The sequence below is a fragment of the Bidens hawaiensis genome, unplaced genomic scaffold, assembly GCF_021521415.1.
Source record: "Bidens hawaiensis isolate Kalapana, Puna unplaced genomic scaffold, B.hawaiensis_p1.1 tig00007858_1, whole genome shotgun sequence".
Lineage (NCBI taxonomy): Eukaryota > Viridiplantae > Streptophyta > Magnoliopsida > Asterales > Asteraceae > Bidens > Bidens hawaiensis.
Window position 1 is genome coordinate 1,036,048 of NW_027491545.1, and position 72,089 is coordinate 1,108,136.

The 72,089-nt window shown below is 36.2% G+C and overlaps 2 protein-coding genes across 2 annotated transcripts in view; one reads left to right on the top strand and one right to left on the bottom strand.

Annotated features, from left to right (window-relative positions):
* Nucleotides 1–17,607: 17,607 nt before the first annotated feature.
* Nucleotides 17,608–20,757, bottom strand: LOC143636304 (BTB/POZ domain-containing protein At3g49900-like). Its single transcript, XM_077103936.1, has 4 exons — nucleotides 20,581–20,757; nucleotides 20,412–20,481; nucleotides 19,051–19,569; nucleotides 17,608–18,258 (listed from the first exon to the last, which is right to left on the bottom strand). Exons 1-4 carry the CDS (start codon nucleotides 20,748–20,750, stop codon nucleotides 17,608–17,610), a joined length of 1,410 nt encoding a protein of 469 aa, XP_076960051.1. The 5' UTR covers nucleotides 20,751–20,757.
* Nucleotides 20,758–71,059: 50,302 nt separating this feature from the next.
* LOC143636312 (calcium-transporting ATPase 2, plasma membrane-type-like) overlaps nucleotides 71,060–72,089 on the top strand; it is a 4,254-nt gene continuing 3,224 nt past the window's right edge. Inside the window, exons 1-3 of the mRNA XM_077103944.1 lie at nucleotides 71,060–71,264; nucleotides 71,800–71,851; nucleotides 71,943–72,089. The exon at nucleotides 71,943–72,089 is cut by the window's right edge and continues 1,772 nt beyond it. Coding sequence (XP_076960059.1) covers nucleotides 71,088–71,264; nucleotides 71,800–71,851; nucleotides 71,943–72,089 — 376 coding nt within the window. The 5' untranslated portion in view covers nucleotides 71,060–71,087. The remainder of the gene's footprint in view (nucleotides 71,265–71,799; nucleotides 71,852–71,942) is intronic.

Here is a 72,089-nt window from a genome sequence, read left to right on the forward strand (position 1 = left end):
TGCGAGCCTAAGGAAATGCAATGCGCATAAATCTCAATCAACCGGGAGACCCGGTTGCCTTCCTGGAGTGTTCGGTAAGGGTGTGAAACTTATTAAGCCAAAGCATATCATACCAAACGTACCCGAATCTACTACCTCATTGTATCAAACATGGTCATGTCACGATCGCACTCTTAAATCAACGATGAGATTGTTGTTTAATTTTTTTTTGTTAAGAAGGAATATTTTCTTAAATTATCAATTTCATTAATACTCTAAGTTAAGGTTATTAAAATTTTATTTTGTATTCTCATGAATTTTCACAAAACTCGAAATTTCACATAGTTATACAATCTTTTTTTTCCAAAACATAATAATTTTTTCACGTGTCGTCATTGTAGTATGTCTTCTTCCAGCCTTATCAACCGTAACCGTCGCACCGGAAACTCAGGCCATAGCATGTAATCCCGCATCACTAAGGGAATAGCGGAAGCCCTCCAACAATCATCTCTCAACTCAAAACTGTGAATGCTCCTACATCATCCACAACTATGAACTTAATTTCTTGCTCCATCAAACAATTCAAGAGTGCCAACCCGTCTGAATACTTCGGTATCGACGGTGCTACTATTCTCCTCCAATGGTTTGAAGAAATGGAGAGCGTGTTCCTCCACTGTGAATGTACCGGGATAAGAAAACCACATACGCCTCAAGCGTACTCAGGAAGAATGCCCTCAATTGGTGGAAAGGTGAGAAGCGCACTCTTGGAGCCGAGGTTGCCATGGCCTTGCCATAGGATGACCTCAAGAAACTCATGCTCAAGAAGTTTGCCCGCAACATGAGCTTCAAAAGTTGGAAGAGGAGTTTGGGAATTTGAAACAAGAAAGTGGTAATGACACCATCTACAACGATCGTTTCCATGAACTGAGCTTTCTCATCCCCTACATGGTTACTCCCCTTAAATGTTCAATCGACAAATACATCTCGGGTCTGCCTATGCAAATCCAAGATTCCGTCCTTAGTCATGACCCTCAAACCCTCCATGATGCCATCACCTTGGCCGGTACCCTCACCGAGAACCACGTCAAGGCCGAGAGCTTGACGCGGAAGAGTTCCAAGAGGCCCACATCCGAACCCACCAAAGAACCCAAACCTGAATCTTTCAAACCCGAGTCTTCTTAGCCTGAATCCTTCAAGCACAACAACAACAACTCTCCCCACTACCGCAACAATAAAAGAAACTCCAATTCACAAAACTTTGTCTTGGCCCAATCGCAAGCCCAACCCACCAAGAAGCCCTACACGGGACCCCACCCGTTATGTGATACATGTAAATTTCACCATTCTCCTAACCTCAAGTGTCGAAAATGCACCCATTGCGATTGATTTGGTCACCTCTTTACCACATGTTGTGAACGCAACCAACTCATGATGCAACCATTTACCTCACCTCTTACGCAACCCCAAACTTTACCCTATGCTCAACCGTTTACTTAATCACCCTCAACTATTAGAGCTTGCTACAATTGTGGATACCCTAACCAATATCGCAAATCATGCCCAAGACTCGCATACATGAACCAAATTCAATCATACCCAACCCAAACCACTCAATACCAAGCTTACCAAGCCCAAGTAAATCAACTTCAACCAATCCAAGCTCAACCCATCCAAGCAATTCAAAACCAACCTATTCAACCAATTTAAGTAAACCAAATCCCAATCAACCAACCAACCACAAGAAACCAAGCTACTCAAGGACAAGTGTGTTACATCAACAGTTCCCAATTTTAAGCCTAACCCTTTATGAAGACATGCTACGCAAAAGACGTTTATTTTATTTAGTTATTTTCATTTAGATATAATGAATTGACTTCATTAAATCTCAAGTTTTGTTATGAATGAGAATTATGATTATTTATAATGGTATTCAATCTCTCAATTATCCCTATTATGTCATTCAGTGCACTATTTATTATTACACTGCAAGGCCCCGTTCCCGGTGCCCCACGTTGGACGTTGGATTTACTCATAAACACAGTTCTAAATATCAGAGTTGAATTAAACATTTGCGGAATATTAAACTTACATAAAACATTACGTATAATGATTCATAACTTGTCTTAAAACATTCTTGTCTTTCAAAATTAAACATTAAATATAAAACATCATGCGTTTTCAGATGCCAGACTCTTATTCTTCTGCCATGCGTCCTCGCTCAAGCCAGCTGTCTCATCCTACTCACCTGCATGCATACTAAAAGTCAGCTACGCTGAGTGAGTTTTAGTTAATCACACCTCAAACAATACATACACTTACCTTCAATTATGCATCCGAAGATATATAATAATTACTTTACTAATCTACTTACATTACAATATTTCATACATACGTTCATACTTTATTACTTTCATACTATATAATTACATTCCATTCTATCTAAGATATTATTAGGGTATGATCCCTTTCTTGTCTATATCAGATATTATTAAGGTTTGATCCCTCTTTCCTTCTCTATCTCAGGTATTATTAGGGTCTAATCCCTTTCTTCTGTATCTCAGATATTATTAGGGTCTGATCCCTTACTTCTTCATCTTTGTACGTACTGTCTTTACATACCCGTATCATACATATACTGTCTTTAATCATTTATACATACTCATATGTTGTACATATATCTATCATACACATTCAGCTATCTTATACATACCTCCCTTGTCAGCACGTGCAATATTCGAAGATCGTTCATGTACCGAAAAGCTTTCATTCATATTTAAGATATACATAAATAACATAAAAATCATATATGGCATACACTTACCATTTAAGGTAAGTGTATTAACTATCACATCGAGTATACACACAGCACCGAAAATATAACAAGGAAATGGGGCTAGAAACTCACCTGGATCCTGTTTCGCTCTTCGTTAATCGTTATCCCTTTCTTTAATTGTGCACGGCTAACTGTTAAATATATATATATATATATATGTTAATTAACTGTATAATTAATTAAGTTGGTATTTTAGTTTACCAACGCATTGTCTAAGTTGGGCTCGTTTGATTTGTCTATGATGATGGGCTAGTGGGTTTTAGATAGGATATGGGCTTAGCAACTTGTGGACTTAGTTAGGTCAGGCCTAGCTGTCCATTAAGGCATCTGGGCCCAACTGCGTTCAGGCCCAAACCAAAAAGAAGCTGGGTGGATGATAACTCAAGGCAGAGAACCCTTGGAACCGAGAACTCAGGTTTGACTGAGAAATCAAGTCACCGAGAACTCGAGTTACCGAGAACTCGACCGAGAACTCAGGTCATAGAAAACATCATAACCGAGAACTCTAAACAGAGAACCCAAATCCGATGCTTTCAGCTTGTTTTTCCTATCCTTTATTCCTTTCTTGGCTCAGGTAACTGTTTAACGAACCATATCACAACTTTTAACCACCTTTCTCCACTATTCTTAACCGTTTTACACCCATTATTATCACGGTATCAAGATCTAACTCGTTTTAGACATAAAGCTTAAACCATTATCGATTTCAAACCCGTCTTAGCTTAGATATTTAGCTACGAGCTTATTGAGTCCATTTATAATATCAAGTTCACATTTTTATTGCGTAGGAATGACCGATTCTTCCTTCGTATCAATCCTTAGGGTAAACGGACTATAAAAATGTAATCCTAAGCTAAAGCGTACCTTTACGAATCACTTTGAGCTACAGTTTGCTTTAATACGCGACCTCAGACTTGTTTCTTGCTTGTATAATCAAAGATCAAATATTACTAAGCTTGGTTTATGGGTTCGGATCTCGGCCGCAAGGTTAGAGGGTGTTTTGGCTTAAGTGTGTGTTTTATGGTGTAGGCTATGATATAGAATGGATGGAAATGGAAAGGATTAGGGTTTAAGGGGGTATTTATACTCCCTTAAGCCATGGACCTAAAGTCCATTTTTTCTTTTTGGTCCATAATTAATTCCATCTAATTAGCCTACTTATCATTCCATCTTTATTATTTTATAATTTTTTACTAGCTCAAATAAACTTTTCCATCATAAAAATTAAATATTAAATATAGTTATTTGAAATTTTGGGATGTTACATACAAAATTTATTATCATGATTTAAGTGGGTTATGACCGGTTATTTACCGGGACTATGTGCATGCTGATGTGCATAGTTATCTAATAGTACAGTATTTGTATCGTAAACTACCTATGACTGATTTCGTACAAACATTTTTGGAAATTAAGACTATGAACATGTGTTGTACATAGTTATCTAATAGGAGTCACACGTACAAATTTTATTTCGATATTTTAATACATGGCTACCCAAACCCTACAAACTCACCTCATTCTCACGGTACTCTTGTCTCATCCGATTTTGTAATCTTGATTTCGAGCCTCATATGTTATTATATTTCTCTAATCATGTGATTCGTTTGTTATGTGAACCTGTCTATGTGAATACTTGTGACGATTAACTTAGTAATTTCTTTTTATTTTGCAAAGTTGTTACTAGCTATTTAAGCTAATCAAATTTCACTCATTTTTTTTCTCTTGCTTAGATAGTTCCATTTATTTATTGACTTAAAAAGTTTTTTTTCTTAACCCGCACAACGGGACGAACTATGTGCATCATGCGATGACCTAAATAATTATGAGCGCACACATAATTATCGTATTCAAACCGATAACCCTAGGTGGTCGTTCTCGCTCAATTCGTTATCATCTCTAGTAATTATAACATGTTTTTGTGTTGTTTAAATCAACAAACAATACCCCTAAATCAATTGTAAACAACAATGATCAATTAAACAGAATTCAGATTCAATGGTTTTTTTTTTATCAAAAATTGGGGAAGAACAAGAAAGACCAGATGTGTTTATTAATTTGCAGTTCACCATCTAAACAACATTCGTGCTGGCTCAGATGGCCAGCATTGTTTAAGCTAAACATGAGAACCAGCCTAGGCGCGGGTTCGAGCCCTCCCATGCCCGGTTTTTGTTATTGTGTTTTATTTATGTTTTTATTATTTCTCTTAATCATTTTTATTGATAATATAACGCAATCTTGATAAACCGAACCTCTGGCTTCATGTTTTCTTGTCTTTTTGAGCTTATGATTCGTAATTAATACATATATATATATATATATATATATATATTCTATTGTATTTGTTTAAATCTAAATAATAATAGTAATAGTAATAACATTACTATATTATTATTATTATTATTATTATTATTATTATTATTAATAGTACTAGTTTAAACCATAAAATACCCCGACATTCTTTTAAAATACTCCACTGTGAAAGTCCTGGGACAAGAAAACCACTTACGCCTCTAGCGTACTCAAGAAGAATTCCCTCAATTGGTGGAACGGTGAGATGTGCACATTTGTGTAAGGCCCCATTACCGGTGCCCTACTTTAGACGTTGGATTTACTCATAAACACAATTTTAAATATCAGAGTAAATAAAAACTTTACGCGGAATATAAATCTTTCATAAAACATCACATATCAAATCATAAACATGTCTTAAAACATTCCTCTTGTCTTTCAAAATCAAAACATAACTTATAAAACATAACAGGTCTTCAAATTCCAGACTCTTATTCTTCTGCCATGTGTCCCCACTCAAGCCAGCTGTCTCATTCTACTTAACTGCATGTATACTAAAAGTCAGCTACGCTGAGTGAGTTCTAGTTAATCATACATCATACATTACATACACTTACCTTCAATCATGCATCCAAAGATACATAATAATTACTTTACTAATTTACTTTCATACATACATTCATTACTTTCATACTTTATGTTTACTGTCCATTCTATCTCAGATATTATTAGGGTCTGATCTCTTTCTTTTCTATCTCAGATATTATTAGGGTCTGATCCCTCTTTCCTTTGTCTATCTCAGATATTATTAGGGTCTGATCCCTTTCTTATCTATCTCAGATATTAGTAGGGTCTGATCCCTCTTTACTTCTCTATCTCATATATTATTAGGGTCTGATCCCTTTCTTCTCTATCTCAGATATTATTAGAGTCTGATCCCTTACTTCTTCATCTTCGTACATTCTGTCTTTGCATACTCGTAACATACATATACTTTCTTTAATCATTCATATATACTCATATGGTGTACATATATATATCATACACATTCATCTTTCGTATACATACCTCCCTTGTCAATACGTGCAATATCCGAAGATCGTTCACGTACCGACAAGCTTTCATTCACAATCATAGCATAATATCTATCACATAAATTATACATGGCATACACTTACCATTTAAGGTAAGTGTATTAACTATCACATCGAGTATGCACACAGCCCCGAAAACATAACAACGAAATGGGGCTAGAAACTCACCTGAATGCGGCTACGTTCACCGTCAATCGTAATCCCTTTCTTGAGCTGTGCACGGCTAACTGTATAATATTTACATGTATCAATTAACTATTACTACTCATATCGTAATTCTATATTCATATAACCCACAATGAACGGGGGTCCAGGGGCAGCGCCCCTAACAGCGGGGTTCTAGGGGCGGCAACCCCTAGCGGGGTCCAAGGGGCAGAGCCTACTCATTCGTTACAGTGAATTAAGCCTGATTCGTTAGCCCGATTCGTGGTCTAGTACTGGATTACTTTTACTTAGCATTTTAAGCGAACTTAACATTAAGCGAACTTAATCATTAAGCGAACTTAATCATTATGCGAACTTTACATTAAGCGAACTTAACATTAAGCGAACTTAGCATTAAACGAATTTATCACCAGGAGAACTTGTATGAGGCGAACATGTTGGTAAACGAACTTAACCAGCAGCGAACTTGATCAACAGCGAAGTTGATCAGTAGGCGAACTTGCTTGCAGGCGAAGTTGAACAGTAGCAGTTTCGGGTTTGGTTTGAACCCCATAACATCTCAGTTTTAACGTGAAATCCTTTTCTAGGATGTTAATAATTCCCATAAGCGTTCCCGTGGCCATTCTTGGATAAAACACGACCCGGAAATTTATAAAGTTTGGACCTTTAACCTTAAACGTTCAAAACTAGACCTAGGATTCATTCTAAACGAGCCGTACCTATTTGCAGGTCCATTAAGTTCGTTTTAGCATCAAGTTCGCAACTTTACGTTTCATTTATACCCGATCTATTCTCGTTCTAAGTTTCAAGACTAAACGTTTATAAAAACGTAAACTTTTAGGTAAAGGACATACCTTTACGTGTTCGTTTGGTCTTGGTTTGCTTGTTTATGAACTCTAAATCTTGTATACAACTCGTATAATAACGATCTAATCACCAACTAGCGTTCGTTTGGCCTCGGATCTCACCCTTTCTCTTTCGTCCGTATATGTGTGGTGGTGTGTGTGTTTTTGAGTGTGTAGAGGTTAAGATGGAAAGAATGAGGATTTAGGGTTTTAGGGTGGTTTAAGAGGATATTTATATCCCCCAAGGCCCTTGGACCTAAAGCCCATTACCCTTTAATCCATCTTATTTAATCCCAATCCATGATCTTCTCTTTATTTAGTATTAATTAATTATTAACACACGATAACTAAACGCGACTTTCTTTATTTAATATTAGAATAGTTTAGAATGTTACAGCTTGGAGCCGAGGTTGCCATGGCCTTTCCATGGGATGACCTCAAGAAACTCATGCTCAAGAAGTTTTACCCGAAACATGAGCTTCAGAAGTTGGAAGAGGAGTTTTGGAATTTGAAACAAGAAAGTGGTAATGACACCATCTACAACGATCGTTTCCATGAACTGAGTCTTCTCATCCCCCACATGGTCACTCCCATTGAACGTTCAATTGACAAATACATCTCGGGTTTGCTTATGCAAATCCAAGATTCTGTCCTAAGTCGTGACCCACAACCCTTCGATGATGCCATCACTTTAGCCGGTACCCTCACCGAGAACCTGTAACATCCCAAAATTTCTAAAAATAATAGTCAATTTATTATTTACTTACAGTGGGAAAATTTACTTGGATTAGTAGATAAATAATTAAATTGATATGGGTATTGGACTTGGATTAGAAAGGAAGGAAGATAAACCATGGGCTCAAGCCCATGACCCATAGTATATAAACCATAATCACCCATTAATCCATTCATTTTCATATATTCTTTACACCACCCAAAACACACACTTAAGCTCTCTCTCTAGTTTCTCTTTTCTCTAACCGAATCAAGAAGGAAAACCGTTCCGACCAGAGGTAATGATAGTATGATGTTGTATGGATCCAAACCCGCTATATTTAGTTGCGAATGACGAGCTGTCACCCTTAAACCGTGAAAGTCATGGGATCCTGTTGGAATAGGGTATAAACCGAACAAAAGATGAGCTTAGGGGTCACCCTAGCTCAGATCTGGATCGAACGGGACGGAAAACGGTGGTAAACGAGTGAGATCTCAAAAAGTTTTTCCGGCGAAATCGCGGTTTTCCGGCAATGACGGCGCCGGAAAACGGCGTACGAGGTTAAGCATGTCAGAGAATGTTTCTAACATTCTCTGACCTAACCCTAATTTGTTAACGAAAGTTTAACGAACTAGCCTAATTTGTATGCACATTCGTAAAAGAAAGAATGACGAACTAGCCTTAGTTTGTATCCAAATTCGTTAAGGAAAAGATAACGAATTAACCCCAATTCGTTAAGGTTCGGTTCGTTATAATGACCAGTTCATTATAAAAGGGTCATTCGTTATAAGGTTCAGTTCGTCTTAAAGGCCAATTCGTTATAAAGGCCAATTCGTTATGAAGGACAAATCGTTATGAAGTAACGAATTAGCCAATTCGTTATGAAAAACAGAAGTAACGAATGAACCCTAATTCGCTAAGAACTGGGTAAAGAACTAGAAGTTTAATAAAATGACAGAATGATCCTTGGACTTGGAAAAGAATGGTTTAATTACAAAGAAGCCCTCGAACTCTCTAAGTTAGCAAATTAAATAATGATTTAAAATTCTAATGGAAAATGTGTTAAGACAGTTAATGAAAATAAAATTTTTCCAAGCTGACCTGGCAGCTCGATCCCAGCCAGGGGCTCTGCCCTTTGGACCCTGCTAGGGGTTGCCTCCCCTAGAACCCTGCTGCCAGGGGCGCTGCCCCCGGACCCCCATTCATTGAGGGTTTTAATTAACTGGAAACACGATAAGAGTAGTGATAGTTAATTGATACTTGTAATTGTTATACAGTTAGTCGCTCATAGTTAAAGAAAGGGATAATCATTAGCGGCGAATGTAACCACGTTCAGGTGAGTTTCTAGTCCCACTTCCTTGTTATGTTTTCGGGGATGTGTGCATACTCGATGTGAAGTGTGAGTATACTTACCTTAAGTGGTAAGTGTATGCTATAATGATTGATATGATATATATATATATATATATATATATATATATATATATATAGATGTTGTGAATGGAAGTCTGTCTATGCGTGAACGATCTTCGGATATTGCACGTGTAGACATGGAAGGTAACGTTAGTCGGTGCGTGAACGATCTTAGGATATTGCGCGTACCGCCAATGGATATGATATCCAAGTGGTTATTAGTGTGTATAAATGTTATGATGTAACTTGGTTATTATGTAAATGATGTAATGATAGAAAGTGTCTTGTAGACAAGTAGAGGTAGAGTGTAATAGAAGTGGCAAGGGTCTAGTAAGGGTGTTAGTGGCACGAAGATAGTACATGGTTTGGTAAGCCTATACGTGCCTTCGTTATTAAAGTGGCATAACGTGAGTGCGTGGTAGGGTAAGCCTATATGTGCCTTCGTTATTAAAGTGGCATAACATGAGTGAATGGGAGGGCGAGCCTCTATGTGCTTCCGTAAACAAGTGGCTAAGACGTAAGGGGCAGTTAAGTGGTTAAGCGGTAAGGTGAACAGATTAGACAGTGGACTGTGTGTCTTCGGATACGTGTATAATGCATGTAATGGTTGTATGGTAAGTTGCTTGATTAACTAGAACTCACTCAGCGTAGCTAACTTTTAGTATCCACGTAGGTTAGCAGATTAAAGAGCTAGCATGAGGATGGCACATGGCATGGATCGAACTGCTGGCATTTGAAGATGGAAGAAATGATGTTTTAAATATGTTGTTTTATGTTATGATTTTAAAGAAAAGATTAAATGTTTGTAACGAATGATTGAAGTTAACATTCCGCGAAAAGTTTTAATTAACTTTGATTGTAGAAAGGTGTTTATGAGTAAATCCGACGCTAAATTAGTACTTCCGGATTCGGGGCCTTACAGAACCACGTTAAGGCTGGGACCTTGACACGGAAGAGTTCAGAGAAGCCCACATCCGAACCCACCAAAGAATCCAAGCCTGAATCTTTCAAACCCGAGTCTTCTAAGCCCGAATCCTTCAAGCACAACAACAACAACTCTCCTCACTACCGCAACAATAAAAGAAACTCCAATTCCCAAAACTATGTCTTGGCTCAATCGCAAGCCCAACCCACCAAGGAGCCCTACACGGGACCCCACCCATTATATGATACGTGTAAATTTCACCATTCGCCTAACCTCAGGTGTCGACAATGCACCCATTGCGATCAATTTGGTCATCTCTTTACCACATGTCGTGAACGCAACCAACTCATGATGCAACCATTTACCTCACCTCTTACCCAACCCCAAACTTTACCCTATGCTCAACCGTTTACTCAATCATCCTCAACTATTAGAGCTTGCTACAATTGTGGAGACCCTAACCATTATTGCAATGCATGCCCAAGATTCGCACACATGAACCAAATTCAATCATACCCAACCCAAACCACTCAATATCAAGCTTACCAAGCCCAAGTAAATCAACTTCAACCAATCCAAGCTCAACCCATCCAAGCAATTCAACCCAACCTATTCAACCAATTTAAGTAAACCAAATCCCAATCAACCAACCAACCACAAGTAACCAAGCTAGCTATTATTACCTTTGACGATTAACTTAGTAATTTCGTTTTATTTTGCAAAGTTGTTACTAGCTATTTACGCTAATCAAATTTCACTCATTTTTTTCTCTTGCTCAGATAGTTCCATTTATTTATCGACTTAAAAAGGTTTTTTTTAATTACCTTGTTTTAAATTTCAAACCCGCACAACGGGACAAACTATGTGCATCATGCGGCGACCTATATAATTTTGAGTGCACACATAATTATCAAAGTCCTCGCATGGACCTCATAGTGAATACAGTTGTGTGTCAAAACTCAAAACATGGGGTGATTTTGGGTAACGATGCAAACGTCGATGTGATAAGTGCACGGTGGATACGTTGTCGGTACATAAGTGCCCTTATCACAATATCCTTTTGTAGCGTTATTTGGGATACTTGAAAATCTGTGTTATTTTTATTTAAAAAATGATATAAAAAATAATAATAATACTAATAAATAAATACATCTCTTGACACTTAATTTCTTTGTTTATGTTATGATTTTTTTTTAATTTCGGGACGAAATTTCCAAAAAGTTGTAAATATTGTAACATTCGTTATTTTTCAAACCTGAAATTTGACCCATTTGAATTTTTTTTATTATTATTAACCGGGTGTTTGTTATTTATTAAAACCAAAAATTTATTATTTTTATTGGTCATTGATCATTTATTTAATTACACCACTCGTATTTGTTTTGATTATTTAATAAAATATTAGAACTATCTAACTTGTGTAATTTAACCCTCATAGTTTAACATGTCTAATTTTTAAACAATAGCCATAAGTCAGGGACCAGTTATGCCAAGTTACCAAATCCTCTTTCTTCTTCCCTGCTACACATTGTCAGCCCCCCCCCCCCCCCTTCGCGATTTTCTCCAGCTTGAAGATGCGTCAATTAAGACCAAGAAATAGCGAAATGGTCCACTTGCAGGATGAATAGCCCCTCAAATATCCCCTTGTATTCTTACCAAAAACGAAGGGGTTTCTTGTATCAATTTAGTTTGTGAGGGTCGAGTAATAAATTTGCCCAGAGAGCGTGTTGCACATGATAAATCTTGTTGTAGCAAAACTTTTAAGTTTTGAAGAGGGTGCCCGCTTGCACTTTTGATTATTCGTCTCATCATAATGCTACCTGGGTGGCTGTAACAACATAAAAATTTCGAGTTCAAAGTATCAACTTTCCAAAGTCTAGGGACTAAATTTGCCAAAATTCCAAAGTTGAGGGTTTAAATTGAAAATTCTAATTTCCTGACCCATCGCGCTACGCGATGAGTCAGAAGAAAGCCTCATCGCGTATCGCGATGAGGTACCTGACACATGTTGACATGTGTGCCACTGGTTATCGCCACGTGTCACCATGTGGCAACACTGCTACCACGTGGAGCGGTGCCTGCCACGTGTCAACACGTGGCAGGTCTACGCTGTGAGTCAGCAGACCTATATCGCAATACGCGATAGGTCTGCTAAGGAACCTATCGCGTATCGCGATAGGGACCAAAATTTCGCCTATAAATAGCAGCCATGGGGTGTTCATTTTACACATCCAAACCTGCTCTCTCAACTCTCTCTCTAGCTTCTCACTACAACCCAACAATCATATAAACGATTTGCCTCGATAAGCGTGCCTCGATCTCTTGTTTGTGTACACCGTTTCCTCGAAGTTTGTGCCACCCTCCACCCTCATTCATCAAGAAGGCGTTGTTATGGCAAAGAGTCTCGAAAGACGTGCCGACGAGTGTTGAAGTTGGCATATCAAAGTTGATCGAGAAAAGTAAAGCGGCGTCTGAGTGCTGCCCAACTCTCTAGAGTTTCTATACGCAACTTAAGGTTAGGCATAATGATGAATTCAATATAATTTAATATTATATTCAAGGCTTAAGCCTTAAGTCGAGGATATACTCGATACCTCGATAAAAGAAAAGAAAAGAAAACATAACAAAGAAATGAATGAAAGGATAGATATTGAATATTGTGATAACATATATATGTGTGTAAGTATATATGTAAATATTCTTTGTTATGAAATATTATTTATTGAATAAAGAGTATTCTTAAATAATAAAAGAAAATGATTACGTTTCTTGGAGAAGAAGAAACGTCGGGTTTTGAATATAAACTAAAGGTTTATAACTTACTTTTAAACTAAAGGTTTTCAAGTAAATAAGAATTGAACTAAAGGTTCAATCGAGGATTGAGATATAAGACTAAAGGTCTTAAGCCGGATCGTGTATCCGACTAACAAATATTTATACTCGTACTATAGGTGCGAGATAAAGAAAGGGAAAGACCCTTGGACGGTGAGTGAAGCCGATCCTAAAGAGACAAGGTGAATACGCCCCCAAACTTTTACTTATTTAAAATGAGTCAAACTTGTTATTTGAAATTGTTTACAAGGAACTATATGTTCCTAAAACCGTTATGAATAAGGGTATAAACCTAGCCCTCAGGCTGTGATATACGTATGTCTGGATCCTTACATAGGTGGTACTATGCGATGTATGGGCATTATCGCACCACCCTTGGTCGTAGGACGCTCTCCTGCAGGGAGTACGACCTTATGTGTATATTTATGGGTACTTAACTAAGTCGAACGCTGCGGTGTTTGCTGAGGTGACCTAGCGTAGAGGCTCATATTTATAATGTGTTATTTAACTTTGTTATTCTTAAGCCACGTTGGGCCAACGCATGCGTAGTCTCGAGGGGTAATAAAGTAAAAGAAATATTTTTGCGTTAGCGTGTTCACCAGCATTCGTTGTTGACGTATTTTATTACATTTTGCAGGTGAACAAAGCTAGATCATGGAAATGATGAAGTACTAATATCCTATGGCTCGGATTTCTTTTGTATAAGTTTAATATGGTGGTTTGTATAACATAAAAAAATAATCTTCTGTTAACAACTTAAACGGGTATTTATAATTCCCGTCTTTTGAATTTATATAAATGTTATACTTTTGATCCTTAAAGTATTATAAGTCTTCCGCAACATAACGCAACTCTGAATTATTTACAAAGACGATACCAACTTGTTGGTCGCACTCCTAGGCCCTATATGGGGGTATGACAGTGGCCTAGTTGGTCATGCCATATTTTAAATGTATTTTTATCTAATAACTTCCGGCTATCAACCATCTATGATTCTATAGGATTGATATTAGTACATATAAACTAGAGGATAAAGCTTGTAATTGTTCGACAATGGTTTCTTTACCATATTTGTTTGAGATAATTTGAAGATACTCAATATTTTTTCAGATGGTATCCATTTTTCCGAATATCTTTGAAACTTAATAAATTTCTTCTGGATTTATTAGAGTATAATGTATTATTTATGATCAGTTGGGTACCTGAAGACAATGTTATATGGGTTCTTCTGGAGCCTTCAATAAGGTTACTAACACCAGATATAGTTATAACATGTTGGAGACAACTCTAAGAAAAATTTGTATGTTTGAGAATAGTGTTAATACTACCACTATCTATCATAAATTCATCATCAATCATAGCTCTTCTGGAGCTAGCTTACATATTACTTCAGGAAATAAAATAAGAAGAAAAAGAATTAAAACTTATTATAAAATAGAAATTTTAAAACATTACATAAGTTTAAATAATACATTACAAGAGTTTTAAACTAAATAAAGCACATTATAGTTTTAAAGTATAGACATAACATAACATTTAAACATCTCGAATATTTTCAATAAAATCACATGCATCTAGATGAGTGTCTGATATAGTAGCAGGAGATGCCGAATTTGGTGCATCTTCAATAAGATTTGTTTCAACCTTTTTCCCTTTTTGTTTCATTATGCGTTGATACGCTTCAACAAGATGTTTGGGGGTGCGAAACGTGCGGGAACAATGATTTGACATCCAACATCTTGGACATCCATTGTTTTGGTGTCCACCAGTGTTTCCTTTAGGATGTCGCCCCATATTTTGCTTACTTGATTCGCCACCATCATTTTTAGAACCATGAGACTCTCGTCGCCATGTATTGCTTCGTCCACGCCCACGACCTCTGCTGGGGCTGCGACCTCTGCCTCTTCCACGTCCGCTCTGATAGTTTTCCGCATTCGCTTCAGGGAATGGGCTTGAACCGACGGGTCATGACTGATGATTTTGAAGCAGGAGCTTGTTGTTTTGCTTAGCGACCAGAAGACATGAAATCAGTTCAGAATATTTAGTAAATTTACGTTCCCGATATTGCTGCAACAGGAGCATATTTGATGCATGGAACGTAGAGAATGTTTTCTCAAACATGTCTTATTCGGTTATGTTTTCACTAAATAACTTATGTTCAGATGTAATGCGAAACAAGGCAGTATTGTACTCACAACCGTTTTAAAATCTTGGAGTCTTAGATGAAGCCATTCATAGCGAGCTTTAGGGAGCAAGACCAACTTCTGGTGGTCAAAACGCTCTTGAATGTTTTTTCTATAATTCAAGAGGGTCTTCAACAGTTATGTTGTGTTTGTTTTTGCTTCAAACGTCTGTAAAAGGCTTATGTCTGCAGGCGCACAGACATAAGCCTCTGAAGATAGTCTGCTTAAAAAAATAAAAAAATCTTTAAACTGCTTTTATGATCTTAAAAAATAATCTAATATCCATCATCTTCACACTTCTTAACATCCTACCAGCACCCAATGTCCAACACCACCACCACCCATCGTCTGCCACCACCACCGTCAACCACCCACCACCACCAACGTTCGTCACCACCACCAACCGTCCACCACAACTACCGTCCACTACCACCACCCACCATCCACCGTCCGCCACCACCCGCCACCATCACCACCAACCGTCCACCATCCACCACCACCTCCACCGTCTATCACCACCACCACCCACCGTCCATCACCACCACTAACCGTCCACCACCACCACTCACCGCATATCACGATCATCTACCACCAATCGTCCACCACCACCCACTTTCATAGTTCGTAGACCACCACCAATTATTTTAGCAATATACAGACGTTAAATGACTTTTATCTACTGTGATTGTATGATAGGTAACTAATTTTCAGTTTATGCAGACAATATCCAGATTATAAAAAAAAGAGTATTATATTTTCAAATTGCAGACCTTCAGGCCACATCTCCAGTTCCAAGCAGAAATCAAATGAAATCAGATTACAAACATTTTTTGTTTTAAAAATCAAACAGCACCTTAAATATTCCATTTTTAGATCTTCATGAAGATGATGACGAAGGAAGATCATTACCTTTGCTTTATCTTGAAAGAAAGTTTGATTATCATCATTAATAGTCTCTCTCAAATTATTTGCTATCAAATGAATTTTGGCATCTAGAGTCCATGGAAGGTACTTGTTCCCAGATATATCAAGGGCGGCGAACTCAATTTTTGACAAATTCGACATTTTATCCGGATTGAAGAACAAAAAAGAATCTTTAGCGTGAGCGATTTCGTGCTGATAACGTAGAAAGAAACTTTTGTATATTGAAGAATGAGTACAGAAACAATCAATCTATCTATGATATAATGTACGTGTATATATGTATTTGACAGTTATATATCTATATCTCATATTATATATATATATATATATATATATATATATATAGGGGTGAGATCTAAAGAGAACTCCTTTTAAAGAGAGAACTAGAGGACTAGCAAAGAATTATTTTTAACTATTTTTAAAAAAATATTTTGTGATTTCTTTTTCTTTCTTCCTTCTAATAAGATGATATTGTTCCTAAAAAAAATAAATAAATAAAAAAACTTGTCGGTGTAGTGTTGTAGTGTATATATGCACTAATGCCTATTGCATATATACAATAGTGTTTTATTGCATATAATACAACACAATTTCATTATCCAATACACACTATCGAATATATGCAAATACAACACTAATAATTGATGCAAACACATTATCGCATATATGTAATACAACACTAATGCACATATGCACTATATCGATTTTTTTTAATTTTTGTATATAATATAACACTATTGCAAATATACAATACAAACAACTATATATATGTTATTCAACACTATTTAAAACATCAAAATGCACACTATTGCACACATGCATTATAAAAAAAGTCGGTGTATTGCATATATGCATTACTCGTTAATTTTTTTTATTTTTTTTTCATTTTTATATTTTTTGTGGTGAAGAATAACAACATATAAAAAGGATGAAAGAAAAAAATTTTACAAATATTTTTTTATTTAATTAAAAATATTTCATTATTAGTTCTCGAGTTATCTCCATAAAAAGAAGTTCTCTCATGATCCTCTCCATATATATATATAATATGAGATATAGATATATAACTGTCAAATACAGTTATTAGGGATATTATTTATATATATATATATATTTTTGATTGACTGCTACTTATAATATAACCATCTAAAATAAAATTAAAAATATTGGTCAGATCAGCGTAATCCATCTTATCCCATCTTTATTCGACCACCTATCCATTTAAAACTACAAATTATGCTTTCAATATATCACCATCACCACTCTCCACCAATCTCCATGAACCACCGGTCCCCTCATTTTTTTAATCTTTAAATCACTATGATATTTAATTAGTATATTATATAAAACTGGCAACCAACCTCATACAAAAATTAAGGTCTTTAGAGGTGTTTAACAGACAAACGGCTAATCGGTCACTCTTTCCGATTTAGCCTCACCCCGACTACGACCCAAACCTGATTTGCGAAACGCACTTTTTAATCCACTCATGACCCGCTTCCCGAACCCTCTCGGACTCGCTTGATCACCCGAATGGTCAGACCCGTTTCCCACATCCAAGGTCCGCAAACTACCTGAAGAAACCGACCCTCTTTGCCCTCTTTCAACCATCCTCTCGGAACTAAACCGAAAACTCTCGGACTTAGCCCGATCCGTAACCTGACCACCCGTATCCGTTTTTGTCAGAATCTTCTTCAAGCCGTGTATCTCGTCTTCCAAGCTTTGAATCCGAGAACTCGTGAAATCCATGGTATCTCTCAGGTGTGCCACTTGGCGAAGAGCCACGTCACGTTGGAGGATTGCACCGAGGGTGACGGAGGCGTTGGCGACGGCGGGTTGTTTGATTTGTCGATGATTATGGGTTTTGAGGGTTTGAGCGGCCGAGAAAACGGAACGACGAGTGTTGAGTTGCTCGACGAACATGGCTTGAACCACGAATCTCAATGGCATTCTGTGGTTTTGAACTGTATGCATTAGCATTTGAGATGATAGATTTGAACAGTCGATGTAGTTGCAGATTTTGCTTCCTTGTTCTTCTGTTATCTTCCCACCTTCTGCCTGTACGTAAAATTGAATAAAAATGTTGTTTTATTTGATGCATGCATGAAACCGAACTAAAACACGGACTTAACAGAAAAAGATAACCAAATCAACGAAATTGTGAAAATCAAACCAACTATTATATTATATATAACCGAACCAAAATCATATAAGAATATAAAATGCTATTGAATTTATGTATTGTGTGTTAAAGTTTCATTTTCACATAGGTTAAATAGTAACATTGTATGTGCCAAACTAAAACAAACTAATCAAACAACATCAAATTAGAAGCAATGCGGCTTAGAATACTAAAAAATATTTGGCACACTAAACATATTTTAGACAGTCAAATCAATACACATATTAAGTGTTAGCTAAGACTTAGCCCTCACTTTTTATCGTTGACTAAAACTTGGCATCCGCTTCTAGACACCAGATGGAGCTTTGCCTCAATTTCTAAACGTGTATTGATTTGATTGATTGTTTTCGTAGACCCCGTTAAACTTTTACCCGTCAACTAAAGTTTAGCGGGGCCTTAAATTCAATTATTATTTTATTAAAGAAAATCGCTCATCTCATCCATTTTGACTATTTTCCCTTTATTTTCAGCATAAAACATTTAACTTAAAATCACAAGACCGTAACTATTAGAATTAAACCGAACAATTTGTGAAAACCAAAATATTACGGTTTTCAAAACCATATAATTAAATTTTGGTTTGATTTAAGCTCAAAACAAATTCAAACCAACTCATCCACACCCATGTTTCCTTTACTAGTTTACTCATTATATCACTAAACACTCACCTTGAAATAGAAGTCAATGATTCTATAAAGCAAATCATGAGTACCACTCAACCTCCGGTGCAAAGCATCAACCAACAACCTAAACTCCTCACCGGAAAGCTCCTGAACACCATGAAACCAGCTCAACACGTCTCCGGCACCGTCACAATTCAACTTCATAACCTCAACACACCTGCTCACAACACCAGTTCTCGTCTCCACCTCCGGAAAAAGCCCCATGCAAGACTTCAAAACCACCCCAGCATAATCCCGGTCCACCGCCACCGTCCGACAAAAATACAACTCAGTCTTCTGCCGTAGATTCTCAACAACGTTTGACTCATCGTTCATTTCGAGTAAATCAGCTGCTAGTAACAAAGATGCCACGTTAAACGGAGTTATGAAAAGGTGGCCACCGTAACAGTGGTTGGCGACTAGCGTGAATGTGTGTGGCGTTATCTTTAACGGCGGTGAGACTGTGACATCGGATGATTCTGTTAACTGTCGTTTGAGGTATCTGCTGCATTGTGCCAAGGGATCCTAGGTGACAATGAAACGTAACATTTAGTTGTACTTTTGATTAATGTTGACATCGACTTTCTGTGCGGTGTAATGAATGTTGGAGTTACGTGTTTGTTGATTATTAATTATGGGCATTTAATTTTCAATGAGAATGGCAAAACGTAAATGAATGTTTCATTGTAGTAGCAATTAATTTGTTATATCTTTTCAGTTTTCTATGGTAAATAATTAAAGCTTATTTATTTATTTTATTAGTTTTAATTAGTCAGAAATAATCAGTTCTTAGAAATGTTTAGCAGATATGATATGAGGAAAAAAAAATCCATTATTTGGTTACTTAATTGTCTTAGGTAAGTAAACAACATGAAATCATTTATATTCAAATTCTTGTTTTCACTAGGTTGTATTATGAAGCCTTTTAATTACATTCCTTTTTTTTTTTTTTTTTTTTTTATTCTCATTTTCTATTTGAATGTTTGAAGTTTATCAATTTTGTTTAAGAAAACTCTCCTTCATGTTTGTTAATTAAAGCTTTGGAGTTGAAAAAAATATAGTTTGGAAATCATTATATATTAAAATATAGTGCAAGTTCATGAATTCATAATAAAAAATCTAAATCATTCTTATAAAAAAACTGTTCTCACCTAAACTTCTTAATTTGTAGAACATGAGAATGAATTAGAAAAAATAACATAAATTTCTCAAATTTTAGTCATCAAATTGAATTATAATTCAAAGATTTGTTATTTTATAATATTAAGAGGATGAATTAAAAAAAAGAACATAGTTTTCTCAAATTTCAGTCATCAAATTGAAGTATAATTCAAAGATTAATTTGTTATTTATAATATTATGCATACCTTGTGCAAACGAAAACTTGAGCCTTGAACATGTATCATCACATTGGTTTCAACTTCATTATTAAGTGACCTATAACATAACATTTTGATTTCATAAAATAATTAACTGCTTATAAAAATGAAACCAAATGAAAAAAGACATGTGAAGTAGCATATATAACTTAATTACCAGAGTTTAACTCGTGACCGGAGAGAGGCGGCGGAAGGGGAGGAGGGAGGCGGCGGAGACGACACAGAAGAAGGTGTGGTGCACGAATCTTCACCGGAATCTTCTTCATAGATGGTTTCCACCACCCTCAGATTTTGCCAATCCTCCGGTTCACAAACGCCTGAATTCATGGTTAGATAGAGAGTACAAAATAGAAGGTGACCAAAGAAATTAAATTACATTTATAAATGAGATTTAATATTTATTATTATTAATGTTTTGGATATTTGATAAGCTAGATGTTTGGCCCATTCATGGCGTTGCATGTGATGTATCTTAAATGTCCTTACACCTTCCTACTGTACCATTTTTGTCTAAGTTCCTGTTTTTTGAATTTCAGCTTTTGGGCGGTATATTGGGTTTTTTTTAGACATTGATGAAACTATACTTAAATTTCACTTCTTTTTTTAGGTTAATAACTTAATACTATGAAAGTTCAAAACAATTTCCTGTTTTTATATGAGAAATTATATTAGTCCAATATCGTTACTTCAAGCTTTTTTAATTTGTTTAAAATAATATGTAAAACTGATAGAAAAAAAATGTTTAAAATAATATGTAAAATTGATTAAAGTGTGACTTACTAGCATAATAGTTGATGTGATGCTATGTTGACTACTTTTGTTTATATGTGACGCTATGTTGACAATTTTTGTTTATATATAGATGTCGCTTAAACCTTTTGTTTACGTGCAGCATTGTCTTATTAGTTTTTGGCCGCATTAAAGAAGATTCATACAATCTTTGTGGTAAAAAAATATATATACACATCCTTAAAATTAAATTCATACAATCTTTGTGGTAAAACAAAAGATACATACGTAGACAACCAAACTTTTCACACTTAGAGCATCACTTATATATTCTGATTTTGATCGGTTTATATTAGACAAATGTTAGGGTGGAGAGGGGCACCCTCCGCAAACACAAAAATGGTATCTTTACCTGCTAGCAAGCCTGGCCCATGGGCCAATCGAATAAGGCAATGACTTTTGGTTTTCAATATTTATAGGCCCCCAATTTTATATGAGTTATGTATTACATCTTTTAAAACAAATTTTTTTTATTAAGAACTTGTTGATTAACCACAAGTTAAGAGTGAAACTCATGTCATTAATGATTCATCCTTGTATTATGATACCCATAGTAGAAAAAATAAGGACAGAAGCTAACGGCGGCCGATTGTTAGAACCTTAAATTATTTATAGTTATATTTTCTTATAATGTTAAATACGATTTGAAAGTTTGAATCAGGTCAATCTAAAAGGTTAAAGAAACACACAAAAAAAAATTAACTCTGCCAACTATAAACTTAGTAGTTTATTATTGTCGGTCCCAAGACTGGAAAAAGGAGGAGAGTTTATATCATATGGATTTTTCACAAAGGCCTCAACATTTTAGTTCGTTTAAGACCTCCACGAACGTTGAGAAGGCCTTGCCCCTAGGCAACACTGTTGTCGTTAACCTATTGCCCAATTCGAGTACCCTTTTTCATTACATGCAGTTAAGATATTTAAATTGGTATCAAAGTCCATTGTGTCCGTCTCTGAAAGTCGGTCACAGTCACCTGCTAGTTTCCATTTTTGATCAGTTTTCCGACAACAATCGCCAGAAATAGCTGAAAATCATCCATAACCGTTGGAGATAGCCAGAATAGCCGAAAACCACCACATCTTACCCTCTCTATTTTCCGACAGTTGTCTTTGTCCACCGTTCTTTATTCAAGATTCAGTACATTTTGTTTATGACAATTCGCACGACTTGGTAAACGCAAAACAAGTGGTTCTCGCTTACTTAGTTTTCGCAATACATGGTATTCGCTTACCTTACGCCTTGTTCTTGAGTTTTTAACCAATGAAAGAAAAGGAAAGGAGAGAGAATGATAAGAAAGGAAAGGGAAGGGAAGGGAATGAATTTTTTTTAGTTAGATGTGTTCTTGAGTTGGAATGAAATTATAGGAAAGGAAAGAATAACAATGTTAAAAAATAGTAATCCTTAGTAATCATCTCATTTTTGGGAGGATAACTTATTGGAAAAATACATTAATTTAATCCCTCCTAACTCCTATTCATTTCCTTTCTATAACACCCATTTTTTAACCATCCTTAGTTTTCCTTTCCTTTCTCTACTTTAAAAAAACTCAAGAACGTTAGTTCTCACATACAGTGGCGGATCCAGGAATTTTTTTCGGGTGGTGCACTACCTTTATATGTTTAAATTTCACCAAGTCGGATATATAAAATTCCGGGTCGGTTCGATGGTTCGGGAAAATTTCATTACATAATAAATATACGATAAAATAATAAAAGAGACACCGTCATTAGAAATTAAAAAACACATAATATCAATACAATAGTCTTTACGAATTAAAAAACAAACTAACAAATTTAAAACTAAGAAACTAACAAAAACTAACAAACTAAAACCAATAATCTAACAAACTAAAACTAAATTTAACAAATAACTTAACAATTAAGTAGTTAACACTTAACAATCAAGAACAATTAACATTTAACAATGAATTATTACCTTCAAAGTGGGAGGATTCGAGACTTCAAGTAAGAGTAGGTAGTGGCAGGAGGACGGGGATCAAAGACGGGCTGCTGAGTGGCTGGTAGAGAACGGGGACGGCGTTGGTCAGGGGCTGAGTGCCTGAGTGGCTGACGGAGTGCGGCTGTGCAGCGCCGGTGGTGGACGGTGGTGAGCAGGTGAGGGGCTGAACTCTGAAGTGGTAAACTAAGGGGGAAGAGAGCCAGAGAGGCGCTGTGTTGATGTGCTTGTGTTTGTAAAAAAACCCTAACAGAGGTAAAAAATATTACAAAAACGGGAATCAAACTTGCGACCTCCGGGTTACAAAACCAACGTCTTACCAACTGGACAAGCACTTCATATAATTATAAGGTGGTTCCTTTCTAATTTATAGGGTGGTTCCTGTATTATTTTCTATATATAATTACACTATTATTTCGAAACCCGGGTGGTTCCGAGGAACCACCCATTTCAACCGTAGATCCGCCCCTGCTCACATACAAAAGTGTCGCATGGAGAAAAGTTATCGCATACAAAAGTTCACCAATTCAAAAGTTTTACCATAATACCATGGACTAACGTTCTCACATGGGTGAAATTTTTTGCAACTATTACTCATCTTTCACATATCGAAAGGCATGTTACAATTCCCACAAGTTTGCATTTACCTTACCATCAACAAAATGATGGGTAATGAAATACTATGATTGAGCCTTTGTCTGATCATATAAATCTCTTTGGCTATGTTGATGGCTCTATCTCGTGTCCTTGACTTAATTGTTGCCACTGCTTCAACTCCACCGCAACTCTCACTGTCAATCCAAAAAATTTAAAAATTGGATTGATATTATAGAGGAGAGCTGATTAATTTTAAAAATATACTTTTTGATAACTAGTTTAACAATCGGATTTTTAACTTGATCGGGACGGGTCGATAAATTCCCGTTCCATGTATATTTTGTTTTGGGCCTAAACGATCAAAACGGTTGTAAGGCCCCGTTACCGGTGCCTTACATTTGGACGTTGGATTTACTCATAAACATAGTTCTAATATCAGAGTTATTTAAAACATTCACGGAAACGTTAACTTCGATCATTCGTTACAAAACATTTAATCATTTCCTTAAAACCATAACATAAAACATCGTATTCAAAACATCCTTTCTTCCATCTTCAGATGCCAGCCGTTCAATCCATGCCATGTGTCATTCTCATGCCAGCTCAATAAACATATATATCTGCGTGCATACTAAAAGTCAGCTACGCTTAGTGAGTTCTAGTTAATCAGGCAACATACAATACATTCACATACTTATTTATATATGTATCCGAAGATACATATTATATACTTAACCTATTCATCGTTCTTCCATACACATACTTTCATTTTTTCGTACTTTCTTTCTTTAACATACACAATACACACGCAACTAACCTTACATTATAAAGAGCATTTCGCCCTACATACCTCGGATATTATTAAGGTCCGGTCACCCTCCATCCTCGGATATTATTAGGGTCCGGTCACTCTCCATCCTCGGATATTATCAGGGTCCGGTCACCCTCCATCCTCGGATATTATCAGGGTCCGGTAACCCTCCATCCTCGGATATTATTAGGGTCCGGTCACCCTCCATCCTCGGATATTATTAGGGTCCGGTCACCCTCCATCCTCAAATATTATTAGTGTCCGGTCTCCCTTTGTTTCGTACTACTATAACATACATGTCCTTTACGTACTTTCCTTGACAATACGTGCAATCTCCGAAGAGCGTTCACGTACCAGCAACATATCATACTTACATCATACTTAATCATTCATAAATCATATATACATCATATATATTCATACATACAACATTCATACATCATATATATCAATCATATCATTAACTACCATCTGACGGTCCATGCAATATCCGAAGATCGTTCATGCACCGTCAAGCAATCATCATACATAATTCATACAGGGCATACACTTACCACTTAAGGTAAGTGTATTAACTATCACATCCAGTATGCACACAGCCCCGAGAACATAACAAGGAAGTGGGGCTAGAAACTCACCTGGATCCTGTTACGTTTGCCGTTAATTGTTATCCCCTTCTTTAATTGAGCACGGCTAACTGTTAAATATACTTTTTTTAATTAACCGTATAATTAGCTAAGTTGGTATTTTAGTTACCCAACGTATTTTCTAAGTTGGGCTTGCTGGTTTAGTTCATGATGATGGGCTAGTCTTGTTTTAACTTATGGGCTCGACATTTGCGGACTTAGTTAAGTCAATCCCATTATCCATTAAAGCATCTGGGCCTAACTGGGTTCAGGCCCAAACCAAACAGAAAACAGAGTGGCCGAGAACTCAAGGCAGAGAACCCTTGGGACCGAGAACCCATGTTGACCGAATACCCATGTTGACCGAGAACTCCCTTTTTTGACCGAGAACTCTTTTCTTGTGACACTCGTCAATTTCAGGTTAACTCCGTTAATCCGAACTCCGTCAATTCAGACTTAAGATCACTTGAACTATAACGCACATCTCATTATATTTAAACTAGGGTTTTAAATGACGCTTGACAATCACTACACATGTAGTCTTTCGGAATTGCACCGAAACGCACATGAGTCGACTCAAACCATTGGTGAACAAACGACAAATATCAAACGATAAATACTTGATAATTATGTGTTAACCTATATGTTACTTGATATGTATGTGAAATATTAAACGCAAGAGACAAGAGATATTGTTTTACACTAGAGTTTGAACAACTAGAAGTAGAGGGACCATTGTATAACATTATTAATATTAAATATTAACAAAACCCTAACCCCCTACCCCCTCCCCATAACCGATCGGCCTTCACCCTCTCTCCCTCTCCCTTTGGACGGCTGAAAGCAAGAACACACACATACACACAAGTATTTTCCAAGCTTCATAAAAGGAATTAAGGTGCTAGATAGGTAATTAACATCTTCTCTATGCATTCTATGTGTTTAATTTTGATATTGAATGGGTTAATCAAAACCCTAATTCTTGAAAGTGATGATTGAGATGAGTTAGGGTTTGATTGTATGTTTGATGATGAATTGCTAGTGAATTGATAACTAGTTGTGTTATTATTGCTTGTTAATTACTTGTTCTTTGAAATTGAACTTTCAAGTAAAACCCTAACTAGGTGTGTAACGTAAAATTGATATGCATGGTTGGTAAATCTTGTGTCTAGAGTGTTATATGCATGGATTAGGGTTCATAGATTGTTGTTATGTTGAGTTTTGATGTAAACTGGTACTGGACAGATTGTTTATTTGATTTTTAGATGACTGTAACTGGATGTTATTGTGGTAATTGGTCGAAAATATTAACACTAAAGTGTACTAGGTTGAGTCTAGTTTCTAAAGAGTCCAAATTTGTAATTTTTGGACGTGTAAAAGTTAACTTTTATTATTTTACAAAACTGAAGTGCAAGTCTGAATTGTGAGGTCTGCTGTTAGGATGTTTTGAAATTATCATATCTCATAAACTACAAGACCAAATGGGTTAGTTCCACTTCTGGAAGTTAACATATTGAGTTAAGAATCTAACCCAATTGGTCTTGCATTAATTGAATTTACCATTTAACGGGAATAACAAATATCATTCTGTTGCGCACGATTTTGACTGCTGTGAGTTTACTGTAATGTTTTGGTCTTTGTGAGAAAACTATGTGGAATAAAAATACAATAAAAATAGTTCTGGAAACCTAACTCATGTGTGCTTTTGTGAAGATATTTGGTGAATTAATTGATATGTTATGACCTGTTGAATAGAGTAATCTTTCAAGTAGAAATCTGTCTTGATAAAACTAGCTGCTGAACTATGTAAAAATACATGAAACGTGTTTGTTAATAGATAATTGCCATGTTTTGACTAAATTGTCCTTGTGGGGAGATAATTTACTAGTAATGTACAATGATAGTATTTGACACTTAAGTAGTTGTTCACACATGTAACGTATCACCAACGTGTTTGTCGAGTCGCACTTATTTCACAAACGAAACACGAAACGCATCTCATGCATAAGTTGTACGTGTCGAGTCTAGGGACTCACTCGTAGTTTAAATACTTAGAAAATCTCGTTTTTGTTTTTAGAACACTAGTAAGGATTTTCTGTGACGCACATCTTTTCTCGGATCTTTTTGGTTATCTTCGCAAACAGTGAGTTTCACGTCCACTTTTTACTCTTTTTAAACGCTTTTATTTGGGGGAGATAACATACTCCAACGCTGTAGATTTTGTTTAGTTTTTATATATCACTTGTAAGGCTAAGTGGCAAACAAACCAACCAAAGTCCTTCATAACATCGAACCGGTTAATATTTGGATAATAGCGAGTCACTGTTGAGTAGTACTACTGGGTTTGACAAACCCCACCCAACTCTAAACTCGACTGTAGGTCGAGTGGGTGTAATCTTGGCTAACACATTACCATGGTCGTGGTTGACATGGTGGCAAGGCAATTGATAAACAGTCAGCTTCGGTGTCGAACACTTAGTAATACATGCTTGATAGGTTAGCTACCTATTGATATATAATTGACTTAACACTATCCGATAACGCAAACGCAAACGCAAAACGTAAACGCAAACCCAAACACTTTATTTATATAAACCTGTGAACTCACCAACCCTGTGTTGACACTTTTAGTATGTTATTCTCAGGTAGCCTAGGCGGGCGCACGGTTTAGGACATGCATTCGCTAAACATCATTGTTTTAAAAACTGCTTTTAATTTCTGTCTTGAAAACTTGTGTTTTTAAGTCGTCCTGTGTGGCGCAACTGTTTTGGTTTACGATTTACGCTTCCGCAGTTTTACTTAAGACTTGATGTCTTGGTTGTTTGAAAACTTTATTTTTTTTTATGTTTGATTATAACTAATGATTCCGATCCTCTAGTTCACACCCTCTGACGGTAAAACTCCGTTAGTGGATTTCGAGGGTTTGACATTTCTTGACCGAGAACTCAGTTCACTGAGAACCCTCAACAGGGCCGGCCATGGCCTATGGCAGGGTGGTCGACGGCCATAGGCCCGACTACCCGCTAGGCCCGAAATTTTTTTTCTTTTTAAAATTATGTATTTTTATGAAAAAAATGTGTATATTTAATGTTTAAACTTAATTAGATATCAACTAACTTGGTCTAGTGGCAAAGGGGTATGACTTCCAACCCAAAGGTTGTGGGTTCAAGTCTCATTTGAGGCATTTATAAGCCTATTTTTTATACAATAGTTTTTATACAACCCAAAATCATAAATCATAACTAAGGAAGCCAAATTAAAAATTAAATTGTTTAAACCCAACAAAATCCTCTTTTTTACTTAAGGCCCAAAATATTTTTCGCCTTCGGCCCAAATTTTTTTTTTCATTTCTCAGAGCCGGGCCTGACCCTCAGTCTTGGCCGAGAACCCTCAGCTTGGACCGAGAACCCTCAGGTCGGGTGTGTTCAGCTCATCTTTCTATCTTTATCATTTTTACCTAGCTCCGTTAATTGTTTATGGTTCATATCATGAACTTTTAACCACTTTTCTCCACCATTCATAACCGTTTTACACCCATCATCATTACGGCCTCAAGATCTAGCCCGTTCTAGTCATAAAGTTTAAACCTTTATAGTGTTAAAACGTTCTAGCTAGATCTAGGGCTTTCTTTATGAATGTACATAATCATAAGTTCGTTAAGTCTATTTTAATCCCCAAGTTTGCAAATTTATGGTATATCTATACTCGATTTACTATCCTACTAAGTTTCATGCAAAACCGACTTCGTTTACCCGTCCTTTTCACAAACCGAACACTACTCGTTTTACCCGAAACGAACCAACTAACCCGTTTATTATCAAGTTCATTACTTTATCAATAATCATGACCCAATATATCATCCTACCAATTTTCATGTAAATCCGTTCATGAAAAGTAAGGTTTTTTAACAAAAACGTACATTTGAGGTTTTTGTATGAAATCACTCGAGATGCTCAAAACCATATCAAACGAACTTCGATTTGAGTGATTCAAGCGGCCACGGAACCGTTTCGTCCCAATATACAAACCCATCATCTCACCTTCGCTGGAAACCGCCGCTACAGTTGCCGGAACAGCTGAACAGTCGCCGGAATCTTCACTTTTGAGCTGCTATGGTTTCACTGATAAAAGTCGGACTTACCGACCTCTGATCGAAGATCTTTTCGGTGGAAAACTTCATATATATGTCAGGAATACTCGGTTAAAATTTGAGACCGATCCGACGGCTAGATCTTTGGAAATCTTTGTGTCTTTGTGGGTGTTTTTTTCAAAAACGGGAATTGGGTTAAGTGTGTGTTTTGATGGTGTAAGCCATGATGTGGAGATGTATGGAAATGGAAAGGATTAGGGTTTTAAGGGGTATTTATACTCCCTTAAGCCCATGGACCTGAGGCCCATCTTTCTTTTTTGGTCCATAATTAATTCCATCTAATTAGCCTACTTATCATTCCATCTTTATTATTTTATTAATAACTAACTTAAGTAAACTTTTCAATCATAAATAAATAATGTATTAATTATTTATTCTTAGAAATTTCGGGATGTTACAACGGTCGATCAAACTCGTACTTTATTAAAACGGTCCATTTTACCCTATATTGTTTTCATCAAAACTCATATTAACACAAACGTGTTCTAATCCAAATTCTTCCGGACACGTCATCCGAACCAACCAAACCCACCTAACTAGACTTTCACGGAAACAAAATCATTCTAAAAATGAAGTCGTTAACCCACTTGGTTTTTCAGGCGTTTTAGTGAACACGTTAAGAATATTAACCTGTGAACTTCATAAAATAAGGGCGTGTTTGTTTTACGGAATGGAAAGGAACTAGAATTTGCATAAGATTTGAAATTTGAAAGAATTAGATTTAGAATCTGAACATTTCAATAGGAATTGAAATCTAATTACATTCTTAATGTGTTCGTTTAACCAATGAATTGTAATATATCGCCAGAAATAAATAGAAATCGGGTTTTATTTAAACAAGGATAACGACAAAAATATTTTAGTTTTTTTAGATTTTTTATTTTTTATTTATATTTTGCGTTATGATTTTTTTATTATTTTTTTTTTGAATTTTTTTTATGATTTTTCTATTAAGACCAAGAACCCCTAAAAAAATATTCAAAAATAATGATAATAAATTTATAACTTAAAATATAAATTAAAAACAAAAAAATTAAAAAAAGCTAAAATGTTTTATTCGTTGTCCTCGAAAAAGAAAAAAAAAAGACTCAAAAGAAAGGATTCCAATGAATTTCCTTGAAGTCCTCAACAATTTGGAAGGATTAAAAATTCCTTTATTTAAAGGAATTTGGAAGAATTGAATTCCAATTCCAATTTCAATTCTTTGAACCTAACACACCAAAATGAAATTAAGATTCCAATTCCAACGAAACGAACACGCCATGTAATGAGATTTTAATTCCAATTCCTATGAATTCTTTGAAATGAACACGCCATAAAAGTATAAAATAAGCAATCAGTTATGGGATCCTTCTCGCCAATTTCCTTAAGCTAGTACTTGTTTACATCTATAACTTGTTATTTATATATAATAATGTTAGGAAGCTAATTCCTTGATCATCGTTCATCAATCAAAATGTAAATTTGCTTAGAAAGGATTGATTCTCATTAGTTGAAGAAGAGATACAAGCCCTAATATTTATACACAGAGCTGAACTAAAAACTGAATTCTAACTAACTAACTAACTAACTAACTAACTAATTGAATAATGATAGTTAAATACAATGAGAAATAAAAAGATAAAGCCAACATCCCCCCTCAAGTAGGTGGTATAGAAACACCTAACTTGTGTAGAATATCTCAATGTTGTGGAACACCCAAGCTCTTTGTAAATATGTCCGCAAGTTGATCCGTAGTTCTAGTATGTGACAAAGTAATAAGTCCTTGTAGTTTTTCATGGACAAAGTGACAGTCAAGCTCTATATGTTTTGTACGTTCATGGAAGACCGGATTTTTAGCAATGTATATAGCAGCTTGGTTGTCACATTTGAGAGGTATAGGAGTAACATTAGAAACATGTAGCTCGTGTAATAAACGAGTCAACCAAGATAATTCAGCTGTGACCCGTCTCATGGATCTATACTTAGCTTCTGCTGAACTCAGTGGCGTACATAACGTTTTCCATGTATCCATTTTGAAGAAATGCCTTTCCGATGAAACCCAAGCAGTTCCTCTGGGCGAGTTGCAAGTTGATGAATAGCTACGATTCATCGAAGAACCAGTCGAAGTTTTGGATTGGGAAACCAAAACACTCAAACACAGCAAAATTCCAATCGTTAAAGTTCGTTGGAACTCGAGACGTGGACCAGAGTTCACGTGGGAATGCGATGATCAAATGATGAAGAAGTATCCTCACCTTTTTGAAGGGATAACCAAGCACCGAAAACCGCGAAAGCCGACAAACCGCCAGAAATCACCAGAAGTATGAATTAAATTTCGGGACCAAATTTCTTTCTACTAGGGGATGATATGACAAACTGAAAATTTTTTTTGCCTTTTTCAGACACCCATCGCGACTTGACTCAAATTTTCAGGACGAAAATTCTTTCAACATGGGAATGATGTGACACTCGTCAATTTCAGGTTAACTCCGTTAATCCGAACTCCGTCAATTCAGACTTAAGATCACTTAAACTATAACGCACATCTCATTACATTTAAACTAGGGTTTTAAATGACGCTTGACAATCACTACACATGTAGTCTTTCGGAATTGCACCGAAACGCACACGAGTCGACTCAAACCATTGGTGAACAAACGACAAATATCAAACGATAAATACTTGATAATTATGTGTTAACCTATATGTTACTTGATATGTATGTGAAATATTAAACACAAGAGACAAGAGATATTGTTTTACACTAGAGTTTGAACAACTAGAAGTAGAGGGACCATTGTGTAACATTATTAATATTAAATAATAACAAAACCCTAACCCCCTACCCCCTCCCCATAACCGATCAGCCTTCACCCTCTCTCCCTCTCCCTTTGGACGGTCGAAAGCAAGAACACACACACACACAAGTATTTTCCAAGCTTCATAAAAGGAATTAAGGTGCTAGATAGGTAATTAACATCTTCTCTATGCATTTTATGTGTTTAATTTTGATATTGAATGGGTTAATCAAAACCCTAATTCTTGAAAGTGATGATAGAGATGAGTTAGGGTTTGATTGTATGTTTGATGATGAATTGCTAGTGAATTGATAACTAGTTGTGTTATTATTGCTTGTTAATTACTTGTTCTTTGAAATTGAACTTTCAAGTAAAACCCTAACTAGGTGTGTAATGTAAAATTGATATGCATGGTTGGTAAATCTTGTGTCTAGAGTGTTATATGCTTGGATTATGGTTCATAGATTGTTGTTATGTTGAGTTTTGATGTAAACTGGTACTGGACAGATTGTTTATTTGATTTTTAGATGACTGTAACTGGATGTTATTTTGGTAATTGGTCGAAACTATTAATACTAAAGTGTACTAGGTTGAGTCTAGTTTCTAAAGAGTCCAAATTTGTAATTTTTGGACGTGTAAAAGTTAACTTTTATTATTTTACAAAACTGAAGTGCAAGTCTGAATTGTGAGGTCTGCTGTTTGGATGTTTTGAAATTATCATATCTCATAAACTACAAGACCAAATGGGTTAGTTCCACTTCTGGAAGTTAACATATTGAGTTAAGAATCTAACCCAATTGGTCTTGCATTAATTGAATTTACCATTTAACGGGAATAACAAATATCATTCTGTTGCGCACGATTTTGACTGCTGTGAGTTTACTGTAATGTTTTGGTCTTTGTGAGAAAACTATGTGGAATAAAAATACAATAAAAATAGTTCTGGAAACCTAACTCATGTGTGCTTTTGTGACGATATTTGGTGAATTAATTGATATGTTATGACCTGTTGAATAGAGTAATCTTTCAAGTAGAAATCTGTCTTGATAAAACTAGCTGCTGAACTATGTGAAAATACATGAAACGTGTTTGTTAATAGATAATTGCCATGTTTTGTCTAAATTGTCCTTGTGGGGAGATAATTTACTAGTAATGTACAATGATAGTATTTGACACTTAAGTAGTTGTTCACACATGTAACGTATCACCAACGTGTTTGTCGAGTCGCACTTATTTCACAAACGAAACACGAAACGCATCTCATGCATAAGTTGTATGTGTCGAGTCTAGGGACTCACTCGTAGTTTAAATACTTAGAAAATCTCGTTTTTGTTTTTAGAACACTAGTAAGGATTTTCTGTGACGCACATCTTTTCTCGGATCTTGTTGGTTATCTTCGCAAACAGTGAGTTTCACGTCCACTCTTTACTCTTTTTAAACGCTTTTATTTGGGAGAGATAACATACTCCAACGCTGTAGATTTTGTTTAGTTTTTATATATCACTTGTAAGGCTAAGTGGCAAACAAACCAACCAAAGTCCTTCATAACATCGAACCGGTTAATATTTGGATAATAGCGAGTCACTGTTGAGTAGTACTACTGGGTTTGACAAACCCCACCCAACTCTAAACTCGACTGTAGGTCGAGTGGGTGTAATCTTGGCTAACACATTACCATGGTCGTGGTTGACATGGTGGCAAGGCTATTGATAAACAGTCAGCTTCGGTGTCGAACACTTAGTAATACATGCTTGATAGGTTAGCTACCTATTGATATATAATTGACTTAACACTATCCGATAACGCAAACGCAAACGCAAAACGTAAACGCAAACCCAAACACTTTATTTATATAAACCTGTGAACTCACCAACCCTGTGTTGACACTTTTAGTATGTTATTCTCAGGTAGCCGAGGCGGGCGCGCGGTTTAGGACATGCATTCGCTAAACATCATTGTTTTAAAAACTGCTTTTAATTTCTGTCTTGACAACTTGTGTTTTAAAGTCGTCCTGTGTGGCGCAACTGTTTTGATTTATGATTTACGCTTCCGCATTTTTACTTAAGACTTGATGTCTTTGTTGTTTGAAAACTTTATTTTTTTTGGTGTTTGATTATAACTAATGATTCCGATCCTGTTAGTTCACACCCTCTGACGGTAAAATTCCGTTAGTGGATTTCGAGGGTGTGACAGATTGGTATTAGAGCCATTGGTTATAGCGAACTAGAATTGCATGCATACTAGACTATAACCGCAACGACCCATTAGTTATAATTTTTACGCACTGCATATATATATATTATATTTAGACTTTCATTATCTTTATCTCTTTACCTTATTCACTCACACGTGCGCATACATGACTTATCCTGTAAGGATGTCGACGCCATCATCATCATCCGGCCCGGTGTCTCACGGCCCTGGTAAGGACCCACAGCTACCCGACTAATCACCACCTCGAGTAGTCCCGACACTAGCGGCCCCTGCACCGAGGAGACACTACCCACTTGGAGACATGTACGACGACAACGGTAACTGGAGTTGGTACCCGAGTTTGACCAAGCGGTTTGTTTACCGAGAGAAAGTTCCCCCACTACCTCTCCTGGGCTGTCCCTTGTCCTTCAACACACTACCATCCCTAACCCTACCGATGGAACACGCTTTTGCAGCTCTCGCCTCCTGTTTAGAGCATGAAGTAGAGATTATGCGCTCGATGAGAGCGAATGTTACTGGATAGATAGGGGATGGAGCTGAGGCTAGGAAGAGAATTTCCTACCTGACTAAAGCCATGAAGGAAACTCGATGCTCATGTTCATCTAATGAGGCTAGTACTCAAGATAAAATCAGAGATGATAGACTAGCAAGACGAAGTTTGGAAAGCAAGGAGCCTTGTGGCAGTAGCTCTAGCTCGTTGCGAGACACTAGAGGCGCGAATTTCCCCTAATGCAGCCGAACCTGAGGAGGATCCTGAACAAATCAAACGTTGGACGCGGTCAGGGTAACATTAACCTAACCGCAGCAGAACTCCAAACCCTATTGAATGACCATGCGGCGGCAGCTTTAGCTGCACATGTTCAGAATCAAGCCGGAGGCCCAGCCGGAGCCTGTACTTTCAAGAACTACCTGGATTGCAAGCCCAACTCGTTTAAGGGCACTGAGGGAGCCATAGGTTTCCTGCGTTGGGCTGAGAAAGCAGAGTCAGCTTTCGAGATGTGTAACTGTCCACCCGCCTGCAGGGTTAAGTTCGCTGCTGGGACACTGGAGGATTCTGCCCTCACTTGGTGGAACTCCAATGTGCAAATTCTTGAGTTGGATTTAACACTATGAACTGGGAAGAGTTCAAGAATATGATGCTGGAAGAGTATTGTCCTAGAGAGGAAATCGCGAAGTTGGAATCTGAATTTTGGTTGTTGAAAATGGTGGGTTTCGAGATTGAAGCCTACACCACCCGTTCCCATGAGCTAGCAGTAATGTGTCCACAGATGGTAGACCCGTCGAGTAAGAGAATCGAGATGTATATCGATGGGTTGGTACCACAAATTCAGGGTATGGTGACGTCTTCCAAACCGGCTAAAATTCAGCAAGCGATCCGAATAGCCCACAAACTAACGGACCAAGCAGTGGCACAAGGTGCGTTACCACCTAGAGGTTCCACCTCTAAAACCCGTGACAACTCAAGCACTGACAATAACAACAACTCTAGTAATGGAAATAGGAAATTTGACAACACTAGGTCCTCATCATCGAACCCCCACAGCAACAACACCACCGTAAACCCGAACTCGCTCGGAACTTCAATAATCAGGGTTCCAACAATAACAACAGCGGTGGCGGACAGGGTTCGAGTTGCTATGCTGGAAAGTACCCGAAGTGCAACAAGTGCAACTATCACCATGCTGGCCCATGCGACCGTATCAAGTGTTTGCGATGTGATAAATTGGGTCATCAGGCCAAGGACTTTAGGGGAGACCTAGCGGCTAAGGGTGCTCCTAAACAGCCTACAGTGAAGAAATGGTGCTTTGAGTGTGGTCAAGAGGGTCATTTCAGGAAGGATTGTCCCAAACTGAAGCAGAATAAGGACAATGAAGGCAATAACAGTGGCGGGAGCAGTGGTAAAGGTAGAGCTTTCGTCATTGGGTCGGGCCAGGCCCGCAGCAATCCGAATATGGTTACCGGTAAGTTTTGCTGTGAACGACTGTTTTGCTTCTGTTTTGTTTGACACTGGAGCTGATAGGAGTCTATATCGAAAGCCTTTAATAAACTCTTAGACTTAACTCCAACCCCGTTAGATGCTAAGTTTCCTGTTAAATTAGCTGACGGTAAGTCTATAGAAACAACTCACGTACTAGCGAGATGTAAATTGAAACTGTCAGGTCATACTTTTGATATCGACCTCATACCTTTTACACTTGGTAGTTTCGATGTCGTTGTCGGCATGGACTGGCTATCCGAGAATAGAGCTGAGATTATATGTCACGACAAGATAGTCCATATCACTACCTCTTCCGGCGAAATCATCTCGATACAGGGCGAGAAGAGCGGCATGACTACAAGCGTCATCACCCTCATGAAGGCGCAAAAATATTTGCGAAAGGGCCATCCAGCGATTTTAGCTCCTATTGTTGAGAAACCCGCGGAGGAGAAGCGAATCGAAGACATACCGATTGTGCGAGATTTTCCGGAAGTCTTCCCGGAGGATTTTCCTGGACTCCCACCTATTCGACAAGTCGAATTCCAAATCGAATTGACCCCCGGTGCATCACCCATAGCCCGAGCCCCGTATCGGCTCGCACTGGCAGAGCTTCAGGAGTTGTCCACTCAATTACAAGATTTGTTGGATAAAGATTTTATCCGACCCAGCTCATCACCATGGGGAGCTCCTGTCTTATTTGTTCGAAAGAAGGACGGGACTTTCTGCATGTGCATCGACTACCGAGAGCTGAACAAGGTGACGATAAAGAACCGTTATCCCTTACCCCGAATTGATGATCTCTTCGACCAGCTTCAAGGATCGAGTTACTACTCGAAGATCGATCTGAGATTTGGTTACCATCAATTAAGAGTGCGCGAAGAAGACATTTCAAAGACGGCATTCAGAACTCGGTACGGTCACTACGAGTTTTCAGTTATGCCTTTTGGCTTAACCAACGCACCAGCCGTATTCATGGATCTCATGAACAGAGTATGCAAGGCGTACCTCGACAAGTTTGTGATTGTTTTTATTGATAATATCCTCGTCTACTCCAAGAACAAGACCGACCACGAAGAACACCTGAGGTTAATCCTGGAATTGCTAAAGAAGGAACAACTGTACGCTAAACTCTCGAAATGCGAATTTTGGCTTCGCGAGGTTCACTTCTTAGGACATGTGATCAATGAGAATAGAATCCATGTCGATCCCGGCAAGGTAGAGGCCATCAAAAACTGGGAAGCACCTAAGACTCCGACTGAGGTGTGACAATTCCTAGGACTGGCCGGCTACTACCGGCGTTTTATTGAGGGATTTTCCAAGATTGCTTAACCACTCACCGCATTGACACATATAGGTACTAAGTACAATTGGGGTGGCGCGCAGGAATCTGCCTTCCAACAGTTAAAAAAAAACAAACTCTGTAGCGCCCCTATCCTAGCCCTCCCCGAGGGAACTGAAAATTTTGAGGTGCATTTTGACGCATCGATACAGGGTCTCGGTTGCGTGTTGATGCAACTCGAGAAGGTTATAGCCTATGCCTCTCGACAACTACGGATCCATGAGAAGAACTACACGACCCATGACCTGGAACTCGGAGCTGCGGTGTTTGCTCTTAAGATATGGAGGCATTACTTTTATGGTACCAAGTTTACCATTTACACCGACCACAAGAGTCTCCAGCACATCTACGATCAAAAGGAGCTGAACATGCAACAGCGTCGTTGGGTCGAGCTACTTAAGGATTATGTCTGTGCCATCAAGTACCACCCGGGCAAGGCCAATGTAGTGGCCAATTCTCTCAGCAGAAAAGAAACCGATAAACCTAGACGAGTGCGAGCATTACAACTCACGATTCACGCCAACCTACCCGATCAGATTCGTGATGCTCAACTCGAAGCCTTGAAAGACGATAATCTCCCATAAGAACTCATGCAAGGCATGAACAAGCAACTTGAAACCAAATCGGACGGGGTCCGATATTTCGAAAACCGAATTTGGTTCCCTCGATACGGAGAGTTGAGAACCCTAGTGATGGACGAAGCACACAAGTCCCAATATTCCATCCACTCTGGCTCGGATAAAATATACCATGACCTAAAGGCACTTTACTGGTGGCCAAACATGAAATCCGACATTGCCACCTACGTGAGCAAATGCTTGGCTTGTGCAAGAGTCAAAGTGGAATATCAAAAACCATCTGGTCTTCTACAGCAACCGGAACTCCCAACATGGAAATGGGAACACATTTCCATGGATTTCATCACGGGATTACCCAAAACACCGACGGGATGCGATACCATCTAGGTGATTGTTGACCGGTTGACTAAGTCTGCACACTTCTTAGCAATGAAGGAATCGGACAAAATGGAAGGACTGACTCGCATCTATATGAAAGAAGTAGTGTCTAGACACGGAGTGCCTGTCTCAATCATATTTGATCGAGATTCCCGTTTCACTTCGCACTTCTGGAAGTCACTACAGAGTGCACTAGGCACCCGCCTTGATATGAGCACAGCATACCATCCTCAGACGGATGGGCAAAGTGAGCGCACCATTCAGACCTTGGAGGACATGTTGCGTGCATGCGTGTTGGATTTCGGAAAAAGTTGGGAACCTCATTTGCCTTTGGTAGAGTTTTCGTATAATAACAGCTACCACTCAAGCATTAAAGCAGCGCCGTTTGAAGCGTTGTATGGACGAAAGTGTCGATCACCTCTCTGCTGGGCAGAGGTGGGAGATAGCCAAATCACTGGTCCAGAATTAGTACTTGAAACCTCTGAAAAGATTGTTCAAATCCGAAACCGCATGGCAGCAGCACGAGATCGCCAAAAGAGTTACGCCGACAAGCGCCGAAAGCCTCTTGAATTTCAAGTGAACGACCAAGTTTTACTCAAAGTCTCACCTTGGAAAGGTGTAGTTCGCTTCAGAAGGCGAAACAAACTCAATCCACGATACGTTGGCCCATACCGGATAACAGAACGCGTTGGTCCGGTAGCATACCGATTGGATTTACCAACAGAACTCAGTGGCGTACATAACGTTTTCCATGTATCCATTTTGAAGAAATGCCTTTCCGATGAAACCCAAGCAGTTCCTCTGGGCGAGTTGCAAGTTGATGAATAGCTACGATTCATCGAAGAACCAGTCGAAGTTTTGGATTGGGAAACCAAAACACTCAAACACAGCAAAATTCCAATCGTTAAAGTTCGTTGGAACTCGAGACGTGGACCAGAGTTCACGTGGGAATGCGAGGATTAAATGATGAAGAAGTATCCTCACCTTTTTGAAGGGATAACCAAGCACCGAAAACCGCGAAAGCCGACAAACCGCCAGAAATCACCAGAAGTATGAATTAAATTTCGGGACCAAATTTCTTTCTACTAGGGGATGATATGACAAACTGAAAATTTTTTTTGCCTTTTTCAGACACCCATCGCGACTTGACTCAAATTTTCAGGACGAAAATTCTTTCAACATGGGAATGATGTGACACTCGTCAATTTCAGGTTAACTCCGTTAATCCGAACTCCGTCAATTCAGACTTAAGATCACTTAAACTATAACGCACATCTCATTACATTTAAACTAGGGTTTTAAATGACGCTTGACAATCACTACACATGTAGTCTTTCGGAATTGCACCGAAACGCACACGAGTCGACTCAAACCATTGGTGAACAAACGACAAATATCAAACGATAAATACTTGATAATTATGTGTTAACCTATATGTTACTTGATATGTATGTGAAATATTAAACGCAAGAGACAAGAGATATTGTTTTACACTAGAGTTTGAACAACTAGAAGTAGAGGGACCATTGTATAACATTATTAATATTAAATATTAACAAAACCCTAACCCCCTACCCCCTCCCCATAACCGATCGGCCTTCACCCTCTCTCCCTCTCCCTTTGGACGGCTGAAAGCAAGAACACACACATACACACAAGTATTTTCCAAGCTTCATAAAAGGAATTAAGGTGCTAGATAGGTAATTAACATCTTCTCTATGCATTCTATGTGTTTAATTTTGATATTGAATGGGTTAATCAAAACCCTAATTCTTGAAAGTGATGATTGAGATGAGTTAGGGTTTGATTGTATGTTTGATGATGAATTGCTAGTGAATTGATAACTAGTTGTGTTATTATTGCTTGTTAATTACTTGTTCTTTGAAATTGAACTTTCAAGTAAAACCCTAACTAGGTGTGTAACGTAAAATTGATATGCATGGTTGGTAAATCTTGTGTCTAGAGTGTTATATGCATGGATTATGGTTCATAGATTGTTGTTATGTTGAGTTTTGATGTAAACTGGTACTGGACAGATTGTTTATTTGATTTTTAGATGACTGTAACTGGATGTTATTGTGGTAATTGGTCGAAAATATTAACACTAAAGTGTACTAGGTTGAGTCTAGTTTCTAAAGAGTCCAAATTTGTAATTTTTGGACGTGTAAAAGTTAACTTTTATTATTTTACAAAACTGAAGTGCAAGTCTGAATTGTGAGGTCTGCTGTTAGGATGTTTTGAAATTATCATATCTCATAAACTACAAGACCAAATGGGTTAGTTCCACTTCTGGAAGTTAACATATTGAGTTAAGAATCTAACCCAATTGGTCTTGCATTAATTGAATTTACCATTTAACGGGAATAACAAATATCATTCTGTTGCGCACGATTTTGACTGCTGTGAGTTTACTGTAATGTTTTGGTCTTTGTGAGAAAACTATGTGGAATAAAAATACAATAAAAATAGTTCTGGAAACCTAACTCATGTGTGCTTTTGTGAAGATATTTGGTGAATTAATTGATATGTTATGACCTGTTGAATAGAGTAATCTTTCAAGTAGAAATCTGTCTTGATAAAACTAGCTGCTGAACTATGTAAAAATACATGAAACGTGTTTGTTAATAGATAATTGCCATGTTTTGACTAAATTGTCCTTGTGGGGAGATAATTTACTAGTAATGTACAATGATAGTATTTGACACTTAAGTAGTTGTTCACACATGTAACGTATCACCAACGTGTTTGTCGAGTCGCACTTATTTCACAAACGAAACACGAAACGCATCTCATGCATAAGTTGTACGTGTCGAGTCTAGGGACTCACTCGTAGTTTAAATACTTAGAAAATCTCGTTTTTGTTTTTAGAACACTAGTAAGGATTTTCTGTGACGCACATCTTTTCTCGGATCTTTTTGGTTATCTTCGCAAACAGTGAGTTTCACGTCCACTTTTTACTCTTTTTAAACGCTTTTATTTGGGGGAGATAACATACTCCAACGCTGTAGATTTTGTTTAGTTTTTATATATCACTTGTAAGGCTAAGTGGCAAACAAACCAACCAAAGTCCTTCATAACATCGAACCGGTTAATATTTGGATAATAGCGAGTCACTGTTGAGTAGTACTACTGGGTTTGACAAACCCCACCCAACTCTAAACTCGACTGTAGGTCGAGTGGGTGTAATCTTGGCTAACACATTACCATGGTCGTGGTTGACATGGTGGCAAGGCAATTGATAAACAGTCAGCTTCGGTGTCGAACACTTAGTAATACATGCTTGATAGGTTAGCTACCTATTGATATATAATTGACTTAACACTATCCGATAACGCAAACGCAAACGCAAAACTTAAACGCAAACCCAAACACTTTATTTATATAAACCTGTGAACTCACCAACCCTGTGTTGACACTTTTAGTATGTTATTCTCAGGTAGCCGAGGCGGGCGCACGGTTTAGGACATGCATTCGCTAAACATCATTGTTTTAAAAACTGCTTTTAATTTCTGTCTTGAAAACTTGTGTTTTTAAGTCGTCCTGTGTGGCGCAACTGTTTTGGTTTACGATTTACGCTTCCGCAGTTTTACTTAAGACTTGATGTCTTGGTTGTTTGAAAACTTTATTTTTTTTTATGTTTGATTATAACTAATGATTCCGATCCTGTTAGTTCACACCCTCTGACGGTAAAACTCCGTTAGTGGATTTCGAGGGTGTGACATTTCTTGACCGAGAACTCAGTTCACTGAGAACCCTCAACAGGGCCGGCCATGGCCTATGGCAGGGTGGTCGACGGCCATAGGCCCGACTACCCGCTAGGCCCGAAATTTTTTTTCTTTTTAAAATTATGTATTTTTATGAAAAAAATGTGTATATTTAATGTTTAAACTTAATTAGATATCAACTAACTTGGTCTAGTGGCAAAGGGGTATGACTTCCAACCCAAAGGTTGTGGGTTCAAGTCTCATTTGAGGCATTTATAAGCCTATTTTTTATACAATAGTTTTTATACAACCCAAAATCATAAATCATAACTAAGGAAGCCAAATTAAAAATTAAATTGTTTAAACCCAACAAAATCCTCTTTTTTACTTAAGGCCCAAAATATTTTTCGCCTTCGGCCCAAATTTTTTTTTTCATTTCTCAGAGCCGGGCCTGACCCTCAGTCTTGGCCGAGAACCCTCAGCTTGGACCGAGAACCCTCAGGTCGGGTGTGTTCAGCTCATCTTTCTATCTTTATCATTTTTACCTAGCTCCGTTAATTGTTTATGGTTCATATCATGAACTTTTAACCACTTTTCTCCACCATTCATAACCGTTTTACACCCATCATCATTACGGCCTCAAGATCTAGCCCGTTCTAGTCATAAAGTTTAAACCTTTATAGTGTTAAAACGTTCTAGCTAGATCTAGGGCTTTCTTTATGAACGTACATAATCATAAGTTCGTTAAGTCTATTTTAATCCCCAAGTTTGCAAATTTATGGTATATCTATACTCGATTTACTATCCTACTAAGTTTCATGCAAAACCGACTTCGTTTACCCGTCCTTTTCACAAACCGAACACTACTCGTTTTACCCGAAACGAACCAACTAACCCGTTTATTATCAAGTTCATTACTTTATCAATAATCATGACCCAATATATCATCCTACCAATTTTCATGTAAATCCGTTCATGAAAAGTAAGGTTTTTTAACAAAAACGTACATTTGAGGTTTTTGTATGAAATCACTCGAGATGCTCAAAACCATATCAAACGAACTTCGATTTGAGTGATTCAAGCGGCCACGGAACCGTTTCGTCCCAATATACAAACCCATCATCTCACCTTCACCGGAAACCGCCGCTACAGTTGCCGGAACAGCTGAACAGTCGCCGGAATCTTCACTTTTGAGCTGCTATGGTTTCACTGATAAAAGTCGGACTTACCGACCTCTGATCGAAGATCTTTTCGGTGGAAAACTTCATATATATGTCAGGAATACTCGGTTAAAATTTGAGACCGATCCGACGGCTAGATCTTTGGAAATCTTTGTGTCTTTGTGGGTGTTTTTTTCAAAAACGGGAATTGGGTTAAGTGTGTGTTTTGATGGTGTAAGCCATGATGTGGAGATGTATGGAAATAGAAAGGATTAGGGTTTTAAGGGGTATTTATACTCCCTTAAGCCCATGGACCTTAGGCCCATCTTTCTTTTTTGGTTCATAATTAATTCCATCTAATTAGCCTCCTTATCATTCCATCTTTATTATTTTATTTCTCTACTAACTTAAGTAAACTTTTCCATCATAAATAAATAATGTATTAATTATTTATTCTTAGAAATTTCGGGATGTTACAACGGTCGATCAAACTCGTACTTTATTAAAACGGTCCATTTTACCCTATATTGTTTTCATCAAAACTCATATTAACACAAACGTGTTCTAATCCAAATTCTTCCGGACACGTCATCCGAACCAACCAAACCCGCCTAATTAGACTTTCACGGAAACAAAATCATTCTAAAAATGAAGTCATTAACCCACTTGGTTTTCAGGCGTTTTAGTGAACACGTTAAGAATATTAACCTGTGAACTTCATAAAATAAGGGCGTATTCGTTTTACGGAATGGAAAGGAACTAGAATTTGCATAAGATTTGAAATTTGAAAGAATTAGATTTAGAATCTGAACATTTCAATAAGAATTGAAATCTAATTACATTCTTAATGTGTTCGTTTAACCAATGAATTGTAATATATCACCAGAAATAAATAGAAATCGGGTTTTATTTAAACAAGGATAACGACAAAAATATTTTAGTTTTTTTAGATTTTTTATTTTTTATTTATATTTTGCGTTATGATTTTTTTATTATTTTTTTTTGAATTTTTTTTATGATTTTTTTATTAAGACCAAGAACCCCTAAAAAAATATTCAAAAATAATGATAATAAATTTATAACTTAAAATATAAATTAAAAACAAAAAAATTAAAAAAAGCTAAAATGTTTTATTCGTTGTCCTCGAAAAAGAAAAAAAAAAGACTCAAAAGAAAGGATTCCAATGAATTTCCTTGAAGTCCTCAACAATTTGGAAGGATTTAAAATTCCTTTATTTAAAGGAATTTGGAAGAATTGAATTCCAATTCCAATTTCAATTCTTTGAACCTAACACACCAAAATGAAATTAAGATTCCAATTCCAACGAAACGAACACGCCATGTAATGAGATTTTAATTCCAATTCCTATGAATTCTTTGAAATGAACACGCCATAAAAGTATAAAATAAGCAATCAGTTATGGGATCCTTCGCGCCAATTTCCTTAAGCTAGTACTTGTTTACATCTATGACTTGTTATTTATATACAATAATGCTAGGAAGCTAATTCCTTGATCATCGTTCATCAATCAAAATGTAAATTTGCTTAGAAAGGATTGATTCTCATTAGTTGAAGAAGAGATACAAGCCCTAATATTTATACACAGAGCTGAACTAAAAACTGAATTCTAACTAACTAACTAACTAACTAATTGAATAATGATAGTTAAATACAATGAGAAATAAAAAGATAAAGCCAACATCCCCCCTCAAGTAGGTGGTATAGAAACACCTAACTTGTGTAGAATATCTCAATGTTGTGGAACACCCAAGCTCTTTGTAAATATGTCCGCAAGTTGATCCGTAGTTCTAGTATGTGACAAAGTAATAAGTCCTTGTAGTTTTTCATGGACAAAGTGACAGTCAAGCTCTATATGTTTTGTACGTTCATGGAAGACCGGATTTTTAGCAATGTATATAGCAGCTTGGTTGTCACATTTGAGAGGTATAGGAGTAACATTAGAAACATGTAGCTCGTGTAATAAACGAGTCAACCAAGATAATTCAGCTGTGACCCGTCTCATGGATCTATACTCAGCTTCTGCTGAACTTAAAACAACCGTTGGTTGTTTCTTTGATTTCCAGGAAATTGGTGATCCTCCAAGAGTTACAAAATAACCACTTACGGATTTTCTATTATTGGGACAAGAGGCCCAATCAGAATCACAATAAGCATGAAGATCAAAAGAATCCGAATTATTAAAAAATAATCCTTGTGAATAAGTGCCTTTCACATACGATAGATTATGTAATGCTGCATTCCAATGTGAATGCCGTGGTTCTTGCATAAACTGACTCAGGAATTGAACTGCAAACGAGAGATCTGGCCTCGTATGTGTTAGGTAATTCAATTTACCTATTAACTGCCTGTATCGAAAAGGATCAGAAAGCTATTCACCTTCATTAGTTTTCAACTGTAAATGAGGGGGAAGAGGAGAATTTTGAATATGAAGATTAACATCATTAAAATCAGCCAACATGTCTTTGGAAATTTTTCTTTGTGATAGAATAAGACCATTGTCATGATGTAAAACTTTAATCCCGAGAAATAATTTAAAGATACCAAATCTTTAATTTGAAAAGTATCATGTAAGAACTCTTTTATGGAAGTAATCTCCTCAACATTATTCGTGGTTACCAAAATATCGTTCACATAAACAGCCACATGGACAGTAGACGAGCCCATTGATTTAGTGAACAAAGAATAATCATTACCAGATCTCACATAACCTTTTGATTTAAGAACACCTGATAGCTTGCCATACCATTGTCTTGAAGCTTGTTTTAAGTCATAGAGAGACTTTTGCAATTCTAAAACTTGATTAGAAGGTAAAGCCATACCAGGAGGAGGTGACATGTAAATTTCCTCATCTAGATTACCATGCAAGAATGCATTATTCACATCAAGCTGGAATAAAGGCCATTTGAATTTTGTTGCAATAGCAATGAGAGAACGAATTGTTGTCATTTTTACAACCGGCGAAAACGTTTCATTATAATCAATGCCAAATTTTTGTGTATCCCCCCTCACAACCAAACGGGCTTTACACCTTTCAACAGTCCCATTGGCATTATATTCAATCTTATAAACCCATTTACACTTGATAGGTTTCTTCCCTAAAGGAAGATCAACAACTGTCCACGTGTTATTATTTTGAAGAGCGTAAATTCTTAGTTTATAGCATCTTGCCAACCTGGGAATTGAACAACTTGTTTGTAACATTCGTTACTTTTCAAATCTGAAACCCGACCCGTTTATTTTATTTTATTTTCTTTCTTTTGCCCCATTTATTATTCGAACGCTTGTTACTAATTCCCGCCTTCGTTTATGTAACCTTTCGGGTTTTTCAGCTCTTTCATTTGTAACCGCTACCCGACCCATTTACGGGTCCGGGCTCTATAATTAATAAAATCCCACATTTATCGAGTTACAATTACTATATTATTCTTTTATCGCAACACTTAATTAATTTTTGACGTTTTTAACCCAAAACATAAAGTTCTATCTATTTCTATATCCATCTCCAAACTTGAGGGGCCTGATTGTAAAGTCTGTTATAATCCATATTTCAAGATGGATAATCCATCCCCAAATCCGACCCATATTCAATTTCGTGAACCCGCGAATCAATCAATCAACTTATTAGCTGGCATGAATCGTTTGTAATCAAGTTATAGGCTAGGAAATCGTTTATTTATGCTAGGCGCGGCCACACCGACAAGGTAATTAAGTTAATTACACCCTGTTGAATCATTTTTTTTCCTTTTTAAACCTAGCCGACACTAATTGACAGCCATTGACCACGTAAACGTTGATATTATTGCAATTAATTTCATGGATACCTTTATTGTAAGGTGACCGACAATACCCCCCTTATTTAATTGAACCATTTCACTCGTTAATGGCTCGTTCATCACCATTTAAGCGCCGAACTGTTTTGATTGCATTACCCCCCCCCCCTTCTGTTCTTCGTATAATGTAATTAAAGGTATGGTTTAGATCGCGATTTCATAAGGATCAAAACCCCTAACCTCGTTTTGATTAAATGTAACAAATTTGTGTTTATTAAGTTTGTGTTTATTAAGTTTTGAATCTGGGTTAAGATGCACGTCTCCATGGTTGGCCTGATGGTTGCTCATGGATATTAGGGGGTGGAGGTCGCGGGTTCGACCCCCTGCCATCCCGTTTTGCCTTCTTTTTTTGGTATTTTGCTAAAATAATAAATTACAATGATTTAAAACCTTAATAAATGATAAATAATTTATATTTTATTAAAACCATCATATTAACTCGTTGTTTTCCGAATATCGATTATAACTAGATATATATACATATATCTATGTATATATAAATATATATATATGTGTGTGTGTGTGTGTGTGTGTGTAAAATAGTTATTAAAAGTTTATAAGAGTTTTTGTAATGAACATTTAAAAAGATGTTGTTTATTTAGAATACATAAATTAAGGTATATAATATTATTTTATATAATATTTTGGCTAAGTAATTTATAAACAAATGGTATTTTTATAAATATTGTTACCGCTTTAATAATAGAAGTACGAATATTTTATAAACAATTATATTTTATGCAATATTAATTTATAAGTAATCTTTATTAATTATAAACTTTAAATAAAATATGTTATACTCTCGATACCAGTTCATCTCTCGTTTTTCTCTTAGCCCCTTTGTTAATTTGTAGTATTTCCGTTATTACACTTGTTAGGATTTGACTTTGCTACCTCTCGAGTGCGACGCTTATTCTCCTACTAATCTTAACATATATTATTCGGTTGCTTATTCTCTAAGGTGAGTTTACATACCCCTTTTTCCATCTTTTATATTTCGGGGGTAGCATGTATACCATATTCAAGTTTACTTATGTTTTATTTCCACATCTATTCAAAACACAATTCAATATATGTTTATGTGTGATTATTGCATGCTCTATGATAATGTTTTATGTGCTTAATTGTTTATTTTATGTTTGGTGGTTGGTATCTCATCCTCATCTATCCTCATCTAGTATGATCATACATTTACCCAAGTACTTTGATTTCGTATCAATAAGAACGGGCCCACATCTATTTAGTTGTTTACATTTTCAAAAGAATTATAATACTCATCATTTACATATGAATTGTGGTTTTTATCTATATATGTATCTCAACTAAATCTTATGTATTCTCACCAACATTCGTGTTGAAAAACTCTATTTTTTATACATGCTACAGGAACAAATAATTTACATTGGTCAGGATTGAAGATAATAGTTTTACCTTAGGATATTGTTCAAAATACAAAACATGACATATTTGTTCTGTTTATTGAATTTGTGTACTTGTTTTAATGTTAATGAAATTAAATAATTATTTTTGCTTTAATTAGTGTCTTTTGAGCTACTGTCTAATCAATACATTACACCCATGCATGTTCCGCCGCCTTTGGTCGGGGTGTGACAGATTGGTATCAGAGCCGAAGGCTATAAGATAGGTGGTTAGATTTAACGGTCTAGTAGCATGCTTAGGGTCCCTATACGTGATATGCCTCTACGTGTTTGCACCGTGAATTATACTATTGATTGAAGTAGCTTAAATACTATTTAATGATTTAATACTATTCTTGTACACAAAAGCACACACTTAATCCGAGGCTATACCTCACTCTCAAAATTGTTTTCAAAACTCTAAGACGATTTTTAATCGGGATATTCCTTAAGAAATCCCACCTTTTTCCTCCCCTCTCCTTGAGGATGATTCGTGGGACGGATATGTAGTAACTGTAAGAGGGACACACTTGTTTACCGAACCCTTGACACCAAGACTTGCGAGCCTAAATAAGTGCAATGCACATAAATCTCAACCAACCACGAGACCTGGTTGCCTTCCTGGAGTGTTCGGTAAGGGTGTGGAACTTATTAGGCCAAAGCATATCACACCAAACGTACCCGAATCTGCTACCCTCATTGTATCAAATATGGTCATGTGACGATCACAATGTTAAATCAATGATGAGATTTTTCCCTAAATTTTTTTTATATTATTAAGAATGAATATTTTCTCAAATTATCAATTTCATCATTACGCTAAGTTAAGGTTATCAAAATTTTATTCTCATGAATTTTCACGAAACTCGAAATTTCACATAGTTATGCAATTATTTTTTTTCAAAAATATAATAAACTTTTTTTCACGTGTTGTCATTGTAGCATGTCTTCTTCCCGCCTTATCAACCGTAACCGTCGCACCGGCAACTCAGGCCGTAGCATGTCATCCCGCATCGCTAAGGGAATCGTGGAAGCCCTCCCAACAACCATCTCTTAACTCCAAACTGTGAATGGCCCTACATCCTCCACAAAACCAAACCCAATTGCTTGCCCCCTCAAACAATTCAAGAGTGCCAACCCGCCCGAATATTTAGGTATCGACGGTGCTACCATTCTCCTCCAATGATTCGAAGAATGGAGAGCATATTCCTCCATTTTGAATGTCCCGAGGATAAGAAAACCACTTACGCCTCGAGCATGCTCAAGAAGAATGCCCTCAATTGATGGAATGGTGAGAAGCGCACGCTTGGCGCTGAGGTTGCCATGGCCTTTCCATGAGATGACCTCAAGAAACTCATGCTCAAGTAGTTTTTCCCGAAACATGAGCTTAGGAAGTTGGAAGAGGAGTTTGGGAATTTGAAACAAGAAAGTGGAAATGACGCCATCTACAACGATCGTTTCCATGAACTGAGCCTTTTCATCCCTCATATGGTCACTCCCCTTGAACGTTCAATTGACAAGTACATCTCGGGTTTGCCTATGCAAATCCAAGATTCCGTCCTAAGTCGTGACACTCAAACCCTTCATGATGCCATCACCTTAGCCGGTACCCTCACCGAAAACCACGTTAAGGCCGGGACCTTGACGCGGAAAATTCCAAGAAGCCCAATGATAAGCCTGCATCCGAGCCCACCAAAGAACCTATGCCCGAATCTCCCAAACCCGAGTCTTCTAAGCCCGAATCATTCAAGCACAACAACAACAACTCTCCCCACTACCACAACAATAAAAGAAAGTCCAATTCCCAAAACTATGTCTTGGCCCAATCGCAAACCCAACCCACCAAGAAGCCCTACACTGGACCCCACCCATTACGTGATACGTGTAACTTTCACCATTCGCCTAACCTCAAGTGTCGACAATGCACCCACTGCAATCGATTTGGTCACCTCTTTACCACATGTCGTGAACACAACCAACTCATGATGCAACCATTACCTCACCTCTTACCCAACTCCAAACTTTACCTTATTCTCAACCGTTTACTCAAGCACCCTCAACTATTAGAGCTTGTTACAATTGTGGAGACCCTAGCCATTTTCACAATGCATGCCCAAGACTCGCACACATGAACCAAATTCAATCCTACCCAACTCAAACCACTCAATATCAAGCTTACCAAGCCCAAGTAAATCAACTTTCACCAATCCAAGCTCAACCCATCCAAGCAATTCAAGCCCAACCAATTCAAGCCAATCAAATCCCAATCAACCAACCTCCAGTTAACCAAGCCGCTCAATGTGCTCAAGGACAAGTGTGTTACATCAACGGTTCCCAAGTTTAAGCCTAACCCTTTATGAAGACATGCTACGCAAAAGACGTTTCTTGTATTTAGTTCTTTTCATTTAAATCTAATGTATTAACTTCATTCAAATCTCCAGTTTTGTTATGAATGAGAATTATGGTTATTTATAATGGTATTCAATCTTTCATTTATTCATATCTTGTCGACTATTACACTATTTATTGTTACACCATTTATTATCACGATTTAAGTGGTCTATGACTGGTTGTTTGCCTAGACTATGTGCATGGCTATGCGCATGGTTATCTAATAGCACCTTATTTGTATAACGAACTACCTATAACCGATTCCTACAAACGTTTTGGAAATTGGGACTATGAACATGTGTTGTACATAGCTATCTAATAGGAATCACATGTACAAATTTTATTTCGATATTTTAATACATGGCTACCCAAACCCTCCAAACTCACCACATTCTCATGGTACTCTCATATCATCCCATCGATTTTATAATCTTGATTTCAACCCTCAACTATTATTATATTCATAAATCATGTAATTTGTTTGTTGTGTGAACCGATTATTGCGTGAATTTTGTCGTCATCACAAGTATTTTCTTTACATCGTATGTGTAAGTTACTTATAAAATTTTCCTCTATCTATTTATTTCATTTTGTTGTTATCACTTTCGATGGTTAACTTCAACAATTTAATTAATTTTTATTTTATTTTATTTATTTAATAATATTATTCTTAAGATTTTTTGCTAGTTATTTATGATCATTAAATTTCTCATATTTATATATATGTTCATTGCTCTCAATCAAATGATTCTATTTAAATATAAAAAAATGAAGTTTTATTTTACCCATGTTTTCAACCCCGCACAACGGGACGAACCACGTGCATCATGCGACGATCTAAATAATTATGAGTGCACACATAATTATCGAAATCCTCGCATGGAACTCATAATGAATACGGTTGTGTGTCATAACTTGGAACCCAGGGTGATTTTGGCTAACGGTATAAATATCGATGTGATAAGGGCATGGTGGATACGCCATTGGTCCATCCTATATATAAGTGTCCTTATCATGCCTTCCGTTTATAGCGTTATTTGGGTCACTTGGAGATCTGTGTTATTTTTTTATATATACATAAAAAAATAATAAAAAAATCATTTTCTTTCTTAGACTCTTACTTTCTTTCTTTCTTTTATGTTTTATTTAATTTCTGGACGAAATTTCCAAAAGTTGTGAATCCTGTAACATTCGTTACTTTTCAAATCCGAAACCCGACCCGTTTATTTTATTTTCTTTTCTTTTCTTTCTTTTGCCTCATTTATTATTCGAACGCTCGTTACTAATTCCCGTCTTCGTTTATGTAACCTTTCGGGTTTTTCAGCTCTTTCATTTGTAACCGCTACCCGACCCATTTACGGGTCCGGGCTCTATAATTAATAAAATCCCACACTTATCGAGTTACAACTACTATATTATTCATTTATCGCAACACTTATTTAATTTTTGACGTGTTTAACCCAAAACATAAAGTTCTATATATTTCTATATCCATCTCCAAACTTGAGGGGCCTGTTTGTAAAGTCTGTTATAATCCATGTTTCAAGATGGATAATCCATCCCCAAATCCGACCCATATTCAATTTCGTGAACCAGCGAATCAATCAATCAACTTATTAGCTGGCATGAATCGTTTGTAATCAATTTATAGGTTAGGAAATCGTTTATTTATGCTAGGCGCGGCCTCACCGACATGGTAATTAAGTTAATTACACCATGTTGACTCCTTTTTTTCCCTTTTTAAACCTAGCCGACACTAATTGACAGCCATTGACCGTGTAAACGTTGATATTATTGCAATTAATTTCTTGGATACCTTTCTTGTAAGGTGACCAACAATACCCCCTTATTTAATTGAACCATTTCACTCGTTAATGGCTCGTTCATCACCATTTAAGCGCCGAACTGTTTTGATTGCATTACTGCCTCCCCCCTTCTGTTCTTCGTATAACGGAATTAAAGGTGTGGTTTATATCGTGATTTCATAAGGATCAAAACCCCTAACCTCGTTTTGATTAATTGTAACAGATTTAATCAAATCAGGTTTAGGGTTCATATAAATAATTATTGGTAAACAGTTTGTGTTTATTAAGTTTTGAATCTGGGTTAAGATGCACGTCTCCATGGTTGGCCTGCTGGTTGCTCATGGATATTAGGGGGTGGAGGTCGCGGGTTCGACCCCCTGCCACCCCGTTTTGCCTTCTTTTTTTGTGGTATTTTGCTAAAATAATAAATTACAATGATTTAAAACCTTAATAAATGATAAATAATTTATATTTTATTAAAACCATCATATTAAGTCGTTGTTTTCTAAATCTCGGTTAAAACTATATGTATATAAATACATATATCTATGTATGTATATATATATATGTAAAATAATTATTAAAAGTTTATAAGAACTTTAGTAATGAACATTTAAAATGATGTTTATTTAGAATACATAAATTAAGGTATATTATATTGTTTTATATAATAATTTGGCTAAGTAATTTATAAACAAATGGTATTTATATAAATATTGGTACCGCTTTACTAATAGAAGTACGAATATTTTATAAACAATTATATTTTATGCAATATTAATTTATAAGTAATCGTTATTAATTATAAACTTTAAATAAAATATGCTATTCTCTCGATACCAGTTCATCTCTCGTTTTTCTCTTAGCCCCTTTGTTAATTTGTAGTATTTCAGTTATTACACTTGTTAGAATTTGACTTTCCTACCACTCGAGCGCGACGCTTATTCTCGTACCAATCTTAACGTATATTATTCGGTTTCTTATTCTCTAAGGTGAGTTACATACCCCTTTTTCCATCTTTATATGTTGGGGGTAGCATGTATACCATATTCAAGTTTACTTATGTTTTATTACCACATCTATTCAAAACACAATTCAATATATGTTTATGTGTGATTATTGCATGCTCTATGATAATGCTTTATGTGCTTAATTGTTTATTTTATGTTTGGTGGTTGGTATCTCATCCTCGTCTATCCTCATCTAGTATGATCATACATTTACCCAAGTACTTTGATTTCGTATCAATAAGAACGGGTCCACACATATTTTTTGATGTTTACATTTTCATAAGAATTGTAATACTCATCTTTTACATATGAATTGTGGTTTTTATCTATATATGTATCTCAACTAAAACTTATGTATTCTCACCAACATTCGTGTTGACAAACTCTATTTTTTATACATGCTACAGGTACAAATAATTTACATTGGTCAAGATTGAAGATAATAGTTCTACCTTAGGATATTGTTCAAAATACAAAACATGATGTATTTGTTCTATTTATTGAATTTGTGTACTTGTTTTAATGTTAATGAAATTAAATAATTATTGTCGCTTTAATTAATGTCTTTTGAGCTATTGTCTAATCAATACGTTACACCCCGGCATGTTCCGCCGCCTTTGGTTGGGGTGTGACATTGTTTATAAGAAGTAGGTTCATGCAAGATATCAAGGTGATGAGTTATGTTTTGGCTAGAAATAGAAACTTCAAATGAAGGAAATGAAACCGTGGCAAGACAAGCATTTGTTAAGGTATGATAGCAGTTAACATGTGAATCGAAAGATGAACATTATTGCAAATATAATCTTGCAAATAAGATGGTGGATGAGATGTTCTGGTTGTTTTACGAACTTGAGGAGGATCTAAATGATCAGTAGATGATGAATGAATAGGAGAAGATGGATTAGGAATATCAAAATTTGGAGCATTTGTGGAAGAATATGGAAAAGAATCAGAATGTGAAATATTTTCGTGAGAATTTGAGTCACAAAAAAATCGAAATTATCAATTGGTGGGTAGATGGAAGATGAATTAGAGGATTTGATAGATGGAAAAGATGCTCAAAGAAAACAACATCTCGAGAAACAAATATGGAATTAGTGGTAAGGTTATATAGCTTGTAACCTTTCTTTCCAATAGGATACCCAATGAATAGACACGCTATAGCACGAGGTTGAAACTTATCACGACCATGTTTAACAGTAGAAGCATAACACAAACACCCAAAAGCTTTGAGATGAGAATAAGAAGGAGGTTCATTTGTTAGAACCTCATATGGGGTTTTGTTACCAAGAACCAGTGTCGGAAATATGTTTATTAAATGAGTTGCGGTTAAGAAACAATCTCCCCAAAACGTTAAAGGAAGTTTTGACTGAAAAAGCAAGGCTCTTACAGTTTCCGGGAGATGTTTATGTTTCCTTTCGACAACACCGTTTTGTTGATGAGCATGTGGGCAGATTGTTTGACTACTATCCAACTTAAGGGCATTATCCGATCTTAAACATTTCACTTTGACATCAAATTGACTTTCAACCATCTCAAGAAAACTTTGTAAAATGAAAAAAAAAACATTTCCTTTAGTTGTCAATAAGTATGTCCATGTAGTTCGACTAAAATCATCTACAATTGTTAAAAAAAAATTTGCAACCATTGTAAGTTGGAACTTTGTAAGGGCCCTAAATATCAATGTGCAATAGATCAAAGATAGCATCAGTAGATCTATTACTAGACGGAAAAAATAAACATTGTTGTCTAGCTTTAGGACATATGGAACAATGATCAAGAACAACTAAGTTTTTATTGGAAATGATATCTAAAAGTTTCATCTTATAATTTGGTAAATGACCAAGCCTATGATGCCAAGTTGTATTAGAAATAACAGAATTACAGAAGACTAAACAAAGAAATATTAGAACGATTGAATGAAGGAGTGTTTGTTTGCAAAATGTAGAGCCCATATAAGAGATCACCCAAGACTAGTGGACTCTTCATTGATGGGGCCTGCAACAAACAAGATTTATTAGAGAAGTAAACAATTCCATGAATATTATCACAAAGTTTAGAAACGGAGAGCAAATTATGTTTGAAATCAGGAACGAATAGAACATTGTAAAGAGTTAAATGTTTATGAAGAATAATTATTCCAATCTTATGAACCGATATAACATGACCATAGGAAGACCAATAAGAAAAGGTTTTGAAATTGAATGAAGTGAAGAGAAAAGATTTGGATCATTGCACATGTGATCGCTTGCACCTGTGTCAATAATCCATTTGGAATGAAAAGAAGTAAAATTACAGGCCATAATACCTGCAAAATTGGCAAAGTGGATGGAAGAAGTAGGCTGTGAGGCTGCAGCTTTACCAAGACTAGGTTGCTGAAGAAGTTGCATTAACTCATTGTACTGATTGACAGTAATTGAAGATGAAACATTATTTTCTTGTGGAGAGGAAGAAAATGGCAAGTCTGACTCCACTTCAACATTATTAGCAGTCCCACGTTTTGGTTTGGTGAACTTGAAGTCTTTTAGAAATCCAATGATTCGATAACATTTGCTAACATGATGGCCTGACTTCTTGCAGTGAGGAAACACTTGATTCTTCTTGTTATCATTATGATTAGCATAAGATACATTCATAGAGGCAAATTCATTTTGAAACTGAGAAAGTGAATGAATTTCTCATTGTTTCTCATCTTGAACAACAAAAGAATATGCTTGATTGATAGTAGGTAAGGGTTTCATCATGAGAATATTACCTCTTGTTGTATCATAGCAAGAGTTTAGGCCCATAAGGAACTACATAAGCTTTTGATCCTCATCTGTTTTAGCCATTAGAGGAGCTGTGCCACATGTACAAGTCGGAATTGTGTTCAAAGATGACAATTCATCCCATATGGTCTTGAGTTTGGTGAAATATGAAGCAACATCAGAATTACCTTGACAAGATTTGATAAACTCTTCTGTAACTGATAGTATTTGGCACCATTATCTTGACCATACCTATCATTGAGTTCGAGCCATAGTTGACGAGCCGAAGTAACATAGAGAATACTAGCACTAATTTCTCGAGACAAAACATTCAAGATCTATGAAATTACTGTATCATTGCATCTATTCCACAGACTAATTTGAGAAGTATCAGTCGGAGAGACAAATTCGCCATTAACGAACAACAATTTGTTCTTTGCTGATAAAGCGATAGTCATTGCACGTTTCCACACACCAAAACCTGAACCATCGAACGATTTGGAAACGAGAATCCTCCTTGGATGATCAGACGGATGCAGAAACAACGGATTGGAAGAATCGATTGAAACTGAATTTGGAACAGATGCAGATGAAGTTGCAGACATGATGAAAAACAGAATGAAATGAACTAATCAAGAACTGAATTGAACGAAGATTGAATGCGGAAGCGAAACGAAAATCAGAATCGATTTGGATGATACCATGTAAATTTGCTTAGAAAGGATTCTTTGTCATTAATTGAAGAAGAGATACAAGACCTACTATTTATACACAGAGCTGAACTAAAAACTGAATTCTAACTAACTAACTAGCTAACTGAATCATGATAGTTAAATACAAGGGGAAATAAAAAGATAAAGCCAACACAAAAAGCCATCTATTATTCAACCATGCAAATTTGTATGTGATTTATGCTCATGTGGTGTATATATGCATATAGTTCATGTATCGGGACTTGATTTTGGTTACGATGGAGAATTATTAGTTATCGGAATGAAAGTTTCGGGGTGTTACAGAAATGCAGGGATCGATGTGTGTGTTCTTGTAAAGTGAACGAAGCTGCTGCCATGCACCATATATATCTATAAGGTCAGCAGTACAATTTCACACTATTTGTTTTTGATTTGGTTCATTTGATGGTTAAATAGTTTAATTATAATTTATTCGTCAAGGTACGTTTGGTCGTAGTTCAATTTCAATGTAATTAAGTCTTCAAAGTTCAAAAGCAGTTGTGACAATTTAAAAATACGAACACCCAACATGTCTATAAGTTAATCAAACTATCATTTTATAATACACTAGCTAGTTGCACGCACGATGCAGCGGTGTACGCACAAACGCAACCAGTGTTAGTACGTTTGTAACCTCTCAACGGTACGCGCGTAACCCGACGGTGGTATGCATTTAACGTGGGATCGGTCGTGTAATCGGCGCTAGTAAGCGCGCCACATAATGCCTATAAACGAGCAACCCGGTATGTATAAACAATGGCATCCACGTAACTGATGCTTGAACACGCATAACAGGTGACGACAAGCAAGAAGCAAAGATGAAATGTAGAATAATTTGAAATAAACTACTTTTAACCCAATCCTTTTTGACGGACCTATTGCGACCCGAAGCGTTTTAACCCGCAACCCGTTTTGACATGAACCCTTTCGATCTAAACTCAACCTGACATGAACTAAATTAACCCTTTTTGTATTAACATGTTCCAACACTAACCCGTTGCAACACCATTAGTCGAACATGCCCGACCCATTGCCTGTAATAACTGGTAATCATGTAACATGTTAGTTTTTTAAAACTTTGTAAACTATAACAATATCATCCTCAAATTAAAGATAATAAAATGTTCGTTTTTATGGTGTGATTTTTTAGAAAAAATATTAACATGTGAAAAAGTTACGGACGATAAAACGTGGTGGGGTAGTTGGCAAGGTTACAAAGGTCGCTAGGCGGACCCTAGGCGGCCGACTGGGGAGTTGGGTGTACTCGGAATACTCGGAGAGTACTCGGACATGGTAAATATAAAGAAAATTAGTTTTTGGATGTTATATATATGTCGAATATCACAAATTTACTAATATTTAAACAAAAGAGGTAAATATCGATATAAATAAGAGAAATACACTTTTAAATAATAAATTATTCTAAAATTTGTTAGTCATTAAATAATAAAAATGATATTTATTCTTTAATTTTAATGAAATACAAGTTATGTTTTATTTTTTTAAGCTAAAATCGGCTCAAGTTCACCGACTTGTTGCGATTCTGAGTAAGGTTGACCACCTTTAGTCAATTCTTAATAACTAGGCGGAATTAAAGAAACTCGCATCGACAACATACCTTGTAGCGAGTACTCGGACTTGAAAACCTACTTTTACAACATTGGTAGTTGGTTAATAATTAAGGTTTAAAATTTGTAACTATTTAATATATTAACAAAACTTGATTAAAGTTGAAAGACCATTATTGTATATTATTTTTGAATAACTAAAGACTATTTTACCCCTATATTTTTAAAATTTTATGCATTGTTACTTATACAATATGCAACAAGGGTGGCACCTCTTAATATTTTATAGGTCTTTTACTCCTATATTATATTTATATATGGTATAAATGACGCATCACATTGGTTCGTATTATATATCTTGTATGCTCACCTTAGTCACATAAAAAAGATCTTAAGCTCTAGTTTTCCTGGACTGCACCTTCATCGTCTATTGACCAACAATTATTCACTACTATGTGTATACGCTCTTACAACAGACGGTTCATGCTATTTTATAGACAGATCACTCCTAACTTAGCAATATTTATTCTAATGACATAAAATCTTATATTGATATCCATATATAGACATATACTTTAACCTTTGTGTGACCATTTTATAAAATTCTAAATCTTTTGTTCTTGAAGTCACAGGTTTAAGTATACACATAATTTTTTTGGTTCAGTTGTGAGGGCCCATTTAATCAATCATCATTGTCTTCTACTCAATTAAGCACCTATATGATATGTTAGATTTGATCACTTTATCAATTTAAAGACAATCCAATTATTTTTATGAACAAATGATTAGCACAAAGCAACTAAAATGATGACTCTGCGAGAGCAACGAGAAAGTTAACTCCATAGGAAAGGTACCCATAAATAGGGCTGTCACTTTTACCCGAAACCTAACTCGAGAAAACACGTATCCGAACCCGAACTAACCCGACCTGAGAAACCCTAACCCGAGAAAAGACTAACCCGAACCCGAACCAAAGTAATTCGGGTTGGTTCTTGGGTTTGATTTATAAGCTTCGGGTCAACCCGAATAACCCGAATAAACTTTTAGTTTTGAAATTAAATATATTTATATGTATACTAGGCTTAGTCTTAGCCACTAACGTTATCAGAATCTGGTCCTAATTGATTGTTGTCATTACAACTATTATAGATCGATTGTTTATTGTTAGTTTATGTTTTCCGTTTATTACTGATAGCAACCATAATCGAACAACCAAATCGCGTCCGATATAAGACGGTTATGGTTCGAGTTAGTTTTACTCTTATTTTGGAGTGTTTTATCAGGTTATGTTGGTTTATTATTTAATTATTTGCTTACGAGCAAATAATAATAATGTTGTTTTAATTTTAGCATCGTAGTTTTTTAAAAACTTTTGTTTTTTGTTTTGCTTTATAGGATACTCGAAACCCAATTAACCCAACCCTAAAAAACCCGAACCCGAAAAACCCATAAGAGATCCGGGTTGGGTTTCGGGTCAAGATTTAAAATTTTGAAACTCGAAATCGAACCCAAAGAGCACCCCTATCCACAACGGATACCAAGACACTACTAGAAAATATATCTCGTACAACTCAAAGTTTCAACTGTCTTTAGTAGAGTCACATTCCAATTCTCGAAAACCAACCATTCATCACTAATTCTTTTGAGTCCTGTCTTCACGTATACTTAATCTCATGTCGAAAGTTGGTCACAAGCGAATAATAGATTAACATGTGCGAACTTGTGAATCGCTTCCCTTGGTGCTATTTCAGTTCCACCCTATTGGTATATGCGGATTTTAATAGCTTGGTGAATGATATGGGTATGCATTATTTGAATCAAACTCAAAAATTTGAAATTAAGTCAATTCAAAATCAGGTTTCAAATATTCGAATCGGGTACTTATCCAAATCGAATCTCAAAATTTGGTTCAGTTTTCTTTTTTAATATATTGATAACTTGGTAAGCGAACAAAAATTTTGTTAGAGGTACTCAAGTTAACTGGCCATATAATTCTAGTTGATAATGATAAAAGGAAACTTAAGTATCAACTCCCCAACTAATTTGACAATTTAGAAGTGAATAAGAGATTTGACAACTTAAAATAGTTATCTACTACACTAAGATTGATGGGGTAACAAGGAAACTTGCATTTACATTATTAATTGTTTATTGAAGTTTAAGTGTTTTAACAGTCGTAAGAACAAATGTTGAGACAATGAAGATGGTTGTTTTTGCTACAAAGGTTTTTTCTTGGATATGTAATATATAGTTTTAAAGATAGGAACTCATAAAGGGAAATTGTAATGATAGCTTGGAGATGAGTTAAACAAGCATCTATCTATTTTGTTGTTCTTTTGTTAAATATTGACCGTTATCATATATTCTTTTATTAGTTCTCTATGTATAAAGAGACATGAATTATTAAAAGGCCAATTAAGTTAAAATAATCTCATCTTCAATAAGTTGGTCAATAATAATTCTATTTGAGTTATTTGTCTCTGACAGTCTCACATTATTCATGTTTTATGTTTTATGATCCCTGTTAAAATTAATTAACGCGGTTAACTTTCACTACGTGAAAATTGACCTTTGGTCACACGAAAAAATTGTGGCCGTAGGCCTTTAGCCACACACTTTGGTTCAGGCCATATGTGACCAAAGGTCGCGACATCGTGGGTATGATATGGCCACATACAGTTTTTAGTGGCCTTATGTGGTTATAAGTGTGGCTAAAGGGTACATGCATTAGTTGCTGGCCATCAAGAAGCATCTCCAATAAGTGTGGCTAAACGGTAGAAAATGGTCACATGACTATTTACTATGAGTGACCATTGCACGTATAGAGCCACATGAATTCATGCTTTAGCCACATGAATTTTATAATAATGTGGCCAATAGGGTTGTGTTAAGCGTGCATTGTGACCTATACCGTGTGGATATAGCAAAGCAATGACCACTTAAATTTAATAACAGTGTGGCTAATTATATCATATAGACACTGTATATTACATTAAAAGTGACTAACAATGTTTACTTGCCACTCAAACACTCCTTTGTAGATTATAGTGTGGCTATTGCCTTACCGTTTGTCACACATAATGTTTTTCGTAATTTAAAGCGTGGTTATTGTCAAACTTTTCGTCACACATAGTGAGGTATTGTGTGGCTAATCATATCATATAAGGACTGAAGGTTATTGTCAATGTGGCTAAAAATGTGAACTTGCCAGTCAAACACTCTTTTGTAGTTTGTGGTGTGGCCATTGTCTTACGGTTTGTCACACATAATGCTTTTGTAATAGAAAGTGTGGCTATTATCATACTTTTGGTCACACATAGTGATGCCTTATGTGGCCAATCATATCATATATACACTGGATGTTATTGTCAATGTGGCTAAAAATGTGAGCTTGCCACTCAAACACTCTTTTATAGTTTGTGGTGTGGCCATTGTCTTACCGTTTGTCACAATAATGCTTTTGTAATATAAAGTGTGGCTATTATCATACTTTTGGTCACACATAGTGATTTTTTCAATGACGTTTGATCTCATTTCGCCACGCAAACAAAAACCAAGTAATGAAAGTGTGGCCAATGGCTAGTGTGGTTATTTTATGCCATTTGGTCACACTTGGTGATTTTTTTATATGATGTTTTATATGATTCCGTCACCAACACAAAAAACGAAGCAAGCATGGTTTGGGTAATGGTGATATATAAAATCACGAGTTTTTGGTGTGGCTATGTCACACTTTTAGCCACACATAATTTGTTATCTCCATTAACTTTGCTACTCTTTCGTCACACAACAATGTTTTTGTTGTGGCTAATGGTCATTTATAGACTCTAATTTTTGTAATTTGAGGTGCGGCTATTGTTTTACTTTTGGCCACACCAATTTAACGTGTTCTATGTGGCCAAATAGTGTGTAATTAGGCAATATATAATTATTTTTATTTTTTGTGCAGTAATATAAACAGCTGTAAGCAAGCATGACAAAACAAAATTAGAAACAAATTATATTAACAATAATATTCACTTAAGCAAATGTATACATCTTTTGTATAATATATGCAAATATCTTACAAAATACAAAATAACGACTACCTATATATTAGCTAAGGCGTCGGTTTTCTTGGCACTGTTCCTTGTCTTCTGTTTGGTCACCCTGTCTATCGTTGTGTACTTTGCCTTTGGCTTCTTGCCAGCTCTGTCTGATTTGTTTGAGGATGTGAGTGGTGGTAGCTGGAACAACATAATATGAAAAACAAATATGTATAATTAATGCCATATTTTGTAATTGAATAGAACAAAATAGTAGGCCTGCAAACGAACTGAATGTTCGTTGAACTGTTCGTGAACCATTCGGAGGGAAGTTAGTTTATGTTCGTTTAATTAAACGAACGAACATGAACACATGTTCTGTTCGTTCATTTATGTTCATGAGTGTACGTTCGTTTATGTTCGTTTATCTTTGTTCAATTATGTTAGTTTAGATTATAAACAAACGAACATAAACGAACACAAGTGTTCATTTTTTAAAATAAATGAAACTGAACATAGATATTTGTTCGATTAAGTTTTCGTATAGGTTTAAAGTTAAAAGGGAACAAACCTCCTTGTCACATAAGATCAGGTGTTCCGGCCAAGCAACAAAAGTACCAGTTGTGTTACCAACAGTCATAATTTCACCTACCTCACAAGGAATAATTGCTTGTTCCTTATGGCTTCATCAATACTAACTTTATAGCAACCCTCCAGGTTTGCTTTTCCATGCAACTGTTGTGGAACCGGTGACCAATGAACTCTACCACGTGCCACCTTGTTACGCTTGTCATGCACACAGATGACACTCATACACCTATAAACAAGCATGGGAAATTAAGAAGGCTTAGTTGAAGTCAATATATAAGTACATACCCATGGATATGCCATGTTTGTGGGAAATTAACAATGTTGGTTGTTTTTAATACTATTACTACTTATACAGGCCGGTTTGTTGAATTTATTTCATTAAAGTCTCAGTCATTAAGTTCAAACAGACATTAACTAAATACACACATTCAAACATCAAGTGTAACGCTGAAACCAAATAAGCAACAAATATAAAATACAACATCATGTTGTCACAGTTAATCCACTTTATTTCCATGTTGTGACAGTCATCATTTCTCCGCCTGCTGGTTTTGTTTCTTGCACTATTTGTTCATATTGTTCTACTGCTTCTAATTCAACTTACTTTCAACAGCTGGGTTTCCTGCAAAACATTATCAACTCATTTTATATAAAAAAAGACCAATATGTCATTCTTTTCACTAACCTGCGTACCAAAATTGTACCCTCCATACTCAGATCTTTGACCAAAGCATCTGTGGGTCTTAGACATTGAAGAAGCCTTTGAACAAATAAAATTCAATTTTGAATAAACCCTTCCTAACTCAATGCCATCACCAGTAACCTAATTTAAGATCTGGTGATGACATCGAGTTTTGGAAGAGATTTTATCAAAACTTAAGATCTTTGGGAAGTTTAAGATCTGTGGAAACCTTAGATGTTTTCTGTTTGGCCAAGTTTGGAATTCACATAACATATATATAAGCGTAATAAATTTCAGTCAGAAGTTTTATTGCAGTCATTAAAGTCAAAATAGTTGGTTGTTGAGTAACTTACATTTATGCCTACTACCTGTCAAAAATCTTGGAAATATATTTATGTAATGATAGCCTACATTAAAGTTAATTAAAATAAAAAAAAAAAATATATCTAGTACGCTTTAAAAACGCTTACTAGAAATATTGGTTGTTTTAATACTATTACTATATCTATTACGCTTTAAATACGCTTACTAGAAATATTGGTTGTTTTAATACTATTACTATATCTATCATCCTTTAAATACGTTTACTAGAAATATTGGTCGTTTTTAATACTATTACTATATCTATTACGCTTACTAGAAATATTGGTTGTTTTAATACTATTACTATATCTATCAGAGCTTTTTCACGAGCCGATCTCGAGTAGCTCGCGATCAACTCGGCTCGTTTGCACCCCTAGTCTATTTCATTTGGTTAAGTTCAAACGTACAGACATTAACTAAATACACACATTCAAACATCAACACAATTAATAGAATAACCAAAATAAAATACATGTAGTATCATCAACAGAGTTAATAGAATAACCAAAATAAATTAATTATATTTATAGTTAATAATTTATTTACATTACATTAATATAAAAAAGTAATTACAAATTATTACTAGTTAGAGTCCTACCATCAGATTCTGTATCTGAATCTACATCCATCGGATTCTCTTCCGGAGTAAGAGAGGGCATGATCCTCTCCCACATGCCGTCCGAGGTGTAGTGGAGTCCTTTAGCCTTTGCAGGCGAAGGTGCACCTCAGTACGGAATGTCCCATAAGCGGACACAACCTTGAAGTCTTCGATTCCGTTCAACTCAATGCGCGCCACCTCGATGCCCCGGGCTTCCATCACAATGCTGAAATAATCAGCAGTAGTGTACCCAAGAAGCCTAACCATTCGGTTAAGTTGTTGGTACCAGAAGGTTAGAGGGTTGACATAGTCAACATACCTCACCCTTTAATTCTTCCGGACGGCGCCGGAATCAAAGTGGAAAAAAATCGTGAAGAAGGTGGGGTCGTAGTAGATGGGGGCATGAGTACCCTGTTCACGTACAATCCAGTTTGCCGGCGCCATTATATTTTCGGATGTGATTTTCTGGTGAAGAAGATGGTGAAGGCGATGGGTCGATTGTGATTGTGAATATTGAGGCGATGTGGTGGAAATCGGAAACAATGAGTGGTATTTAAACACCATCATCAGAAACCGGTACATCTCCCTGACAATTTGTAATTGGCGGCATAAGGAAACTGGAAAGACAATGATTATTTGGCCACTCGTCAATTCACCGTATGGCCATTAATTACGTTTAGACACACTTAAAAATATTTTAGTGTGACCATTTATCACTTATAGTCGTGACCATTTATCACTTATAGTCACACATAATAAGTGTATCCGTGACAATAAAAAACTTAGAAAAAATAAAACTAAACTACTCTTTGGTCACACAACCTTGTATAAGTGGCCATTAATTACATTTGGACACACTTAAAAAATTTAAGTGTGACCATTTATCACTTATAGCCACACATAATAAGTGTATCCGTGACAATAAAAAACTTAAGAAAAATAAAACTAAACTACTCTTTGGTCACACAACCTTGTATAAGTGGCCATTAATTACATTTGGACACACTTAAAAATATTTAAGTGTGACCATTTATCTCTTATAGCCACACATAATAAGTGTATCCGTGACAATAAAAAACTTAGGAAAAATAAAACTAAACTACTCTTTGGTCACACAACCTCGTATAAATGGTCATATATTTTAAGCGTTTAAGCCACATTACTAATAAATACAATGGTTGTTCATCATATTTCGCCACATTATTAAAAATGTGACTAACAAATGTGACATTAGGTCACACAACGTAATATAAGTGGCTATATCTTTTACCTTTTAGACACATCTCTTATTAAAACAGTAGCCGTTCGTCACATTTGGCCACACTATTAAAACATGTGGCTAGTTAAATGTCACGGTTTTCCCTTAGAGTGTGGCTAATACATGTGTTTTTGGTCACATGTATCAAAGATCAAACAAACTATGACTGTAGGTCACATTTCGTCACACATTTTTATAATGTGGCTAGATTATGTCACAGTGTTTTTATAAAGTGTGGCGAAAAGTACCTGAGTAGGTATAAAATAGTCACATGAAGAAAAACATGTGTGGCCAAAACTAGTCTGGAAGGTTTTCAAACGTGGTCAATGACCTTTTTAGCCACACATTTAAGCCGAAGTGTGGCAAATCGTCCAGACCACATGTGTGGCTAAAAGGCGATTTTCACATAGTGTTTTTGCTGATGCGGCTATATGAGTTGGCATTTAAAAAATCCTACATGGCTTTTACTTGACTTTTTTTTCTTTATCTGATTTTGTTAACCCACGATAATTAATCAACATAACTCACAATACTTGATCAATATAACTCAATCAACCATTCATTTTTCCTAACTGAACCCTAATTCAAAGAACACGATCATCAAAATAGATATCTTTTAAACCCTAATTCAAAAAAGACGATCAACAAATTGATGTCATCTGAATCCTAATTCGAAGAAGACGATCTGAAGAGCTTACGATAAGGTATGTGCTTAAACATCTTGTTTCCAAATAAAGAAATTACAATCGGATCTCTAACAATAAATACCGACTGGTTTAATAAACATACATCTAAAAAACAAAATTTGAGAGTAATAAACTTACATGCCATAAAGAGCATCTATAAAATTCTTGACCTAGTCCAGAACTTCGTTTTTCGGCTACTCTTTGTATCGCAACTAGTTCATGGTTACAATAAACCTTTCCACTGGTGTCAAGTCTAAAAATCTTAGGGTTTTGTGCGTGATATGAGGAAGAACTCATTTAGGATCCAATCTTAGGGTTCCAATCGATAATTTTGTCTCAGTTTGTTATGGATGTGGAATTAGGGCTCAATCGATTATTTGGGGGTTAAATGGGTGAGGGATTGGGATTCCACGTGATTTGCCTAGAAAGAAAAAAAAAGTCATGTAGGATTTTTAAAATGTCAACTCATAGCCACATCAGCAAAAAGTTAACCCGGTTAATTATTTTTAACGGGGGATCATAAAACAAATAAAACATGGAAAATGTGGGACTGTCAGAGGGAAATAACTTAGGTGAGATTATTATTGGCCAACTCATTAAGGTAGCGTCTGGTACGCATGAATGAGAGGCGAATGGAATGGACCATTATGATGGAATGAAAAAAAATGTGTTTGGTTGGTCAATAGAATGGAATCATTCATTACCATGCCCATTATATTTCCTCTTAAACACCTCAAATTCATTCAATACACCCCTTGTTATTTTTTCATTACATCTCTCTTTTACATTATATCACCTCCACTACCTAACCACCACCACTACCCACTGCCCTCTCACTATCACCACTACTACCCACTGGCCTATCACCACCACCACACACCACCGGCTCGCCGCCCGCTACCACCCACCACCGCCTCAGCCGCCGACCATCACCACCACCCACCACCACCCCATCGCTCCCGGCCATCACCACCATCGCTTACCACTGCCACCGCCACCACCACTTGCCACCACCAACAATCGATCCTTCCATCGCCATCGCCACCACCTACCACTTTCATTACTGCTCGCCGCCCACCACCGCCACCACCAACCATCACTCACAGCCATCACCACCATCCGCCACTTACCACCTCCACCGCCACCCAATACCCCCCCACCCGCCAACAATCACTCCTGCCCATCGTCATCGTCGCCCACCACCACCATTACTGCTCGTCGTCCACCACCACCATTCCACCGCCACTCACTACCATTTTTATTTTATTCCGGCCTTTTCTAACTTACCAAAAAATAAAAACTAATAATTCGTGTCATTCCCACATAGTAACCAATCAATGGAATGGTAATGAACCATTCCATTATCTCGTCCATTCCCTCACTCATTTCATTTTATCGCTCATTTCATTACCCCATATATCAAATAGACCCTAAATGTGAGATTATTTTGATCCAATTTGCCTTATTAAAAACATTCAACACCAATATTAACAATGTTTCTCGGTTGAATTATTTCATTGTACCAGAGCATCTATTGTCCCGACGACCAAATCTTTTTCTTTATTGACTATTCACTTTTTTTTCCTTAAAAATTAGAGGCCTGTCTTGAACTTTAAACCCAGAGAAATTCAAATCAAGCACTTCATCTGAATGTTAACATCTGCATGATTTGAAAGCTTAAGAGCCAAAGTACAAACTACAACAAAGACGAAGGGTGACGATGAAGAATCATAACTACAACAAAATCATTGTCAACGTTGTAAATTTATAGTTCTATCTTTCGTTTCCATTTTTAGTTTCAAGCTACATATCGAATTAAAACCTGCATTTATCTTGTAATTTTGTTATCTCTGTATAAAAAACATTCAAGACCATATTGTATGTGTTTTTTTTCTTTGAATTCATTCATGATCAAATTCTTATTTCTACGAAACGAAATACGTCTAAAAAACAATCATTTCATATCTAAAAAGTAGCATATATGACGGGACAAAAAATTTAATAACTAAGACTTTGCTAATAGGATAATATAATTAACCATCTCAATATTATTATCTATTCAAAACATGTCTAATTTTATAGAAGAGCTTGAATATAATAATAATCATGTAAATGATACGAAAGTAACACGGTAGTGAAAGCTTAGTTACTCTACTGAAACCCACTTGCGCCTAGCTATATTGATGGAAAGCTACTTTGATATATATATTAATTTTTCTCTTGTATTGCCAAAGTTTAGGTGAAAGATGAAAGGGATGGCGATGGCTAGTTTATATTTTATATAGCTCCAATCCTTGATTTCGTATCCATCAAGTACTAAGCTTAACGGTTAAGATCTAACGCCACATTAAACATAAGAAACTTCAGAGTAAAGTCAACAAAACATTTGATATACTCAATATTGCATACACATATGTTTATTAATACATACGCTATAGTTCAGGACTTACGTGGGTATTTAATGATTGTATGAAGTGTTCTCCGTTCAAAGCATCGTCACACATCGTCCAATGATGCTATTCTAGCTTTCCTATAGCCCCTATAAATAATAGTATCATGTTATCTTACAACTCCGTAACCCCAGGCTCTCTCCAAATCAAATGAGGAAAATGGACCGAATCAAGTTGAGTTAGCTCAATACGTAAACAAGCCAAGTGTAAGCTTACATTTTGAGCTTGGCATAGTAATATTTGTACCGCTCTTCCTATAATTTATAATAATTTGATATATAAAATAACAAATTAGGTGTACATGTGTATTTTTAATAACAAGTTGGGTAATGCCTTAGTGGTACGAGACTATCTTGAGATTGTCCACTTGTCCTTTGTAATGTAATTTCGTTTACCCACATTATTATACATATATTAAAGGTTCGATTAATAAGAAGACGACAACTAGATAAAAACCAATAATTTGTGTTCGTCGATCATCATCATATAAGTTAATTAAACATTATCATTTTATTAATAATAACGTAAAATAATTGAAATCAAATAATTTAGTTATAAAAATGACACATCTTATTGTAATTCAATAATATTCTAATCAATGTTTCAAATACCAATACGTACCGCACAGTTGAACCAGTTATACCAGATTTTGGTAAGGCAACCGATATTTAGAGCCTCGTATGTTTGGACGATTTGATAAAACATGCACCACCGGTTTTTTTAATACATGTTTAAACCGGTTTTAAACCCAAGACTTTGATAACTTTTTCCGGTCCACATATTTTACAAATGACTTTTAACCTAACGAATAAAATTTAAAACGAGTAAACACAGTAAATGATGATTTGCTAATCAACTATCACCCAGATACAAGGCTGGTTGTTTACATTTTTTGCAATTGATTAGGTTCGTATACAAAGTATAAACTTCCTATTTGACTCCATCTTTGTTCATGTGTGAGATGTATGACGTTTATTATTAATGTAATTTTTGGCTTTTAAATAAGTTGCAAGTGTATTTCTGTTGAATTACTTGATAAATTATTCATTCCGGTTTAAAAGATTGATTCTAGTTCAACAAAGTAGTAGTATCCGTTACTTAAATAGGAAGTCATATTAAAAAGAAAACTAGTTCATGATTCCCACTCGGTGTTTTACGCGTTTACACGCCGCGAACGACCAATGACTTTTCAGCAATTAAAAGGAAGCTTCCTACCAGTTTTCTCCCAATTCTTTATTTTATATATACTTTCAAAACGTATTACATTAAATTTCCGAGTCTTGGTCACTTAATATTCCCTGTGATTTCGTGGTGGTGTATATATATATATATATATATACATCCTAGTTGTTCTGTTTGAGGAAGAAGCAATTTACAAAAAATAAGAAGAAGAAGAAAGAATATACTTTGGTTGATCGAAGTGGATAGGATGGAGAATTTTTTGAATGAAGGTTTTGGGGAAGTGAAACCGAAGCATACGCCCGATGAAGCCTTACAGAAATGGAGAAAGCTGTGTGGTCTTGTCAAAAACCCCAAGAGACGCTTTCGTTTCACCGCTAATCTTGAGAAGCGGAATGAGGCTGCTGCTATGCGCCGTACAAATCAGGTTCATTCATATACTTGCTTTCTAAAGTTTTAAGCATTTTCAATAACACTTGGTGTGCCTTGTCTATTTTACCCCCAATTTTTGCAAATAGTGTATATATTATAATCCATACAAACTGCTCTAAGTAATATTATTTTGATAGTTACAAGTTAAACTTAGTGAATTCAGCCATTAATCATGCAGCTTGACTGTAAATAAAATAAAATAAAGAGAACTTATATTGGGCCCCCACTTTCTGTTGGAATGTGATACTGTGACACTTAGAAATCGAATACAAAAAATGTATGTAATCATATTCTCACGTATTAGGATCTTGAAATAAGTGGCTCAATTTAGAAAACGCTTTAGGTCCCAAAACACGTTGAGCCGGCACTGGTGAAATTATTTGCTTTTAGAATAGTTAACTCACACTTCTGTCTACCATGGGACTATAACCCTCAACTATGAGACATTTACTATGCACGTTGATACCGCTATGTTAAAAGCTCTTTAATCATTGGTGACATTATTAATTGTACCATTTTTATGAATGCAGAAATTAAGGGTTGCTGTATTGGTGTCAAAGGCTGCATTTCATCTTCTCAATGGTAAGTTATCAATATATACATTAGTTCAACACTTGTTCATTATGTAATGAGTAATGTCATTCTTATGAACATTATTGTATTATACATGCAGGCGCAGAAGTCAGCGGCAGCCATACCTTACCTGAGGAATACAAGGCAGCTGGCTTTGGCATCAGTGCTGATGACGCCAGCATTATTGTTGAAAACCACAACCATGAAAAGCTAAAAGGCCATGGTGGGGTAGACGGTGTCGCAGAAA

Coding starts and splice junctions, on each gene's coding strand:
- LOC143636304 (XM_077103936.1), bottom strand. CDS start 20,750: ATGAATTCAGGCGTTTGTGAACCGGAGGATTGGCAAAATCTGAGGGTG. Junction 19,570..20,411: donor CAAGTTTTCGTTTGCACAAG/GTATGCATAATA, acceptor ATTGTCACCTAG/GATCCCTTGGCACAATGCAG. Junction 18,259..19,050: donor TCATTGACTTCTATTTCAAG/GTGAGTGTTTAG, acceptor TTTTACGTACAG/GCAGAAGGTGGGAAGATAAC.